Source organism: Hippichthys cyanospilos, chromosome 1, assembly GCF_059441005.1.
Source record: "Hippichthys cyanospilos isolate Australia breed blue-spotted pipefish chromosome 1, RoL_Hcya_1.0, whole genome shotgun sequence".
Taxonomy (NCBI): domain Eukaryota; kingdom Metazoa; phylum Chordata; class Actinopteri; order Syngnathiformes; family Syngnathidae; genus Hippichthys; species Hippichthys cyanospilos.
In genome coordinates this window covers 31,731,815-31,791,934 of record NC_142369.1, presented here as the reverse complement: position 1 = coordinate 31,791,934, position 60,120 = coordinate 31,731,815, and the positions used below count along the sequence as shown (strand labels likewise).

The window sequence follows — 60,120 nt, the reverse complement described above, 5'->3', positions numbered from 1 at the left end:
CAACTGTATACATAGCTTCACGGATTCATTCTTTGCTTTAGCTCCAAGGTCAAATTGTCAGCAACACCTATTCATACTGTGACATTGAAGTGATGCCTCGATCTGTCTCTGGCCTTGGTCCTGATCTCAGCTGGTCTGGGGAATCGACCACGCCCATGCGCGCACGGCATGCAGTCTCTCCAGTCGCCACCTCAATACAATGAAGATGGGCTGGTGGAAAGTAATTAACTTTTGAAAAACATTTCATAGTGTTTACTTCACATGAATGACCTTACTTGTCTGTATTCGTTTTATTCACGACCGTAAAAATTTTATCCACTAGGAGGAACCAAAGTTTCATTGTACCGTCATTGCTGCCGCGCATCTCATAAAATATGCTTCACGCTTACCGCTCACGAATACAGCAATACATTTTGGCGCATTCTTATTTTTAAGTAAGAGTCGTATTCATATGGCTGCTAATCTAATGTGAACATAATTATAATTAGGCATTTGGTTAAGGTCGACTATAATAATTGATAGCCTTCCAAAGCATGTGTAATAACAGCCAGCGACAATATGCAGTGTTGCACCTCAGTTCTTTGCAGTGTGTTTTGGTGACACAAGCACCAGCTAAAGAGGTGGGGCAGCGTGTGGGGTGACAGTGACTCAGCAGGATGTGAAAAGTAGCTTGTGGCTGTTAATACCGTCCACTGACAAACACATATTCCATACACTGGATGCAGTCACCATATGACTCGGTCTAGAGCAGGGTTAAACAACCTTTAACATTCAAAGAGCCATTTTGACCCGCATATATATATATATATATATATATATATATATATATATATATATATATATATATATATATATATATATATATATATATATATATATATATATATATATATATATATATATATATATATATATATATATACATATATATATATATATATATATATATATATATACATATATGTACCACAATATTTTCATTAACATAAATATATATATATTAAATATATATATATATATATATATATATATATATATATATATATATATATATATATATATATATATATATATATATATATATATATATATATATATATATATACATATATATATATATATATATATATATATATATATATATATATATATATATATATATACATATATGTACCACAATATTTTCATTAACAGAAGCAAGCAGACTGATCCAACGTCTGAATCCATCCATGTTCAAAAACATGGGCATTTTATTCTGATTTATTCTGTTTGAACTTTTTCAAGCCCTCCAGTTTTGTGCTGTTTACGTAGCTGTGTCATCTTATTTTGATATACAGTGAACCTATTCTGTAATGGTTTCTTGCATGCCAGACAGATGAGGTAACTATAAATGCACTTGCCATGGGCCCTCCACAGAAATAGAACCACTGCAGTACATATATTTACTTAAATCTTAAATGATTAAACCTTATACACTGTATGGGATGTGAACAGTTCCCCCTTCCCTTTGAAGTCTCGCGCAGTTGCGGTCATATTAGCAGTGGCTTGGACATTGAATAAAAGTCAGATCTGTACATATATAAAAGGCGGGGGCGGTCCTCATTACCATGAAAAACGAGGGATCACTCTATCTGCTTTTAATCGGTAAGGCCTCTCTGTATTTCTTGTTTCCGTTCTCTGTTCACCATATAGCTTTTAGCGGTCAAAAAATGTCAAATGATGAAATTATGTCAAAAATAAATAAATAAATACATTTAAAACATTATATATATATATATATATATATATATATATATATATATATATATATATATATATATATATATATATATATATATATATATATATATATATATATATTTTTTTTTTTTTTTTTTTTTTTTTTTTTTAAACCATGAAAAACGAAGGATCATTGGATTTGCTTTTAATCTCTGTATTTCTTGTTTCCCTTCTCCGTTCGTGTCTACAATGTTTTTTTTACCTTGTTGGTTTCGAGAAAAGAACCAGCAGACTGGCTCAACGTCTGAGTCCATCCTTTTTCACACATAGGACCATTAAGACCATTTGTGTAATCAATTCTTCAATTGCTTTAGTTTTTAATGATCAAATATATCTTACTTTGAAAATGTGTGTTTTTAATCCGGAAAGCCAAACTATATTTCCATTTCCTGTTATTACCTTTCCCGAAACTGATTGGCTGTCTCGTGTCACGTTTCGTGTCTCGTGGCACCAAATACGTCCTATAGATGTCACCCTATCACCCAATCACACAAACTTCCTTGACTGCAATTCGCTTGTTACACTGTCCACGTAGTCACACTGAACCTGAGAATTTTTTCCCAAACCACGGAGAGCCGCAACATAAGAATGAAAAAGCCACAGGCGGCTCTGGAGCCACAGGTTGCAGACCACTGGTCTGTAGACGTCACAATTATTTGATTCAGTTCATTTTAACAAAGCATATACTGTACATATACTAAATAAAGAAATATGACACATAAATGCATACATGAAATACATAACTAAGGTTACAAACCAGAAGTAACACAAAGCTAATTTAATGCAAATAATGGAAATTTTTTTGCACAACATGACTGCTGAAAGCGAAACAATAGGATCTAGAAACTGATCAATACTCCCACATTATCTTTATATCAGATGGCCAAACCATGAAAGAGATGGGCTGTTGCTACCTGAGATCTTTGGCACTGTCATTTTCAGTCAACAGCAAGTGACAGTACAAGGCAAAATGACAGCCTCCAGTTTAGGAATAACTTTAGGAAAAACTATGACTACTAATACTACTACTACTAACACTAAAAAAAAAAAAAAAAAAAAAAAAAAAATAATAATAATAATAATAATAATAATAATAATAATAATAATAATAATAAATCATTCAAACATCATTCTCATTTATTTTGAGAATTGATGACAAATTAACGAGATGGATAATATAAATGGCATCAATGAAGAATTCAAGGGTCGAGCTACATCTGTGTCAGATCGCGCCATGCACCGTAGGGACCGAAGGGGACTTCATGGGATACAGCCAAAGAGGACAGAGCTGTTGAAAGGAAATCAAGAAGAAATAAAGCGGACAAACTGCATGCTAACAAGTCAAAAAAAAAAAAAAAACTTTTAGAAAAATGTCCTTAGGAGACAAGAGATAAAATATAAATACAACCTTAAGGCAATGAACATCAACTCCATCTTCACAGATGCAAAAGTTAAGCATAAATCAAAGAAAAGAACAGTGAATGCCCCGACTGTGAAACATGGAGGAGGCTTCGTTATGCTTTGGGGCTGTACATTTCTGCATAGTTTATGATGAAATGGCAACATTCTAGATGGAAATATGCTACCTAAGCAGCTAAAGCATTGTCTCGTTTCTAAAACACCACAAAATGGATCAGATTAAAACATTTGACTATTTTTGAAGGTCTTTCTACGAGCCCTGATCTAAAATCTATTGAACATCTCTATAGGAAGCGTTTTATCATTTTCAAAATGCAAATACAAATAAATAAATGATGTCTGGTGTGCAGTGGTTGCATTGAATTTCAGTTGTTTGTTACGGTTATTATTGTTCTTTCACAAATGGAGGGACTACTTTAATCTTCGCGTTTCCGTTTGACCTGCACGCCAAGTGTCAGATGTAATAGAGTCACAAACAGCAGGATGGCGCTGTTTTTCCAGCAAAGACACACATGGCGATGTCACGGCTTCACAAAAATGGCGGACAGATGGCAACAGCAACGCGTCCATCGCACAACTGTCTTGTGTGTACATTAAATACACTGACGAAAACGTGCAACGTTAGACAAACCTGAACAAAATATATCACGTGATCATTTATGCACAAGGAGACGCGTTGTGTGTTTAATATTAAGGTAAGGAAATCAGAGTGTGAGGCTACTCTAATTTTTCAGTTGGTTTAGAATGCTACATTTCAATGAATACTAGATTAAAATTTCACAGACGTCTTAATTTACCATCTAGCCATGTGTCAACGTTTACAACCTTTTCTGTGGTGTGAGGTATGCAACTATAGCTCACTCCATTGGGTACATGTGCACTAAACTAACCACAAAAACACAGCCCTATTAAATTCGCCTTTGCAAAGATAATAATGTCATGTTCACACAGACGCATAACAATATGTTATTCCTCTCCAGGTACACCTTCCCCCTCCCAACTCTCCTGCAAACCTAATAAAGCCAGGCAGTAAGAAATTGGGTGCATTATTGAACAGTTTAGTTGCATTGCATCAGGCAGCATTCATATTCAATAAAATAACACGGATCATGCTTTCAATCGTGCTAAGTTGTCGGTTAGTTCAAAGCGCCTTTGCTGTCGCATGCACTTCCAGAACGTCCGTGAATCCATTGCTCTCAAGCAGAGTAGCTACTCTGAAACAGACCTATCTTTGTTGGTTTGACATACCAGGTGTTACAGCAAACCGTTTTTTTTTTTTTTTTTAATGCATCATGTGCAGACCACCATCTCCCTTGTCTTTGTTCAGCTTAGAATGCACTGATCTCTCGTGATGTGCGCTTCTCACTCCATTCCACTGGGATCTCCTTTGTTCACGTACCGCTCTCCTCCATCTGTTTGCAGAGACAAGAATGATGCACACAAAGTAGCAATATACACACATAAGCGCCTTTGTTCGAGGCCCAATTGCGCAATCAGGTTAGATATAATACAAAAGTATCACCATTACAATATATCGATCAGTAATGCACCCTTGAAAAATTCACTGCACCTCTGCCCTCCATCTAGCTAAGTAAACCAGCCTTGGGTATGACATGTGGTATGCTCTTATAATTACATTACATGAAGTCCCAAAGTCACCCGTAATGGGGCCTCACTGCAGGCAAGTTTGAGAGCTCCTGGTATAGTTGACCTATAGTTTTTTTTGTTCTGATATTTTTGTTTGTTTTTGGGGGGGAGGGATACGGAAGGACCAAAGAGTCCAGCCGAGATTTGAACCTACAACCTTAGAACCGCGTGGCACACGTGGTAACCACTAATCTCATTGAATAGTTTTCACATACTAACTAGAAAATGAAAAGGTGTTGTTTCTAGGCAGTCTTTGCTGGGAAGCTTCTATTACAGCTACAAACAAGCACTGCAGTTGATTTGGAAAAACGCTTTCCTTTGAATTGCTCACACAAACGCTGCAGAGGAATCTTATTATTAAATAAAGATTCATGAATTATAAATAAAGATTTTTATATTATTTATTGTTTACTTATTTACTGTCGTGGTTACGCCGCAGTTAATCTGTCAAAGGGACAGTGTAAGATTTGGACTGTTTTTCATTAAAAAGCAATGAACTAAATGATTGTAAATTTCAAAAACTTGCAAATGAATGTGTTCTTGATGACCACCAGTACGTTTTAAATATAATCATAGGTCTAGTTATCATTAAATGATATTACATGGGGGGTGGCACTTCTCGTGATGCGGCCATGTTTGTTATAGGGACGGACAATGGCAAATGCAGCACCTCCTACTGGCCGGAATGAAAAGCTGTCTAAATCTTACACACTATCCCTTTAAAAACACATTGTGACAGTCAGTCCACTTTCATAAAATAATTTATGAATCAGTTGTACATTTACGTTGCAAACTATCAGCTGTTGATGATGCTAAACCTGAGGAGTGATCCAAAGTTTTTACAAAAGGTTGTAACATCATAGGATAATTCTATAGCTCGTAAGCTAATGACCTTTGACTCAAATCCATAAATTGTTTGCAAATCATTCATATAAATGTTAAATTGGTCTGTAATGGCGGCGCAGCTGACTCACAGATCGACTTGCCTGGTAGCTTGGCGTGACATCTTGATGTTTTCAAGTTTTCACTCCGTAAACTCAAAACAATTTAGTTATACTCATACGAATTGTTAAACACGCATGCGTCTTTTGAGAGCAATCTTACTTCATAGAGGACCAGCTGTGAAGGGAATCATATATTAGGTTGTTATCATTATGTTCTTAGTTCATTGTTACCCATTTATGCAATCCTAGTTCATCTTGACCCTGTCCTTAGATAGAACTGTTGACGCACGAAAGTGTGAGCCGGGACCTTGGCCCAGCTGCCGGTGGCGCCCGGCTGGCTCTTTTGTTGTGTCTTGTAATCTGCTATGCTTCTATTCAATAAAAGCCGGGGGGAACGGCTGGGCAAGTGGAAAACTGGCGTTGGAAGACCCACGAGTTACATTTGCCCAAGCTTTTTTTTCCCTATGCCCGGCATAGAAAAGTCAATCTTGGCTGGTCTGAGTTACTCTTTTTGCTGTTTAAGCAGCTAGGCTTGTCCTAGTCTTCTTTTCTGAGATTTCTCTGACACCAGCCCAACTAAGAAAAAAGAAAAAAAAGAAAAAAAACGTGTGACTTATGGTCCAAGAAATCGGGGTAAATGTCTGGCTTTGGGCGGAATCGTTGCATCTCCAAAATTTTTACTTTCAGGAGAACCTAAAATTCACAAGTTTGCTCAACCATTAGCATCGCATTGTGAAACTTAGCAAGAGTTAGGTTAGATGGATTGAGAATTTGTGGAAAATAACGTGTGAAAATTCACCAAAATGTAACTCATGAGGTTTTGGATCAATGTCAGCGATATACACGTTATTAGAAGGCGGTAAAAATTGTTTGTCCAAGTTGTAATTAATATTTGAAAATCTTTTGAATGAATTGAGCCATTTTATCCAAGTCCATGCATATACGTAATTTGCTTTCGCGGGTTTTTATGAAATCATGTGGTGGGCCAGATCTGACTCCTGGGCCCTGAGTTTGACACCTGTGATATAAACCATGGAAGCAAAGGAACTGCCTAGAAGTGAACATTGTGACAAGAGCAATTTTGTCATGTTTATCAGGATACTAGCAGGCAAAACACATTATGTGTGCACCGCTGATGACCATAACATGACTGAGACTCGAATGATCAATCCCCGGGGTACACATGATTGAGTGTGCAGCATGGATGTGGAAGGCAAAACAGGGTCACTTGCATTCAGTGCGCGGAGGGTGTCGGTGAGCCGTGTGAGAATCTTCAAAGGTCAAAGTGAACTTGGCCAGTCACCTGGCAACCGAAGACACAGGGATCGGTTGGTGGACCGCTTACTATTGCCCACACACACATGCACGCACGCAGGCACGCACACACACACACACTCACACACACACCCACACACACACACACACACACAAACTGTAAATAAATACACAACTTACATAACTACGTCGATGACAGTTACTTAACACACTCCAGCAGGTGGGTTACTTCACTACGCTCATCTACTTCTTGTTCGAGGTTTGCCATTGCCATTTACAACCTAATGAAAATGACCATTTATTCTCAATGTACAGCAGTCCAAAAACTAAGTAACCGAGCTTTCAGGACAAATTTATTCTCTGGGTGTCCAGGGATTTTTCACTAACCTGGCCCAACTGGCACCTAACTTGGGCTTACTTTGAAAGGGTCTTAACATTGTCAAATATAAATACATTTTTACTTTCAACCCCTCAAAATGTTGTGGCCTCAGCCCTATCCATCAGGAATATGCAGACATAATTCTATGCATTGTATGAAATAAAACGCTTCCCTGCAGCAAAATAAAAGCTTCCCTGCAACATTGAGTTCTTGGATCGAAGCCTTTTGTCAACTACAAGTCCCGCAATGCATAGCGAGAACTTTGCATTATGGAAGCCAGGCTAAGCCACTCAACGAAGTCATCAAAAAGCTTACAAATGTCATAAATTGTCCGCTACCCCCCAGGGATTTTGTGGTCTCAAAATAAAACTTTCTATTGCACTCTGTTTGCGAGTTGCAGTTGAAAGGATTCATGCAGAAGTCGGGGAAATACATGATAAAACATCAGGTTTTTCAATATGTCTAAAATTGACAATATTTCCAGTTTTAACGGCAGTGAATGGGCCTTATATGGGCTAAATTTGACATCTGCAATATGGACCTCTCAACCTCCATTTTGCAAGCATTTAGAAGGGAAGGCAGGACGGCATACTGAAGTTCAAAATGCTTTGACAATCTAGGCAATATTTTAGCCTCCTAGTGTTTTTTGTATGCTTTTCCTTTGATATCACACATTAAAACCATCTAATAGCCTGAGTCGAGTCAAAATTTCCCCCGGGGGTTAAAGGAAAAGAAATAGGTTTTCTACGGCTGCCTTCATTGCATCACGTCAGAATGGAAAGAAAAAAGCATCCTTTCAACACACCCATCCCCCCCCCATCTTCCTTTTTCCTGGCTTTGTGTGCGCAGTAGCCAGATGGCTGTGATCAACGTTGGATTTGGCAAGTAGCTTATTCTGAAAACACCGGTGAGAACCAGTCTACCATGTCTTTCGTGTCGGACAAAAGCAGAGCCCGTTAACTCATCACAGCCCATGCCTCCAAAAGGATTATTTTTTAATACCGGTCCAGCTACAAAAACATTGCCGTTGTTTGTTGAAGCATTTTCTGCGCCATGAAAAAAATAAAGACAATGTCAAGGTGCTAGGTTTGGTAACCAAGGGTTTCAAAGTTCTTTATTACTTTCACTGGCAAATATAAATTGCAGCCACACATTTGAACTCATTTCATTTGTCCAATTCCTAAAAATTAAGTGCACAAAATGTCCCCCTTTAAGTTGATTTTGAACATACAGAAAAAATGAGCCGCTTTAGAAGGCGGCGGCATCGGTTGACTGATATTCATGGGGTGATGATGCTGGGTGTGCGTTTGTGTGTGTTGCGTTAATGCATGACAGAACGCCTCAAAAGAATAAACCTTACATTTCGACAGCTCATATTCAAACATGTAGTACACATTTGTTGGGTTTTTACATTTTAGGTCAGTTTAAGGCAATAGTAGCCACAAAGAATGCACAAATCAAATGACTTTACAAACATGAACGCAAGATCCATCAGCGCTGAAACCGGTAGCTTAAACAACTGGTTGTTCTTCGAAACCCAACACCTACCGCTTCAGGCAGATGTGGAAAGCACCAGGGTCAGGGACTCTCCATCCACCACAGGCGCCAGAGCAGCACGTGTGGATGTGGGGATCGGGGTCGGGCCTAAACGTGCAAATTGGCGGAAGACGAGGCAATGGATGGGGAGACGGAGGAGAAATTAAATGCTAACACATGAATCTTTTTTCAAGCGAGCAATATTTTGTTTTTGCATTATACAACCAAACTGACGTTTAAACCAAACTATTGTTAACACATCCCCCTAAATAACTCTTTCTGATGACAAAAAACACACTTGGCCAACTGATTACTTTCATCTCAATAAAGTGCGCACGGTTACAGCAGTCCTGTTGTAAATGTCGGCTTCCAGATTTTGGGGGTTGTTTGTTATGACTTTATCAAGACGCATGAAATCAATTGGCCGGGGTTGACACACACTTACTACATGCGCACATTAGTGAATACCCAATTTGAAACACATTTCCCTTCACATCCTCTTCATAAAATTGCTACACAGTTCCTCGCTTGTTGAAGAGGCTTAGTTTCACACACAAAAAGCAGCATTCCGCACTGCGAAAACAATATCGATTTTTTGTGATTTTCTTTCTTTTTTCTCTCTCTATAGATTCATTTTTTGAGTACCATCATGCTTGAACCCAGATCCATTAACAGCGGCTGTCAGAAAGGGTGGAAACTCCTCTGGCAACAAGCGGACATGCTGGCTGGAGGATGGAGAACATCTACATTCTAAGCAAACTGCGATCCTCAGTGCATGTCGTTGTGACCTAACAAGGAGATGAAATGCCACAGAGCTTTGTTTTTGGTTGCTCCTTGAGGGAGGTCAAACTACTACTATTGCCACCACTACCACCTTAAACAAGGCCAACACCTTTTCTGTTTTATAATTCTTCAATCCACGGTGGTATTGAAGCACCATCGACCGCAGGGTAGCAATTCTTCTAATGTATCGGGGCCAAACATGTCAACGGACACAAAGCCTTGAGGCACAAAAGACGTTTCTAAATATCCTGGATTGACTAGGCTGTGCAAACAAACTACCACATGTCAAACTCTCAATAAAACTTCACGAGAAGAACAAAAGCTATGCAGAACTAATTAAATATATATTTATATTCATCTCTAGCTTCATCGGATCTAATAAATACTTCTGATAGACATCTGTAAACTATTTACATTACAGTAAATGTACATTTCTTCAAAAACAATAAATACCGTAGCTAACAAGGCCAGACAAAAGAGAGGGTCTTTCAGGCATTAACAAAGAATCGTGTCCTCGATTGCTTGGTACTCACAGCAAAACGTGAAGGAGACATTCTGTTAGGGTGACTTTCCTTTTTGCAGGCTGATGGCGGGAAAATCGACTCATAAAAGCAAAATAATGCTCTCAGCCTTCGCTTGCTCATACTGTATCTCTCTGCTGAGCGGAATGTTCTTCAGCCACTTTTTTTTTTTTAATCCAAGGTTGGACCTGCTCAAAACAATAGCGGATAATAGCGCACGACACCTGTCGAAACTTTCCGCAAAGAGGCCAGGCGGCTGGTCATAAAAACTGACAGGCGATCACTGTCATTGCCTGATTTAGGCAAACATAAACATACAGTACACAAGCACACACGTGAAAAACAACACAGTCGTCAGAGAGCGGCAGAAAGCATCAACCCTAAACATTCCAGTGTCCGGGTGCGGAACAAAAATGTCAGGGTGAGGATGCTTTGCTAGTGAGGCTCATATTGCTGTTTCATGCTATGTCCTTCAAACACCTCATACGTAGATGACCTCTGAAGTACGAAAGGGACTTTGATTTTTCAAGCGCTCTATGGAAAAAGTTGACATGTTTATGTTCACAGGCAACAGATGACTGTGGCGAGCTGGGCAGAAACAAAGGCCCGCTTGTGTGGCACACCTTACTGGAGCACCGTCTTACGAGGCATCAAGAAGAAATGACGGAGTGCGTGTCTGTGTGCCTGAAATCTCATAAGTGCTTCCCGTACCCCTTGGGACATACAAAAAGAGGCAGTGCAATATTGTAAAAGAACATTCTCTGGCTGAATGTAGCATTTGTAATGGACGGAGAGACAAGTAGGAGAGGACCCGACACATCTGATTGGAGGGGGTAAGGGGGGTGTTGAGGTGGGTACGCGACCAGGGCGCGGTGACGCATTCTGGGAACCGGTCTAGAAGAGGTGAGGGACGGACCGGTGACCTGCGACGTCTATAGGCTGCAGGTCGGCTGCTTGGCCCTCTCCTGAGTGTCCTGCAGGCGCCGCAGGCTGGCACTGGCGTAGCCCTCATCGCTACAGCTGCTGCGCAGGCTGCCCCGCTCGTCCCCCGAGTCACTCACGCTGCTGGTGCTCCACTCCAGGTCACCCAGCAGGTAGTCTGTTCCCTCCACGTCCACATCCAGGTCCTCTGTGGGCAACGGGGAAGAAATCAGTCATCAGAATGGCAGCAAAAGATCATTCGGGAGATTCAAGTATTTTATTGTCATATGTTAGCCTGGGCCCTAGGCTACCCTCACTGGGGAACTTGGCCAGAACAAGCTCGTCACTCACTCGAAGGTCCTGTCTATATTTTTTATTTATGATGTTATTCAATTGCATACATATATATTATAGACACACGTAGCTCTTACTATACTATTTTGATACCGATTTTTAACATGTATCTTCAATTTTGATGTTTTTACCCGGGGTTTTACACACATTAGCTAATTAACACAGGTTTCGATTGCCCGCCATACGGAGAATCCGCGTTACGATCCGAACCGCGGAACGGATCGATCTCGTAAACCGGGGGCCCACTGTATTATGACTTTTGAAGACTCGCATTATGGGTTCCGGGCTAAGCCAATCATCTAAGTCATTGAAAGGCTTGCAAATGTCATAAATTGGCTGCTAGCGCCACCCTGTGGTTTTGTGGTGTCAACACAAACATTTCTTTTACGCGAGTTGCTGTTGAAAGGAGAAATGCAAAAATTGTGGGAAATGCATGATAAAACAATATGTGGAAAATTGACAATATTTCCAATTCTGTAAATGAGCCTGGCATGAGCTAAGTTTGACACCTACAGGGTATACTTCTCGACCTCCCGTTTGCAAGCATTTTAAGCGGACCGCAACGTGACATATTGAAAGTCATCATGTGTTGACAATCTATGCAATATTTTCGCCTCCTAGTGTTTTTTTTGTATGCGTTTCCATTGATAAAACACATCAAAAACATCAAAAAGCCCGAGTTGGGTCAAAATTTACCCCCAGGGGTTAAAGGTCTCACGCCATCAAAATACATCCATCCATTTACTGTCGCCGCAAGCAAAGCTAAAACCGTGTTTTTAGCATGTTGCTAGTTTCTCAAAAGCGCCTGCATCTCTTTGCTGTGCTAGTTTGGTTAGCTGAAAGACATTTACAAGACGAAGACAATTGGTGGGATGGTTGTGTTTGAAAATGATTTAGACTTTTGTTGAGGTAATAATATGTGACATATTGCACACAAAAAATGAGAACTGGAATAGAAATAACCCAATTAGGGGTCAAAAAAGGTTAGGCTCAATAATTTGGGTTAATCTGAACTAACACTTTTTGTTTTATATAAAAACAACCAATATGCAAAACAACGCCGAAGGTTGGGTCAAATTGACCTAAACACGAGATTTGGTTCTTTTTTGATCAAATAATTAGGTCAGTTTTAACCCAATTGTTTTTAGTGTCGCTCGGTAATGTCAATGAGCGATGTCTTTTTTCATCTGACTTAAAACCAAAATGCTCCAAATACGAAAAGGCTGATGTAACAACCCTCCCCGCTCATCTGTTTTCTGGGTTGAGTCAAGCTGAGACTGATTTTTAGTTGACCAAAAGCAGACGTGGAAAGCAAAATGACAGAGTTTTGAGATGGATAAAAACAAGTGAAATTTTCTACTTTACTGGTATTCCCCAAAAACCTTTGACTTCACTTTGCCTCTAGGTAGCGGTTTTCCCTAATAATAAACAGTGAGGGAGAGGACAGTTTCCTAAACAACATGTAGTCTTTAATTATTTATTTATTATCGATGTTGAGTTCTGGCATCTGTGCATGTACAAGAAATTGTACTCAGAGAATCTGATACAGCTGTTAAATCGCAATTAGGCACTTGGACCAGAAGATGCAAGACCAAAACAAGGTGAGATCATCCTCCAAGCAAAAATAAAATAAATACATTGCATACATAACTGACCTTGGTCAGAGTCGGATTTGTCAGAGGACACAGTGGAGCCGGTGCTGTCCATGCGGATTCTTTCCACGCCGAGTTGCTCCAGACGCCTTCTTAGATGTCTCTGCTCTCTCTGTAACTGTTCTAAGGTGTGCTGAGCTCGTCTGTCACTTTCCTCCAACTTCTGCAAAGCGAACAAGTGAAAATATGGTACAGCGTAAGGTCGTGCATTCCAGGTTTACTTATCACAACTACAGTATGCTGTGACAAACAGTACCATCATTCTTAGTGGAAATATGGCGGTTTTTATTTCAATAAACTCTATATATTGATGCGGTTTTATGATTTAAACACAAAGAGCAGAATAGCAATGCTTAGATGACAAAAATACGAGCAGACACACCTTGATGTGATCTTTGGCCTTCATCAACAGGCTAAGGGTGGTATGCCTGTTGGCGTCTGGACCCAACGGAACCAGAGATTTCAGTCGCTCTAAACAGAGTCGTAGATGTGCCCGTCTGGAGAAAAAGGAGGGAGGGGATATTGAGCCAGTTACACGTGACCTGATTTTTGTATGGCAGAGAACCAGCAAAACATATCGGTGCAAGTAAATGTTCCGATGTTTTAAGCTCTACTCTATTTGTAGAAAACAATGATGGAAATGGAACCCCCAGCAGAAGGAAAGCTGAACACTTAACTTGTGCAAAGATCTGCCCTTGAAACTACAAAACCATGCGGCAAATAAACGACAGTTACGTATGTAACAGCGGTTCTATTTCTCCCCGGAGGACCGCCAGAGGCGGTGCTAAAAGCACGGAATAAGCCTTCGCGCGCCTCTGGCGGCCTGGAGGGGCGAAACAGAACTGCAAATATATGCTAACTAGACTTTTAGAAATGGGTTCAAAGGACTATTAACATTTCTAACCCAACAATACTCATCTATGAGGCATACAACATGCGCAGAGGTCAGTTATTCATCTTCTCATCTGTCCTATACCTTTTCTTAAATCCATCGCTCTACTCTGCATCACTCTGAATTGACAGTTCTGGTAGTTGCTAAGGTCTGGTGGGTGTTTCAAAGTGACTGATCCGGCTTATGCAACACACCTCCGTCCACAGCCTTACAAAAAAGTGCGTGTGTGCCAGTGTGCGTGTGTGAGCATGAGTGGGTGGGACTGTTTATGTCAGACGCTTCCAAAGACTTTGCTTTGGTCATGATTTTTTTTGCATCTCAAGGCTGGGTGAGCGATTCATTTATTGTATGCTACAGGTGAGCTTCACTCCCAGAATGTAATGTACAACCAGCCATATTTATATATATTATGTGCAAACCCTAACCGTAAATAAAAGAATATGATTGGCAATCATTTTCAACATACTATTGAATTGAATACACTACTAAGATATGATATTTAACATTCAAATTAACAAAATACTTTTTTTTTTTTTTTTTTTATCAGATAATCATAAACTTTGAGTTTTATGGCTGCAACATGTCATTTTTACCGCTGAACGACATTCAATAAATATTTGAGAACTGAGGACACTTATTGTCGATGCTTTGTAGGTGATATTCATAACCATTTTTGCTCGTTGCACAGCCCGCATATTTTTCACATTATGAATCACGCGTTTTCAATGGGAGACAAGTCTGGACTGCAGGCAGGTCAGTCTAGTACCTGCACTCTTTTACTCCAAAGCCATACTGTTGTAACAAACAGACAATACGGGTGGGCACTGTTTTGCTCAACTACGTGGCACATTTTGAAGCCTTGAATACAATGAGACCTCACACCGTTGAGCCGCTCAAGTAGTACATCATGCAAAAGGGGAAACAATTCCACCTACAAAGCTATATTCAACAAATATTCATTGAATGTTGACAAAAGGCAAGGCTGTGTAACACCAGTTTTTTTTAGAAGATATTGCAGCATTAACATTTGAAGTTAATGATTATTTGCTGAAGACTATAAAGTTGATCATTTTGAACATCAAATGTCTTTGTAGTAGTGTATTCAGTAAAACAGGGTGAAGATGATTTGGAAATCATTGTGTTCTGTTTTATTTTAACATAACTGTATTGGCTTTGTACACACAAAGGGGGCAGTTTGAGTCTGTTAAAGGTCCAGTATACACCCTGTCAATATGAAAAACATTATACAATCTGAGCATAGTCCGATCATGGCTGAAGTGATTAGGCATGCTAAAGTAAGATTAAAAAGTACATACAAAGAAGCCCAATCAGTATTCTATGAATGAAAGCAGCAGTTTGTTTCACATTTGACTTCTAAAGTCCACAGGTCATTACACGCAAATGCCCTCGTCTGCTGTGTGACATAATGTGAATGTTTGTTGACAACAATGTGCAGACACAGTGTCCAAGTTACTAGGTGGGGTGTAGGGGGGTTGGGAGCAGGATATTCTGGTTTAAGTGCCAGAGGGGCACTGTGCCAATGGCTAACTATAGTACACAAACTTGCAGACTAGAACTATAGATTTGTGACGCGTTTCAGTGAAAACAGAAGTGTTCCTTTCTGTCACAAAAACAAAACCAAAATAATAAATGTGTAATACAGTAATATATATTTAATAATATTTATAAATTTAGAGCTAGGTTCAGCAAAAGCTATGAGAAATGTTTTCTGTGACATGCGTGTATATTGGAATGCATGGTAAAATCCGCCTTGCACAAGCGCTTACAGGTACGTTTTATAGGCAGGCATTTTTGTAAATCAGTGTCAAAAACATGATTAGGGATAAAGAGGCATCTCTCATGAAAACTTGCGGTTGACCGATACCATTGCTCAATTGCTTCTTGATACAAGTGAAGCAACAGATCGGTTGCGACCAACACCGATAAAGTAGTCTCAAAAACTCTTGGACTGAAGAAGTTCATAGCAGCTAAGACTACCCTTAGAGAAGCTTCAATTTGCATGCAAATTAGAAAATGTAGGAACTTTCATTATTGCTAATTTTTGTATCATCGATGCCTAGTTGCTCATAATGTAGTTTGGGGGGGCTTTGGATACATTGTGCGGCATTAGGAATGTTGCGCGTTCAAAGGATGTAAAAATACTCTGCACGTAGAGAAAATGGTAATAACTGATTGACGGTGCAATGTTTCTACACATATTTAAAGAGATTGCATTGGGCAGATGTGGAAGAACAAATTGGATGTTCTTGTGGCTGGAGGAATAGCACATTCTTTATGTGCTTTATTGGGATTACATAAAGCAATTGAAATAGACTGTTTACATACCTGTTCTTCTCCATTTCATTGTGTGTAGACCTGTGGAGATAAAGGAAAACATGAGCAACCAAATATAACAGGATAGCCCTTTGTGCGTAATTACTGCAGTCTAACTGCATACTGTGGGGGTGTGAGAAAGAAAGCGAGAGAGAAAAGGCTGTGTAGGAGGTTGAGGCAGCCAGTGGGCTGACGTGTGTTTCAAGGAAAATGGACAAAAAGACGACTAGGTTTGGTAAAAACCTGCAGGACATTCTGGGAAGGAAAGCTGTGCTTTTTAAAGACCATGTGAACATGTGAGAATGTGGGCAAACGGTAAACGTATTAACAGCAACCAGTAACATTAAGTAGGTCTATGCCTCTTTAAATTGCCTGACAATCCACTCTGTGTGCAACGGGAAGTTGGGCAGAAAAAGGAATAACTGTTGCAGAGGTTGGAATAAGTAACAGAATTAAATTCCATTCTTCTTGCCTGTTATAAAATGAAGCATAATCAATTCAATGGATGTGTGTCAGTAAATTTTTTGCTGATAATTTGCTTGACCTATGTAAACAAGTGTGGTGGTGTCTGAGGGGAAAATATACATCTGCATTCTCATTTCATACTACTACCTCAAGCAGACGCCCTGAACCCTTGACCCAGTGTCCAAAATTAGCTTCTGCCCCCTCATCTCAATGGGACTCAAATATGCACCGGCACATGTATACACAACATGTTGTCAACTTTAACATCTAGACTCATCTTAATCTGAGGGGGTCTTTATTCCTGCCACCTGAAATGAAGTGGAACTTGATAATTGCAAACCTGCATGCTGCAGGGGTATCGTCAAGGGAGTATCGTCTTGGTGTGCTCAACTGTACTGGCCCCCTCTAACTGAATATGAATTCCTACAGAGTGCAGCCAGCCGCTTGTGACATAACCGTGCTGGCAGAAGGACCATACCACAACCCAGGGTCAGCCCTGTCCAATGTGGAGCCCTCTATCGACATTGTATCACATGCTTACAAATGAAGTTCAATAATTAAGATTGCCCTCATTTATAAAACAACATTGCATAATTTGAAATAGCATATAGACCAGGGCTCACCAACCTTTTTGAAACTGAGAGCTATTTCTTTGGTACGGAATAATACGTAGGGCTACCAGTTTATGTGACGACACCGATCATGTTAATAATTTTTCACAATAATCAAGGTGGCTGTAGTAAATATGTAAATCAAGTGTAATATGCAATGTTTATGTATAATTGTTTGTAATATTCATAGAAAATCACCAATGTTCTATCTCTTGTAAGCTATTTGCAGAACAGGCCTTCGAGCTACTTATGTGATCTTTGGGGGCTACCTGGTGTCCACGGGCACCACGTTGGTGACCCTTGTATAGAACAATTCATTAATTTAATGACTATTTCGTTACGGTCACCCAAAATCACATGGGTGACTTGCTCTTGCAGCATCTAATTGGACAAACTAAAGGGAGCAACAACTTGACATCTCTTTATCCTATTTTTCCCTTTTCTTTCCCTTTACTCTTGTTTTTTCTTCCCTGTGGCTCTCCGACAGGTTTGCAAAATTCTCGTCTATACATTTGTCCTCGCCACAGAGAAAATGAGCCGTTAACTGAAATATTACTATTTTCTGATTCTGTGTTTTGCTCAAAAGTCAAGAAAACATGCATATGAATTAGACTTACAATATAATAGGCTGAGGGCCAAAATTCTGACGGATATGATGAAAAAACTTCTCAGACTGTCTAACATGCAAAGGACTCCATTTAGTAGCTCAACATGGATGCGCAATTTACATAGTGCAATGCAGTTATATAGCAAAAGTATGTACATGTGGGATGTGGGGGAGGAATCTCTCCATCTGAGTGATAAAGGAGCGAGCTGATGCTCTCCCTGCCAAGAGTGGGAACCTATAGAAGGGAGGACACAGAGAGGTATGTGTGTGGAGACTTTGTATTTGTGTGAGTATGTATGTGTGTGTGTGTGTGTGTGGGAGGGGGGGGGGGGGGGGTGTTACGGAGAGAGAAAGCGAGAGAGGAAAGAAACAGAGGCATGATGAGGGAGGGTAAAGGCACCACAACTGACATGCACATAGACACACGCCCATCCCCCACCACTCACACATCTACTACATAGAAAAACAACAGGCAATGAAGAAGCCTCTACTCACACTGAGAAATTCTTTATGAACACACTCTTATTCACTTGCTCTGATCCACATTTTACAATGTTAACTCGGGTTAGCTGCAGAAATTATTCAGAACTACCTTTCCGCTCAAGAAATCTGAATTTCATGTCCTAGTTAAAAAATATAATAATAATAATAATAATACTAGTCGCTGCTGGCAAATGCTGTAAAGATTAGATCTATTGACTGAAAAGCACAACAGAACTTCATAATACATCATTCTACAGCTTGGGCACACTAGCAAAGCACAGTTATAGTAATTAAAAACAAAACAAAACAAGGGAAACAAGTCATCTAAAAAAAAAAAAAAAAAAAAAAAAGACTACCAAACTGATTTAATGAAGGTCACAAAACTTGGCCACCCAGTTTTGATACTCCTCGTCAATATTTGAATCTGCTGATGGTACAAACACCTTGTCTCAATCACCATCACAAGTGAGTGTCCGCAATGCCTTGAATGTGCAATTTTAGCAAAATTATATCACACCGAGGACCACGTATTCATAATTGTCTATTTTTCATTAAAGGACACAAATTAAAAAAAAAAACATGCAATGGCAGGTTGCTCAATGTGTTGCTCGCAGTCTACTGGTCGACTGCCTAGCGATTTCGGTAGCCCGCGTGACATTGTAGTTAAAATAAATAAATAAATGAATAAATAAATAAATCCCCCCCCCCAAAAAAAAAAAAAAAAATCTGTCAAACTTCAGTGAAGATAAAAAGTGTCAATAAAAAAACAGAAAAAAAAAAGAAAGTCAGTTGTCACTTGATGTTTTTAGTGCCCTGAATCGAAAGGGCAATTAATTTCCAAACAACACCTAGTGAAGGATTAATTTCAGAACAGCACCGTGAGCACTAAGTTGCACGCAGCCTGCTCAACTCTTAAAAATGATCCAAGTTAGTTGAGTGTTGTCAGGACTACAGTATGCTCCAGGGAAGATCTTCAAGAGAAAAGAGTACCAGTGCGGTCAGTGTCATGTGCTTCCTTTTCCTAAATGATTGTCAGTCTTCAGAAAATGTTTCGATGTTTTGCTCAGCTAGGCAACTTGTTGCACTGTTGGCGTTGGAACCAGCTGTCAAATAAAAACAAATTACAGTGGTGTTTGTTTTGGGGAGGGGACTACAAGATGTGGAACAAGCCATCTTCTTCCAGCTTATGAGCTGTCACATGATTAACAGAACTCCTCAGCCTGCTACGAAAACATCACCAACTATTAGTTTGAAAGAGTTAGAAAAATATCAATTTAATAAGCACAACTACAGATTTTAAATGTTATCAAAAAATTATTCAAGTTCATATAAGCTCCTCGTGTTTTTTTTTTCCATGGTGCAGTTGAAATTGACACCATAGGATACAATATAGCCATAATGTTGCCTAAGTAGGCACACAATTTATCAAACTTTAATCGCGATCACAATATTGGCTGCCACAATTAATTAAGATGATCCTCTGCGATATTAACATTGAGAAAGACGGCTACCTACATACATATTATATATACATTTTGAAAAATCCGATTTCCAAAAAATTGGAATAAATGCGGTTTGAAATGACCAAAAATGACATTTTGACTGCTAATTGATTAAAATTTGCTTAAAAGCAAATAAGGTGCTTGGTTCTAAGTAGGCTTCTTTTTTTTTCATTGGTTTACACTCGGCAAGTAAGTCATCTGTGTTGCTCTGTGTGCCGAGTTTTGCCTTGTTTTGGGTGAATTTCTATTAGATATTATTTATCTTAGTTTATTATTTTTTCAAAGTATCTTAAAACCTTGTTTATACTGCTGTACTGCATGTTGAAAAAAGTACAATAAATAGACATGCTTGACCAAACATATTGAATAATCGTGATTAATAATCAATATTTCAATATTGACCAAAATAATCCCAAAATAAAGCCAAGCTTAGCAGAGAACATACAAACTCCATCTGAATCTAAGTACAGCAATATTATCACAAAAGCAACTATACCAGAAATTATTTCAAAACAATAAAAGACAAATATTTCGGGTATTTAAGGTGGAGAAAGAGTAATTCTGTTAGCGGGGTACTTTTTAGCCAAAGTTCCAGTCTCTGTTATAAACGTGCTGACGAGAACATTGTACATCCTAAATCATTGAAGCAAATGGAAATCTGAACTAAATCAATTTTGAAGACGCTTTTATCAAACAATATGTATCTAAATACCAATCACAATACAGAAAAAAAAAATGGCTAAGAGACTTGCACTTCAGTGTTCACCCTGTTTTAACGAGAGCTAAAATTACTTTCCATTATGACTGGAATCACAATACATGTTTCAAAAATAGAAATATGCTGCCAGACATCAGCATTTGTCTTATAGACAGTAACCTAAGCAGAAGATAGAAAACAATAAATATAGTGCGTCTTTAACACCTGAATATGACTATCTTTGTTGTCTTGGAAAAGTATTAACAATGGTCCAGGCATGCTATAATATTATGTGTATTACGTGCACAACTGATTGCCTACAAGACGCACTATATTTACTGTTTTCTGCCTTCTGCGTATATGCAGCCGCTTCTCCTCACAAGGGTCGCAGGCTTGCTGGTGCCCACCCCAGCTGGCTTCGGGCAGTAGGCAGGAGACACCCTGAACTGGTTGCCAACCAATCGCATATATATAATATAATTAAGGTTAAATTACTTGTGACGGCATTGAAGTATGATGGGAACTATGGAAAGCCTTCTACAAGTTGGCTATTTAGTGCATTAGAAGTGGTGAGAATAGGTTAAAAAAAAAAAAACATTCACAAGAAGTGCAAGTGGACTTGCTGGCGGAAATGAGCATTGTTTAAGTATACACTATCTTATCCCATTGATTATCCTATTGATTCCTTTTTGCCCTCTTCTCGAATAAACACTGTTCATGATCTGTTAGCACATTCAATTGTAGATTTGATTTTTGATCAAATGCAGAGTGGTTTAACATTTATTAGTTCAAGTTGCTCAACTTCACAACCCTTTCTTTACTTTTGCGATTTTGAAATTAAGAATAAAGATCATTAGTGGAAAGTACTATCTGAAAAATGGCAACAAAATACCTCTTGATTACATGAAAAGACTGTTTAGATCAATGCCGAGAAAAATCAAGAGTTTAAAAAAATATAATTATGATTCAAGTAAATATTATTTAATTGTTTGATATTTAAATGTTTATTGTGCCTTATACTGCCGAAAATACCATAATACTATTAATACTGTATCGCTATCATGACCGATAATCTTTGTTTTACCACAGACAATCTAATGAAATACTCCAAGTCTCTTTAATTGACAATGTTAACTGTCACACAATTCAACAGTTGCTTGAGCAGTTTCAAGATGTACTGATGGTTACACTTTTGCAACCAAATATATTACAAAACCATAATAGAGTAATATGGAGAGTAAAAATACACCGCAGTGTTATCTATGTAAGAACTGACACCAAATAAATGATCATGGCAGGAGGGCTAGACCGGAAAACTAAACAATAATCTCACCACAGAGCCCACATTCAACAGCGAGGTGCAGCAACAACACAAACCCGTCCGGACTAGACTGATTTATCAAAGTCAGACCACACACAAAATCTGACCTGTACATTACATTCAAGCAGCCACATTGAGGTGATCCAGTTGTCAGAACCGTCACCGCTAAAATGTTGCCCTCAGTCACCTTGACTGACCCACTTTGCCTTAACACGCGGTCAGTGGCCATCAGCCAGACACTTGTTTGCAGCAGTCATTGAGTAATTCCATCAAACACAAAAAAGATCAAATATACCTTTTTATCAACAAAATAGGTAGCTACACCATAAATACCCCAAGTTGCGCAGCATCTGTGTTTCACCAGATTTGAATCAGCTGGAGACGTCATAACTTTTACAAGATTCTCTCGATTTTAATATTAGTCCTGCATGTGAACAGTTTGTGTACTAGAATGGACTCTGACCTTGGTTTAGTCTGCTCGCTTCTTTTATTGAAAATAATGCCGTAACAACCTCAGTTAACATAAACTGCTGTTAGCTGCAACAGACACCTGCTGCTAACAGCCATCTGATGTCCGCCTTCGAGCTCGTCCTGTTACGGTAATTTTTGTAAGTAATCAGAATACGTCTGATATAAAAACGAGCATCTGTGCGCCAAAACCCGGCTTATGTGGCTGACAGATCAATCTTCCTTGAATGGTGTTGAATAAGCAAAAAAAAAATAAAATAATAAGTTCATCGTCTATAAGACACACCCATACTTATGGCCTTCATTTTTGGGGAAAAAAGTGTGTATTGTATTTGGGGAATTACGGTAATTTGTAACAGTAATTTGAACAGTGGTTTGTCGATATTTCATAGCTACTATACATGAACCCAACAACAACTCTTTAACACTATTTTCTTGCACTTTTCATTAATAATTAGGGCCAGGGACAAACTACGAATTGAGTTTAATTCATTTTTCAAATCAAAATTCAGCAAATGAAATCATTCAAAACTTGGAGAAGCCCTTTAAAAACAAGTCTTAATTTTGTGATTTGTGGCTGGATGACTGGGGGAGGCACAATTATATCAAGAAAACAACACTTTCTTGATAAAATTAAAACTTTCATTTTGTCAATACAGAGCTTATTGATACGTGACCACTTGCCCTTGTTTAGTCACGTAAGAAAATGTGAATTCGCTGATTGAATGTTGGTCATCAGTTAGTTTAGCGGGTGCTTTTTCAGATGGGCTTACATAGCACTTATTCGATTGTTATAGCTGAGGATAGACCATGTTACCAATCTCATTAGTTTGTAAAATATTCCCAACCAACCTGAGGGACCACTCATTGTTGCACGGTTCTATCACTTTTTGTTTGTTTTTTCCAAAGTGCTTGTGTTCATGCATAAAATGCTAATGAAAAATTGTGTCCCTCTCCATCATTTAAGTTGCCTATCCCTGATTGCGCCAATGAGACAGATACTCTCCTGCAAATTCTGCAATACCAACATACCTGTGTTAAAATGCATTTGCAGTAAATTGATAAGATGTCCAAAAAAAAAAAAAAAAAAAAAAAAGAACCACACAATGAGATCACGATAAGGGGTAGGAAAAAGAAATGGGTGAGAGATATGAAATTGACTGGGTAGGGACCTAACCCAGAGGTGATCAATTTTACCTGCTACTTATGTTTTTTTTGCTTTTGCTCTTCCTTTTCAAACTTTCCCCCTCTCGGATGCTGATGAAAGGTGGCATGGAGGCATAGCCATGCTCAGCTTCTGCAAGCACATAGAAAAGTAGCCGTTGAGTCAATGTCCAGAGGCCAAATTAAGAAATAGTTAAAGAACATTATGCTTGTAGTTATGTTGGAATATTTGAACTAAAGACACAAACGCTCCAAGCCTTGTCTTTACATTGTATTTTTCCCCGTCTGCCTGGACAATGATGTCATCTTGAACTGGAATAAACCCTACTAGAAAACCACAACAGCAGGAAAGGAGGGGCTATCATAAAAACAATGTCTCTGGCCACATCGCATTAAATTGTTCAATTTAGAACTAAAAAAGGAAAAAATGCGTGCAATGCAACCAGAGAGGCAATTTTCCTATTTGCCGAAAGATTAGCGTTATCGCAACAGCATTTAATTGCTATAAACATATTTCGCAGACGAGCAAAGCATAATACAAAGCGTTGCAAAACATAATAAGCAATTGCACAGTCTCTTTATGTAAAATCTATTAAAGCAGACATGTAAGGATCGTCCTTGTTTTAACATGATAGGTGCACAAACAAGCCACATAAAGGGGGAGGGGTGTCGCTGCATATTGCCAAAGCATAAAATCCAAACAAACGAGAATAATATTATACTTTACCTCGTTCCCTGCGATCAAGATACTCGGCTGCTTCGATCAGCATCTGCACCATTCCGACAGCAGTCATGTTCAATAATATTCACTGATATTAAAACAATCCAATGGGGGATCCCGTGGCTAAACACAATCTGCCCGTCGTCGATAAAGCAGCTTTCTCAAAACTCCTCTGCCAAGCGGTTATTTTAAGGCAAGTGTTTGTCTCACCGACAAAGTATCGACGGGTAGTAGAAAACTTAAAATGTATGACAAGACAAAGCAAGACACACTTGCTTCCTCCCCCCGATGCTGTTCCGAAAACGTCAGCTGATGTGGTTCACGTTTGAGAGTAGCTTTTAGCTGCTCTGGCTAACACTTTCGGTAGGAATTTGAATGCTTGACTCCCTCACTGGAGACAACTGTCAAACCAGTAGAAACCGAGGCTTTTGCTTCACAGACCAAATGATCTATCGCCTGGCGCTATATTCGAGCATTTCAAAAATAATGACAGGAAAACGAGTCCCGACAAGGCTCAAACTGCGTGGCAATTTGCTCAATTATGAGCTAGCCCACCCTACCCTTATTCCAAATTCTTAAATATTGCCCTCGTTAAATGAGCCAGCCACAGGGGTTTATAATCGGGGTCGGTCTTTCTAAAAGTTCACCCGCCGACGTCACCCAATCTTATCACTTCAAGCTAAGAGATAGTTGTTGAGCGAGTTCGCCAGTCGTTAAAATGTAAGAAGTCAAACATTAGATAGCGTAGGTGTCTTGAGAATAGTCTTTCTGACTAGTGCATATTGTAGAATTTGGAAGACAACTAATTCGTAGTCCATGGAATAGGTTTGTGTATGTTCAGATGTGATTGGTTATTGGCAACGGTAACCCACAAGTCTATTGGGCGTTGAATCTGTCAGTCATTGGAATGACAGCACGTCCGACGAAGCTAGTCAGTAAACAGCCATTTCGGTTCACGTGACATGCCAATAATGTTAAAACTGGACCTACAATGGAGGTTGTGCAGGAGAAACCCTCATCCACATCGATTGGTCAAATAAAGACAAGCCCGCAAAAATCATTGGTTACGTGGTATCGTAACGCCCCATCCTGCAGTGTTCACGCCTCCGTCACGTTCACTCTTGCGGTGTAGGGTTATGATTGGTTCTTTAACGTGTTGTTTGTCTTGTGGTAGATATCCGCTATATGCTCTTCCAATCTTAATTTGCTCTATCGTCGCAGGCGCATTACTAGGTTTGCGGACTTCAAAACGCAGCCACATTTTAACGCAGTGCTCAGAAAATACGCTGTGACTGAAAAAATGTGACTTACGTTTTTGTACTGAATGACGAAACATTATAAGAAAAAAAAATGTTTTTTTTTCATTTATAAATATATGCATGTCGATTTCTTATCATAACATCTGTTTATTGATCATTCGCTAAAATGACTACACTGTTGACATAATTGGTGTTTGTGTTCAGTGACATACTTTTGCACCCAGATGTTTCACTTAAAGGCAAGTAAGAACAGGTCAGGACTAGCTTTTAAAACGTTTTATTGGAATTGTTTGACATTTCTAGACTTACATGTAACCCGAGAACAGCACGAGCCTTCAAATAATGTATAGCTCTCATGCTGACCACAATCAATACTAAAATGTGGTGTGACAAAATCACAGACTAATTCATGTCACAAATAAATCAAAACCGCACATGGGAAAAGTCCTGCATCCCACAAAACCAAAGGTCACAAAAATAAAAGCAAACATCCTTATTTCCTCAAGTACAACAAAAGTATGTTTCAATCGTGAAGTGGTAAAAAGGGTTTCAGGCGATGAAGTCCAGCGGTCTGTTAAATCCACCCTTTCGGTTCATGTATTGCCTTGAAAATAAATATAAAAAAGATTAAAAAAAAAAAAAACATTACATCACTGTTACCCTCGCAACACTTGCAGATGACATCATCATGCACCAATCAGAAAGCTGGAATCTCGGCATAGAAACACCTGCAGAGGTGATTGGCCATATTGACAATAGCGGTAAAATGCTTGCAGTGATGGCACACTTAAAACTTGACATTTTAATCCAGCAGACCAAAACATATAACTTATGTGACAGCTGGGCGACAAGGTAGAAAGTCCTGACAGTAAGCATAACTTCCTTCACTCAAACAGCTCTACTTCATATTTTTGCACATAATTTAATTTATGGTCATTTGTGTTTTGACATCTTTGCTTATGTCAACTGCACGGATTGTTGCCTATATCGAGTGACAATATCATATCATGTAATAGCACATTTAGAAGTACATTTACTCAGGAAACGGGTGATGTGTTCATATATATATATATATATATATATATATATATATATATATATATATGATCTTGTCATACCTGTATTTTCTTTTCATGGTGGTATTGACAGCATATGCATTGGTAGCTCCTTCGCTTTTCTTGCCCTGAAAGAAAAGACATGATTTTTCCAACATTTCCCAAAATACTCTATCTGAATTCATCAGAAAACAATCACCGTTAAAATAATGCTGGGGAAAACTAGTGCATGTCCAATCCTCCTGATATTCGAGAAGAGTTGTCGCTAACCTTTTGGCCGCAGGGTTCATGGTAGTAAAGCTTTTTCAGGGACCGGCAAGCACTTGTTGAAATGCTTTCTTTAAGGAATGTTCATGTTCTGAATTCTGCTCTGTTAATCAATCTCATGAGCATAACTAAGTAAAGTTCTCTATATATCTCTCTTTTTCTTCATGAAGTATGTGGGAATTCCAAAGTAAGACAAAATACATAAAAAGTAAGCAATATTTGTATTCATGTAAGCGGTAAAATGTTGGATGTATGTAGTCATTTTGACAATCCAAACAAGTGTTCCGTAAAAAAGTCAGAGTAGCCAGGCTGCGCATGCGTTGCATACTAGTGTTGCTGTTTACGCACTTGAAAATGGTCGCGTCCTACCATTGCTCATGTGCAAAGGGTGAACTTACTAAAGCTGTTGCTTTTTAATAAATGTGTTACAACAATCACAATTCCAGTGATGAAATAGACAAACGTCTAAACGATCTCTGCGTGTAAAACAGCTGTTCTATTTAATGGAATATGTGAACGACACACCTGCTTTTGGGATGCTTTTAATCAGAATGACAGAAAAGCCTGCAGCCGGCTATAAACACACGTACCTTAGAAGAATCAAATGATGAAAATCCCATTAGTTTCATCATCTCAATTTCTTCTTCAGTCTTGCCTTGCATGTCCTCAGCTATAAAATAAATAAAAAATAAAAGTGTGTGTGTGACTTCCATTAGTGGTGCATATAAGTGGAGGACAAAATGTCGATTCCATGTCCGCAAAAAAGAGAAAAGGTCTGGGGCATTCCACATACAAGTTCATCTTTCCAGGCTGATACATGAAGCTGATAACATCGCTTAGCTACTCAACATACAGCTCATTTGAACAATTAGCCTCTTTTGTGCTCAGACATCTTAAACATGGTCAGTAGTTTTATTTTATTTTTATTAAATTACATTCTCTATTTTAATTTAACTTTACACAGATCTGAACGGCCGGATCGCAAATATTTCACATTTTATGCAAAACTGAGGACTGGCCGTAATGTCATAATCATAATTTTCTGACTCAGACTGGCAAAATAACACATTGTTTTCGCTATTTTCGGCAGCAAAGTTACCATTTTTATTCAAAATTCATTTGCTATCCACATTATTTCAACATGGACTCTCAAAAAACACTATTTGCCACTTGCCGTCGACTGAAAATGACTTCATGTGCCCAAGGCTTGAATAACAACCAATAAGATGTCACCTGTTTTCTGAGTTTGGTCATGTGACGTTAGCATGCTGAGCCCTGATTGGTCATTACCTGAGCTTGGAGCACATGCATTGTCGTTTTCATTTGACAGCAAGTGACAAAATGTGTTCCTAAACGTATGAAATGCATATGAAAATGAATATTATCAAGTGAGATATATTATATATTATCTGTTTGATGCTGAAAATGGCTAAATCAGATCAGCGTTAGAAAAAAAAAACACATTGGCACTATAGGTCTAGGACACATTCAAATTTTTCTACGATATTTACATTGGCAACATTTGTTTTGAAATTCAAACTTCGTCTATGGCAGTTCCACAGTATACTTTTTATACCTGATATCTGAATGGGTTTTGACTTCTCTTTACGTTCATCTTCTCGTCTGTCTTTTTGCCTCATGGGTGAAAGAGAGGATGAGCGATGGCGTCGAGGAGACCTGCAGAGGGAAAAAGATAGCTGCAGGACGAGTTACCTCAACTATTGAGTGGAACCAACCAAGAATAACTCGAAGTACAGTGATTGAACCACCATTTACATTGGAGCATATGTTCCAGACCCACCCACAAAAAGTGAAAATCTGAGAGAGTAGAGGGTGCCCCTAATCATTTCTTTTTTAGGTTTTAACCTTGTTAAAAATCATCTACGTGTTTAAACACTTTTTAAAAATTGTATATTTCACCGCAAAATATTGAACCAAACATGAACGTAATGCAAAGTACAGTGGACCCACGCCGTATGAAATTAATCTGTTCCGAAGTTGGGATCATAAGGCGAAATCGTCGTTTGGCGGACAAAAGAAACCTATGGTAATTAGCTAATGCGTACCATAGGCAAATAGAAACCGATCCTTCTGTAAATGTCTTTCTATTTTTATTAAACTGCAACTAGCGATTATTTTCTTGACCAAAATGACACCATTTTCCATCATATGAAAATATGACCAAGTGTAAAGTGTGCTTGGAATAGCCACATCAACCACATAACTACAACACATCAATCATTTTAAAATTGAATATTGAAATATGAGCTTTCAAATAAGAGAATATTCTTCTCAAAATTAAAGTACTCATACTGGTATCGGTTTAAAAAAAATAAAGCATTGAACATCCATATTAGTAAAATCCTTTCAAGTCTGTTCCACTGTACAACACAAAATGAATTCAACTTTAAAATTGCATAAGAAATCTCCTCACCTTGAACGTCTCCTGTGGGGTGATCGGGAACGACTTCGTCTTCTTTCCCTGTCACGATCTCGTGACCGATCCCTTTCCCTTTCCCTTCTCCTTCGATCACGTTCTCGTGAAGTTGAGCGAGAGCGCCTCCTTTCTGCAGGCAATACGGTAAGAGTTAACAAAGAGTTGAACCCAAAATCTGGTCAAGATCGAGATTTTATATATATATATATATATATATATATATATATATATATATATATATATATATATATATATATATATATATATATACACACACACACACATACAGTGGACCCCCAGTTTACGACGTCCCTGCCTTATCTTCAACCATTTATTTCACCTTGCGATATGGACCCCAATGTTTTTTTTGTCCCCTCTTTACGGCATTTGTTTTGCTTTAGGCATTATAAAATTAAAAACTTCTCTTCTCAAACATGGCGGTCAGTGTGCAGGCATGTCTACTTGGGGCAACGCGCTCATACGTCACTACACACGTCACTGCTTACATCACTACAATGCTGGTCCGCTATTGGTCGGTGTCACAACTCCCTAAGATACTGATCTACTATTGGTCAGCATCACGGGTCACAAAGATGGCTGTCCAAAGACTTGATCTCGTTTGAGAGTGCTTTCAATATGATACAGTATTTATAGTGCATTTTAGTGCTTAATTCAAAGTTTAATTGGTTAACCATGGGTCTCAAGCTGTAAATGATGCAAATGATGTTAAAGAGAGAAATAAGAAGAGGATTACTATGAAAACGAAGCTGGAGACAATCAAGAAATACGAAGAAGACTAAGCTAGCCGATGTTAGGCTATCCTCACTAGTGAATATGGCTAGAACAAGCTCGTCATGTCACTTTGAAGGTAAATAAATCCTTTATTTTCTTTTTATTTATTATGTTATTTAATTGTATACATGTATATTATACAGTGATCCCTCCTACTTCGCGGTCTCAGTACTTCGCGGGTTTTTCCAGGAAAAATTTAAAATATTTCAAGATAAAAAATAATTTAAAAAATGCGCAAAAATGGAAAAAAATTGAAAAAAGCAAAAAAGTACACTATACAGTACTGTATTTATCAAATAACTAAGTAATATTAGTTAATAACTATGTTAAGAATTCTTCAAGCTTTAGAGTTCGTGACGTTTTTTATCTTATTTTGAAATATATGCTTTTAATTTGTCAGGTCGCATTGCATTTTCGTTTCCTGTGTTACGTTCTCTGTGCGTCATTCGGCTCGTTGCAGTGACGTAGTGAATGACAATGTAAGCTCATATTTATAGTTTATTATCATTTATGTTGATAACGCACGCTACTGCCTATGTTTAGTAAGCGATGAGTGTTTATTCTGTTTATGTGTTTGTTTGTGTTGTAGGGGGATCACTGTATACAAGTAGCACTTATTATACTATTTTGATACCAATTTTTAATATGTATGTCCAATTTTGATATTTTTGCTTGGGGTTTTACATGCATTAGCTCACAGGTGTCGAACTCCAACCCTTGAGGGCCGATATCCTACATGTTTTCAAACCTTTTCCCTCAAAAACACCTGATTCAAATGATTGGGATCATTTTGAAGCTCCTGCAGAGCTTGCTAATGAGCTAATCATTTGAATCAGGTGTGTTGGGGAAAGAAAACCGGAAAACATGCAGGATGCCGGCCCTCGAGGACTGGAGTTCGACACCTATGCTCATTATTTCAGCTGAAAAATGCTTAGTTTTTGGACTGCCCAGCAACCGTGGAACGGATTCATTTCGTTAATACAAATAGAATTCGCCATTGGTTTCAGTGCATAACAGCATGGAACCTACAAAACTTGGGCAAATATGTTAACACTAGTTAGTTTTCTTGTGTTTACACGGACGTATAGTAAATGAAAACGCAACTCTCATCAGTCAAGTAGAATGGAGGACAGTGATCCGCACACACAAGAATTAACAGGCAGTTAATTAACCAGCCGTCCGTGATAGAGGAAAGCTACAGGTTAAGGTCAATTCTTGTTGTGTCACGATGTCTTTGCTGCTCTTTTCTTTTGCATTTGGTGTGGTAGGATAACTACTCGTCCTAACTCCCAAACCGATCATCTGATCATTGTGCAGCGGTCTGCGTGGAGTGCCCCCCCACCCCCATTTTATTTACGATTGGCATACAAACCATTTAGTTCTTCTACACACCCCCTTCTCTTCCTTCATCTATTTACAATTGTCAAACAAACCATATGTTTCCTTTTTTTCTGTTAACTCACTCAGCTGCAAGCAAGGCACAACCTGACATACAAAACGTGAAGTTTTCCTCCTTCGCTTTCCTTAGCCGAAAGAAGCATGACTGTCCTCATGTTGGTTGGGCAGACAAAATGTATTTACACCTTATTGACATTTATAATGAAAAAAAAGAATAACAGTTTAAATATTACATATTGTCAATTTAAACAATGATAGTGGATATTTATGAACAACTGTATGCAAATATTACTGACTAGTCTTGTACTATTTTAGTGCCGGTTTTCATCTATGTACAACATTGGCAGCATGTAACATATATACGTGTGTACTGAGCATCATCAGATGTATTCTTGAGCATTTTTTCATTGTTTTCCAATCTTTGCAATACCTCAAGAAAGGAAAGAATCAGCGATTACCGTGATTGCAGTATGCTGGCCACAACTGGGTTAGTGTACATTCAATGATATGGTGGCTGGTAGTTATGCCTTGAATTGTCCACTGTGCGTGGGTTCTCCCTCACCATCTTTCTTTATTTTATCCTTCAATCTTACGAAAAGTGAGTTTTTTAAAACTAACGATTTTTTGTTAATAACGACCATTTGCTCACTGCAGGAATATCAGACTCGACATGACAAGTTAGAGGACGCAAATGAATTAAAAACAACAAATGTAGATTTCTCGAACGTTCTCAAATCGACCAGTGCAAACCACGTACAAAATCATTACATAGTTCCTTACCACGCCTCGGAGGAGTTCGACTCCTACTCCGTCCCATCTTTAACTGTTCAAATATTAAGTGAAAGACTCGAAGGAAACCCGCACAGGACGAAGAATTACTCGAAATATCTTAATTTCTGTTTGCCACCATTACTGAGAAAGTTCCGCTGTGTCTACGCAACCTCCGGTTGTCTTTTTTTCTACTGCGCCTCCTATCGTGTTGGATGTGCATCGCGTTGTGTGGTAACGAGAGGAAAGCAGGCAAGGTCCCCAAGTATGCTGTCAAGAACGAGAAAGAGCTGAGGGCAACCGGGGGGACAAAAGCAATCGCATCTATCAAATCTTGCCGGCTGCATTTCTACTGGGTCGGCAGTGTGAGCTACAAAAAAACTGGGTTTGTTTACTCCTCCTCCCCCCTCCTCCGTCGCTATGTGGCTTTTTGTGTCCTACCATTTTCCTTTCCTTTAAACCATAAAACAGTGCGAAGTGCAATGCAGCAGGTGTATTTTTGTTTTGTTTTGTTTTGTTTTTAGCCTGTTCCACAGGTAAAGCCTGAACAGCTCTTTCCCAAAGACTCTGTTCAGATGTTCACTGGGAAGAGTTGTTCAAAAGAGTCGGGTTGTTCTTGAACGTACCATCAGTAGTCATTCCTGTTTTTTTTAATTATTATTTGTATTTTTGTTTGTTTGTTTGTTTACCAGGACTGCTCGTGTCGTAACATTTGCAAACTTCTCCGACATGTTAACCCGGTGTCTGGTGATTTTTCACTTACCTGGCCTTATTTCTGTCAACTTGAGCTGACTTTGAAAGGGTCATAACATCGTTAAATATACATATATTTTTATTTTCAACCCCTCAAAATGTTCAGTGGTATCGGCCCTTTCCATAAAAATGTATATTACAAGGATGCCTCGTTCGAAGAATTTTCATTTCATGAGAAAATAAAGGTAAAAAGCTAGTCAAGACTGCGGTTTTTGCAAACGGTAATATGCAGATATAATGTTATGTGTTGCATGAAAATAAACGCTTCCCTGCAGCAAAATAAAAGCATCCTGACACATTTATTTCATGGATCGACGCCTTTTTCTTCTACAAGAACTTTGCATTATGGGAGTCACCACTCAATGAAGTCATTGAAAGGCTTGCAAATGTCAAAAGTGACCACCCCCTTGGTGGTTTTAGGGTCTCAACACAAAAATTTCTATTGCACCCTGTTTGTGAGTTGCCGTTGAAATGATTAATGTAAAAATCAGAGCAAATGCATGATAAAACATCAGGTTTTCAATATGTCCAAAATTGACAATATTTCCCATTTTGAATGGCAGTAAATGAGCTAAATTTGACATCTGCAGGGTGTACCTCTCGATGTCCCGCTTGCAAGCATTTACAAGGGATGGCAGGATGGCATATAGACATGTTTTGACAATCTATACAATATTTTAAACCCCTAGTGTTTTTTTTTCATATGCTTTTCCTTTGATATCACACACCAAAAATATCTCAACGCCCGCATTGGCTCAAAAATTTCCCCAGGGGTTAACATTTACCAATAGTACCATTAGCGTCCAAATATCATTTAATCCACACATCGTTTCCTGCTACCTCTCAGAAATGTTGTCATACAGTATTGTGGTGGAAAACAATAACTTCTAATCCAGTCCAACCCGCGCACCCAAGTTATTCCGCTTTCATTGACCTGTCTTACCAGCGCGGAGCATATGTAAGTAAATGAACCTGAAGCTAAATATCAAGAATGTTTAATACATTTTTGAATGACTCTCCATGCATACTTTGCCTCAAATGTTGCCACATTTTTCTTGTGAATGTAGATAAAAATGCCGTGATTGATAGTGTTGAAGCGTCCTTGAGTATAGCCCATCTGACCAACAGGGAAAGAACCAGAATAATTGTGGACAGACTGACAGTTTCCATAACTTATCGCAGTTGATTCGAAATAAAACTTTAATGACAAGAATATGGTGGACTTGACTTGCAACATTCACATACACATTCTAATATAAAATAATGAGCAAAAACATCGCTTCAGCCTTTCTTTCGCACCAACCCGCTTAAAACGGAAAGCATATTTGACTGGAGGTATTTTGCCTACACATACACTGGAATATGGGGAAAGTGGAATGTTTTAGTGCCTTCTGTGTATTTACGAGTCTTTAAGCTGCAATTACAAGCATATTTTATAGTCACCTTATGTTTTCTTGCAAGACAGTATGATTTTCGCCCAGTGCTCATCTTTGTTGTTCCTGCTATAACGTCAATAGTTTTGATAGTTACAATAAACAACGTTCAAAGAACAATCAGTAGCTATCAGTATACATTTCTACATGTAATGCACATGTGCTCACATTTACACCTGTAATATCAATGTGAGGTTTGTAACAAAACAATATCGATGAAGTGCTCTTCTAGCAATACAAAGGGACCAAATCTGAGCAGTGAATACAATGGATAAATGCAATTTATCATCTACAGTAAAATTGGCGTCAAAAAATGCAGGCGACTTAAACAGATGATTAATACAAAGCATTTGTGATGAGTAATAATAATAGTTGTGGGTCGGAGCTGATTTTAAGCTTTTAAACCAAAGATAAAAGAGTGATGGCAGTCAATAAATCAGTCATGACCAAGTTTGAAAATGGCTTTGCTATGGACTGTTTGGAAATACTTGCAGCAACCTGTCTGTTACTGCATTGTAAACACACACAAAAAAAACTTCACAGCAATATTTAATCATGATTTGGCGCAAATCAACTCAAGTTTCTACTTTTTCTTTCTGCTTCTTGCTCTTTTTGAGGAATGATGGCGGCTTGAACTTCTTCTTCTTCTTGGATGGCGACTTGGATGGCGAACCCTCAGGAGTGCCACCGTTTGGTTTGGCAGGCAGAGCAGCAGGAGCGGAGGTGTCGTTGGTCGAAAGAGCCTTCATCCCTTTTTCGAGTTCTTCAGCCTGCTTCTCCTCTTCACCTCCGTTCTGTATGACTGGGAAGTCCGTCTTTGTGTCTCCTGCTCCGAGGATTGCCACAAAATGAAAACACAAAGGCAACATTTTAGCAGTCGGACAGAAAGTCTTGAGCGTTGCTTGGAGCGGCAAAGCCAAATGGCGTAAAGTACACCTTATCAGTGCAGATGGGCATGCGCTCTTCGTGAGATGTGTGCGATTTCTGTACTTACTAGTGAGACAAGACCAAAGCACCAGAGGTATGCCCTAAGAATCAATTGCGGAGTAACACAGAAAAGGACAGACAGACACAGAAGGACACAAGTACAGGAGATACAGTGGGTACAGTGACAGATGGCTCCGCTTTAACACTGATGACTTTATGTAGCAAAACATTTTGACGTGAGACTCATGTCAGCCTGTAAACCGTCATTAGCTTCAGATGCTATGCAGGCTTGTTTACAGCGAGCCAAAATGTCCTCTTTGAGAAAACAAACAACAGCCAAAACTCGACCCCCAGTGTTAGTCCCCTTTGACTGTGAAAAAATACTCTATGTTGGACAACTACAGACAGAAGACTTGTCACAGCAATGATCCAAGGAAAAATTGCAAATGGTCACAGGAAATAGAGTAGTAAAAAATCATATCTATTTACGTGGAAATGTGCTTCATTTCGATGGAGTTGGAATTTTACAGAATACTCTGCTGAGGGGTAGTCACTGTTTTGGGTCCAGGCAGTAGCTGCCCCCTCTATATAATATAACACGTTATTAGTATGATATATTATTAGGGGGGATGGAAAAACAAAAGAAAAAAACGCTAAGCATCCGGCCACTATCACTTCACAAGGTCACCAATATTGGGGAATCAATAATTTATTAATTGTACTACAGTATATTCTGTAAGTGTATAGTGTTACATTTAGAATCTTAGAGCTCTTGTCGGTAATTCGATGCGGAGATGGGTGGTGACTGCTATGAAGAGTAACATGGCCATCGGGGACCATTTGAAGCATGAGAGGGTAAAAGCAGTACAGAAGTCGATCAAAATTGTTTATGGAAGACTGTAGCAGGCATCTGGGTTATAGCCATTGCGCATGGCATGCAGGGCAAACAGTGAGTGCACCTTCATTGCCTCACCTGAAAGTGTCGGGTGATTGGGCAGAGGTCCCTTTGTGGGGGAGGTAGTAGGGGAATTGTCATTTGCCACCTCCTCCCCTACTTACACAAAGCACAGCGTTACACACTAACAAACTGAGGTAATTGCTCAGTTGTGCAGCAACTCAATACAAAAACGCATTAAGTGTGTGGAAAAAAATCCACGACGATTGTTGTGTACTGTCGGGATGGGCATACCGTCATTGTGGTTTTATCTTGCTGCTGCTCACATGCATTTAGCAGAGATTTTTCTCGAACTACCAATATTTATTCACAAATAGGAACTGAGAGTTGTGTGAGTCTCTGTAAGTTGTTTTCAATATACTTCATTTACTAAGGCAGAAAAAATGCCTGTCGCCATACATTTATATAAGTTGCCGCAAGGTGCCAATCATATACAGTACCAAGTCACAGCTACACCTAAGGTCCATTCTTCTTCACCACCCATTCTCTGTATAGCAAATGTCCCTGTTGGAAAGCCTAAAAAACATATTCATACCAGTTTCCAAAAATTGTAACATGACAAAGCTCTCTTAACACGTCATAATGATGTGGGTCAGTGCATTTGGGTGATGGTCATTATAACCGGCATGGAACTGATGGGCAAACACTGGCGAGTGTCCACGAAGGTAGAGGCGATTTTGATCTCCTTCGGGGTTCATTCAAGGTCTCCAGATATTGCTCTTCTCACAAGTAAACTTTGAACATACAGTGGACCCCCGCCATACGAAATTAATCCGTTCCGGAGTTGGGATCGTAAAGTGACATCATTGTATGGCAGGCAATGGAAACCTATGGTAATTAGCTAATGCGTGCAAAACCCCAGGTATAAAATCAACATTTTATATAGATATTAAAAATTTGTAACAAAATACAGTGGGCCCCTGGTTTACAAGATAATATGCATGTATACAATTAAATAACATCATAAATAAAAAAAAAATAGATAGGATTTATTAACCTTTGAGCGACGTGATGAGCTTGTTAAAGCCATATTCCCTAGTGAGGGTAGCTTAGCCTGGCCTAGCCTAGCCTTCTTCATATTTCTTGATTATCTCCAGCTTGATCTCCATACTAATCATTTGCTTACTTCTCTCTTTAACATCAGTAGCGATCTTGGAACCTGTGCCTAACCAATTCAAGTTTGAATTAAGCACTACAATGCACAATAAATACCATATTGCAAGCACTCTCAAACAAGTCTTTAGACAGCCATCTTTGTGACCCCGTGCCCTGACCAATAAGAGACCAGCATCTTCATGACCCTGTGATGCTGACAAATAGTAGACCAGTATTTTAGGGAGTCATGACGCCGACCAATAGCAGACCAGCAATGTAGTGATGTAAGCGGTGATGCGTAAATAGACGTATGAGCGCACACTGACCGCCATGTTGGGTGTGTTGTAAGGCAAAAGAAATGGCGTAAAAAGGGGACCAAAAAAAAAACGGCGCGGGACACTTCGTAAGGTGAAAACAATGTGAGGCAGGGACGTCGTAAACTGGGGGTCCACTGTAGTATAGTAAATACTACTGATATATACATGTTTAAATAACATAAAAAATATATAAAGGAACATTTAAATTGTATGTGACTCAAGCTAATTATGGCGGGTATCGATGCGCATACATTCTTCGTATTCCTTAATTATCTCCAGCTTTGTTTCCGGAATAATCATCTTCTTAATTCTCCTTTTAACATCACTAGCAATAATGGGACCCATGGATAACCAATTAAAGTTTGAATTAAGCACAAAAATGCACAATGAATAAGATATCGTAAGCACTCACACGAGATCAAGTCTTTAGCATATCGGCATCTTAGTGACACCGTGACGCCAACCAATAGCAGATTGACATCTTAGTGACGCTGACCAATTACCAGCATCTTCGTGGCGCTAACCAATAGCAGACCAGCATCTTAGTTACGTTGTGACGCCGACCAACAGCAGACCAGCATCCTAGTAACGTATGCAGTGACGCATAACGTGACGTATGAGCGTGGTGTGACTCGCAGTCATACGCACGCACACTGACCGCCAAGTTTGAATTTGTAATTGTTGTTGATGCCGTAAAGCGTGAAAAATGACATAACAGAGGGACGAAAAAAACTTGAAAACTAGTCCACTTCGTAACGGGAAAAAAAACATTTTTTTCCTTCTGAGAAAAGAGTGCCTGGTGACCTCTGTTGACCTTGTGATGACCTATACTGATATTGTGATGACCCTGAAGATCAAATCAGCCGCTACCTTAGCGGACACTTCAAGAGCGTGTTCAAGGACCAATTTATCTTCAAACCCCCACCATCACTCAACCCATTCCAGATTGCTTAGCCTAACTATTCCACAGATGATGTCATGTTCTCTTTTTGGCGCCTGGAGCGCCTATAGGATAAAAATAGCCATATGCAGGTACTGTTCCTGAACTTCAGCTCAGTTTTGAAAATGATCATCCCTCGGCATTTGACATGCAAACTGCGTTACACAGGCCCCAGCACAGGGCCCTCATTGCAACTGGCTTCTGAACTTCCTCACAAACAGAACCCAGTTGGCACATGTGAGCAACAATCCAATGTCATCACCCTAAATATCAGCTACCCTTAAGGTTGTGTCTTCAGCCCCTTGCTATTCATCCTCATGGCACAAGACTGTCATCCCAAATACAACTACAACCACCATGAAGTACGTAGGTGACATAACGTTCATGGGCCTCATCAAGGACAAACACTCAATGACTAAACAATGTCAATTAACAAGAGATTATTGTTGATTTTAAGAACTCTCAGTTCAGTCACATCCATGGCAAAAGAGTACAACACATGGGCCTCCTACGTTAGATAAGAAAGTCTCCCTACCCCCCCCTTACGTTCTCACCAGCTTCCAGAGATGCAACATTGAGAGAGCATGTTTGCGTAGTTTGAGGTCTGCGTTTTTTTGTTTTGTTTTGTTTTCATGTGATCTGCCGTGGAGTGCAACAATTAGTTGATACCAATTATCTTAATAGGGAATGGTCAATATGCCTATTGATGAAATTGCAAAAAAAAAAGTATTTGTATTGTTAAAAAAGAAAAGTATTGGTATTGTATGAAATTTAAACAAAAGGTATCATTCATCCCTAATGTATAGACTCTGTTGATTGATGAATTGCTGTATAAGATATGGCATGCAACAAAGACATTTTTAAGACGAAGCACAGGTTTGACAAAAGACAAAAACACCAAAGGAAGATTAATTTTACACTTTGAAATTAAAAACAGTGCATGTTCTTTCTGGGCTTTTGTGTCCAAAAATAAGTACAGTATGATTTATACGTTGAAGACCTGACTTATCTGTAAAGTTTAAATATGAGTGTGTATGACTTTCTGTCTCAATACTTCCAGCATGTCATACCCCTGACTGATTGATTAAAGGGCCTTTAATGTGCAAAATTAACTTTTTCGAGCTTTTAGCAATGTTAAATTATGAATAAAATTAGTCTGGCCAACTCGCTTGAGAGGCGCCATCTTGCAGCCGAATCTTTGCTACGCACACGATGCAGCAGTAAATGCCTCCCACATTATCTGTGCACGTTTCTTTCCTAAACCTTGAAAAAATCCATCATAAGAAGTGCTGTACCTATGGACTAGAAAACAATTGGTTTACTTGCCGTATTTTTCCAATTACACATCTCGAAGTAACAAACAGGCAAATCGAAGGATGAAAATCAATCATTTTGTCTGATTTCTCATTTTGAATTTTCTTTTAGGGTCACAGGGGGACTTATGGAGCTCTACACCTTAGCCACTGCACATGTGAGACCTGACAGTCATGCATGCGACCATTTTTTTGTCGTATTTTTTGGTGCCTTTTCATAAAATGAATTGAATTAAGCGCCAGCGAGCGATGGGCTGCAATTTGGTTCGGTGAAAAGCTTGCGTGTGACCGCTTTCAGCCAATCAGCGTGTGTAACTAAAAAAGCGGCAGGATCTCAAGTTGGCCCAACTCTTCGCTGATGTCATGTAAGTACATTTTAAAAAACACCTGAATAACTCATATTTAATATGAAATTGAACAAGAATTGTGCCAAAGGCAGTATGTTATTACATGTATTCCTACATTTAAGTGTGTAAAGTCTGATGTACTGTAAGAAGCACAATACGAGCCCATTAAATCAGCCGAGATAGTACAGTCAACCGACTGAGTTCAACAACTAAAATACTGCAACGTTTATCAATATATTTGGAGTTGTTATGTATTATGAGCACATTCATTTTGGCACTGAATGACAACCTTAGTTGGTGCCAATAGGAGAAAAAATGTCAAAAAAAGACACACACACACACACACACACACACACATAAAAACATAGTTTGGTAAAGAACGTTTAAATGAAACCAACCACTGGTGCCGATGTCTTGCTTCTTCTGCACTTCCATGCGGTAGTCTTCTAGCTCCTGGTCTGTCAGCTGATTAAAGGGGTTGGGAGTTTCAGGCTCTGGTGGAACTTGGGTTGGGATTTCTGGTGACTGAATGAAAAGACCAAATCAAAACTCCTAAATGTAGACAGGATTTGCAAGGAGACACAGTTGCATTCAAAATACTAGCAGTTTAAATTGAAATAGTCAACAATGATCGTAGTGTAAATCGAGTCATTGTTCAAACAAATTTTTACCTTGAAGTGGTTATACAACAACAAAAATCGATGTGTCACAGCAACGCCAAATCCAAAATAAATAAATAAATACCACTACATTGCCATTAACTTTTTTTTTTCATTTTCTCAGAAGTAATTGTTATACCTTTATGTTATGCTGTTTTAGCAAATTTTGAGCTTTATTATTTTTGAAAACGATTGTAGCCTATGTATAAAGACACTGGGCTTTACCGGAGGACTGTCATCTGTTACCACACTGGCGAGGACCTGAGACTGTGGTCCTGCTGTTTTCATGTCTTGACGATTCTGTTGTCGGATCTTGGGGAAGGGATAAAGCAAAACAAGTATCCTGTACTTGAATACAAGTGCTCACAGTCACAACATGGTACCTTGTTTCGTGTCTCGATCACTTCTCGAGGGTTAGTAAAAAGAGGCACAAACTGGTTTGGGTTTTCGATCTTGATTGCTGTACTACCAGATTGTGTAACTTCTTCTGTCTTCATCCACTGAGGGAGAGAGACAAGTGTAAGTTTACAAAACACAAAACCCTCAATGTAAAAAACAAAAAAATACAAATACAAAACCTTCAATGTCAAATCAATAAATAAACGTCAAGTTCTATTCAACCGCGATGGGCTGACAACGAATTCAGGGTGTTCCGGGCCTCGAAGACCGGTGACCCAAATGAGGAAAAACGGATACAGAAAATGGAAGTATGGATGTTCTATTCAATTGTAACAGTTCTGTGATAAGTTTCCTACGCCATTTTCCTAATAAAGTTGCTCATTTGTTCTGCCACTAGAGGGCAGACTGCACTGCAGCAAACCCTCCCTCAATTGAATCGAGGCAGCCATCTCTGCAATGCAGAGCTCCAGTGAGGCGGAATGTAAACAAGGTGGAAGAAGTGGCTCCTCCCAATGGCATGAAACACCCATCCAGGTTTCTTTTTCCATCTGTTTTCAGCACCACCGAATCTTGTCCGGTTGTGTGTAAACTGGAGTGTATTTGGCCTGACCAAATAAATTGACAGACACTGGTCTGACCGTGTCAATAATCAATCCTTAATAAATAAAACTACCTCCAGCTCAACTAATGAACGTCAACCGTAATCCATGCCATACCAATAGCTGCAACTTTACAAACTGTGTCAGTCTCTGGCAACGCTGTGTCATGGTCACTGTGACAACAATCACATTTGATGTCTTTGAAATACATTTCTCAAACTAAATATTTGGGAATGTATATATTAAATGATATACAGTATCAGGAAAATAAGGCAACCACATATAGTCAAACATTCCATGTATACAACAAAAATCATAATCATAATTGTGGCTTGAACATCCTTACAGCATTGAAACCACAACTGTATGATGATGGTGATTATTATTTGAAGTGGTAGTTGTTGAAGTAGTACTGTACTTTAAAATGGAACACATTGTAAAAGTTGACAGCTAGAGGTCACAACTCTTTTTGCAGGCAGACCTGGGAGGGTAAAATTAATCTTGATTTCTGACATTTTCATGAGAATTAAATTTGAAATATGTCTGCAAATATACAAGAAGTTTTTTTTTTTTTTTTTTTAATACGTTTTAAAACTCAGCATGAAAAGACAAGGGTACATGAGCAAAACAATCAGCGGAAAAGAAAATGGGCCATCTGTGGGCCTATCTTTTTACTTATGACTTTAAAATAACCCCTGGAACACAACCGTTCAGACCTGGATTTCATGACTGACGAGGTGTTAACAAACTTGTCATGCAATTGTGGGTGAACTGGCCTACTTTGGCCTTCAGGAACTTTACTGAAATTATGGTGGATTATCTACCTCCAGGGAGTGAAATAAAACTGCCCAGATGTTGTTTGATGACTACAATTCTTGGCATAAGACTAGCAAACTGATAGATTGAGAAGAACCTTGACTTGATCGCTCCCACTGCTTGGATTGTTGCACTTCCACTAAAATCCATCTTTTGTCATTGACATTTAGACAGATTTACTTGAATAAGGGTGTGGAATGGTAAAACTAAAAACACTAATCACGATCAAAAAGTGTGTCCATTATATTTTGTGCCTGGTTCTTCCCTGAAGATGGAGTGAGGAGGATGAGATGGAAAAAACAACATCACGATGCTTGAACCGTGCAAGATCTGTCTCAGCTGACCAACAATCTGACATGTCAGAACTTCACCCAATAAAAGCCTTATTTTCACTGCTGTATGTTTCACACAAGACCATTTGCTCAAACATATATGATCCGGCTGGTGAGTGCTTTCCCAAACTAATGACATTTCCTTACAGTGGTGCGCTGGTGTCCGGGACTGGCTTGTTCTTGGTTGACTTTCTGGTAGATATTGGGAGTATTTAGCCATCGTGTTCTCTCCTGCTGCTGGCGATGAGTAAATGGGTGCTGCTTGAGACCCAAAGGAAGGCCGTCATCATCGAACTGGTGAAAGGCTGTAGTGGTTGCGGGAACCTCTATATCCTTTCGTGTTTGTGACCGTGATCTTTCCAGAAGCAATGGGAAACGGTAGGCGTAACCTGTACGGTAACCCTAGAAGACACCAAGTGGTCAAGGTTTATATTTCATATGAGAGGCAGATGACTCACCTAGCCTTATTTCTAAGTATAACAGATTACTTGCTAACAGCTATGAAAGTGTTTATTTCAATCAATGTGAAACATTTCCTATAAAAGAAAACACATGTTGGTGTACACTCAAGATGAAGTCTAATTTATCTTATGCAAATGGGAAATGTTTCAATGTTTTAAATTTGGAAAAGGACCTGTTCTAGGGTACACCCTAACTGCAGCCCAAAGTAGCACATTTCAGTTTTGCTGTTTAATCATTAAACAGTAAAAAGCTGTGTTCAATTCATTTATATACTGTATGTTGTTTATTTTGTTTTGTTTTTTTTAACTAACTCACCAAATTATCTAGAGTTCTCATCAGGGCTTCAAACTCATGTTCTCCAATGCGACTCTTTTGCATTGGGCCAAAAGTAGAGCCAGCCCAGCCCACAGTGCCAGCATGATTGGGTTTGCGGGTGGTCCGGTCAAGTAAAATCAGGTTCTGTTCACCACCGGCACTGCATAACGCTGATACCTGACATACATAATGTGAATGATCAAATTAAATCATTTGGATAACATTTACCTGTGCATGTCTGTGAGCGTGCGTACCTGGATTTGGCAAGCAGCTTGAATGTGGTAGATAGCGTAGAAAGCCTCTTCCACGGACTCTCCCAGGGCCACTATGCCGTGATTTCTAAGCACCAGTACCTTCACATAATTGAAATCCACAATATAATTGGATTAAAACAGTGACAAATTAGACGTCCTTCCAAATGCAATCAGAGGGCTTTCTTAAAAGCTCTCACATTTGAGCTGTGCTACATTCACTGATTAGATATTCATTCTTCGTGCCCATGAGGAAAGCGAAAGAGCGCTGCAGAGTAAACCACGCTATTGCAGGGGTGACAAGGCTTTTGTAGTCTGCTAACCTTACAAGTGGGCCCAAGACACTTTTGAAGCTCCACACGATCTTCCTCCTCTGCCATTACTCCATTGAACTCATAATAGGCCACGTCCCCAATCAGCAGGGCTTCATGCGACAATGGCAGCAGGCCACATTTCATCGCTGAGACCTAAAGACCGACATAGTTGGTCAAAGCCAGTAAGCAGTAAGTACAGGATAGCGACGTTAGACTAGATGCGTGCAAATTCACAAAAAGAAAGAAGGAAAGAAAGAAAGAAAGAAAGAAAGAAAGAGGCCTTTTATTGATAACATGTTCAAATAATTAAGACACTTATGAAATGAAACCTACAGTGGCTATAAAAGCTTTACACACCCCTATTCAAATCATGGGTCCTCATGACACAAAAAAAAGATAAACAAATTTAAAATTCACATTCTAATATATTTTAACTATTAATTAACATACAACCAATACAACTCAAGGGTGAGCTGTCATTTGTTAAGATATTTCAAATGGGAGTGGTACAAATACAGATTTGAGATAACATGGCTGCAAAAGTGCAAACACACTCTCACAATGGGGATTAAAAATGATGTTAAATGACCTCAGTTTAAGACCAAATACTGTGTCACCTCTTCTAATATGTTTTTCCTGGCATTTTTGAAGCCTATCACACAAACATCTAAAGCGGGATAAATTGGAGCATTGGATATATACATATACATCGCCAAGTTGAAATCCATAATTTTGAGAAAAATGCATTTAGAGCTTTGGTTCGGTCATCTTTCAAAAGTCCATAGCAATTAGTATTTATGAGAATCCAATCCTTTGAGATCTTGACTGTGTTCTTTGGGTCGTTTAAAAAAAAATCGAAATATGTCAAATAAATAAATAAGTCTTTCGAATTGTCATAGTGGGGTGTAGATATTTGAGGTAAGAGGTTCAACATAATACAATTTTGAATGAGCCAATCACAGAGCACACAAAGATGACTGGACATTGATTCAAACAAACATACCAAGGGACAATTTAGAGTGTTCAATATACCTACCATAAGATGGTTTCGGAACGTGGGAGGAAACAGGAGTACCCAGAGAAAACCCATGCTATATTTATTTTTGACAACATTAAACCTGAAATGGAACTCAACGGAGATGTGATACCTAATTTAAGACGAAAACAGGAAGTCCATACAGTAATCCCTTGCTGAAATCCCAAAATGACTTACCGCTGCTGTGGCCGGTGTATGGAGGTGAAGTAGGCAACGGGCATCCGGTCGGGCTGAATAGATAGCTGAGTGCAAGCTAAACTTCTCCGTGTCCACATCAAGGTTCGTGCTGCCCTTCTCAACCGTTTCACCCAAGATATTCACCTTTACCTGAAAATCAAAACAACAACAGTATGTGCTTACACTTGTCAAGACACACTCTCACAGAGACAACACTACAGAAATTGGGTGAAATGTGTCCTGTAGTAATTATAGTCAGTGTTGGGTGCGCAGGCAAAAGTGTACAGTACAATGTGTAAAAACCTTATATATGAGTTATGTATTCATTTTGTGTACACATAATATAGGCTGTATATGTATTTTGGTTTGCAATTTTTGATTTCTCTCATGATGCTCATGATTATGTGAAGATTGGCGTAGGATCTAAATAAGTTTGACTTCTTCCTACTCCTTTTTGGGCTAGCAATTCAAATATTAAAATGGACTTAACTGTTTTGTTTCTGTCTTTTTAACGTTTTGTTTGTTTTTACGACTGCATGTTTGGAATAAACTAGAATTCAAACTCAATAATTGTTTATCTTTGGAGTATAAATTATGAAGACACTTGGTAATTCCTTTAAATTGATTTTTAAAAAATGTCTTTCTCCTTTAATCTTGAAATAAAAAGATCATTATCTCAAGCATGCATTGTTCTTGGAATAGGTAACTACTAACCAGGCTTGACCCGGTAACCTCGCTGTAAGCCAGGCCGTCTGGTAGCACCAAGAAGTGTTCTTGTTCTTTGCTTACACGCAGCTGTCAAAACAGACGGGACACTCAAAAATGACAATATCTCTGAAACTGGAGTCCTAATAAACAACAGTAATAAGCATGTTTTTTTTCAGCATAATAAATAAAAGAAACAAACAGTGAGAGAGGTATGACTGATCTGTGCCCAGCCATATAGATCAAAAAGCCGGTGGACGCTGGCAAGCTTGCAGCGCATCAGTCGCTCCCCTTTCACCATGCTGCCAGGGTCCCAGCCATGGAGGTCATTAACGGGTGTTACCGTCATCATGTCTGTAAAGTGCACAAACACATGCAAATTCAAACAACCACATACTGTTGGACGTAAAGCCAAATAAGGAAATATTGTGACTTTAGGTCCTGGAAATCTTCACAAATTTGTACCCTAAAGACAAAGTTATGTTTGTGCAAGAATATCAGAAAGAATCTGCTTATAATCTTAAGCAATGTGAGCACAAGAGTTTACTTTGACAGTTGTTGATATTTTCTGATTTTCTTTAAATGTCACACAAAGATGGGAGAAACGGCTCCACGAGAAACGAGGTGTCATCGTTTTATAGAAATAAATTGTGTCAAAATAAAAGTACAATACATTTTCAGTGACTGATAGTATCAGATAGCTCGTGAAAGCCATGGGAAAGGGTGGGACGGAATACAATCCCTGCAGAGCGGTAGCTCTGCCAATATGATCTCTCACATTATCAAAGCTGTATTTTAAAGGCATACATCCTTTAATCACATCGCATTGAGTGCTTGCTGTTAACTGGTTCAAAATCAATTCTCCGCCAAAAACTGTTTGTCTTTGGCTCTTGTTGGTAAACAATAGCAGGACTGATTCAGGACAGCAACATTAAGGACATTTGCTCCATCATGACTTATACATACTAGACGGGGAAACAGGTAGCGTCGCAGGGGAGCCATGCATAGCCATGTAGTCAGCCAGTTGCCTGAGTGCCCAAAGGTTTGATGAGCCGCCACCCTTTTTCATCTGCTCCTGGATAAGTGCATCCAGTTCCTCCTTGAATGACTGTGCACAAAAAATAAAAACATGTTCACGGGAAATAAATACACAGTTTTACAGTTTTACTCCATTACATGTTTCAGCGTTACAAATGATACAACATCAGTTAAAACTCTAAAAGCACAATCTTTTACTTCAGGATTGATTTCAGAATGGCGTTGTCTTCATTCCAGACGCACAAGCAAGGCATATAGAGCTCACTGAGAATATACATAATCGTTTTGCATTAGTGCAGCATCAGCACGAAAATGATACATGAGATGAAATTGATTTTATGACAGTTATGACCTCACCATTTTATCTCTCTGTTGACAAGCTGAGAAGTGTTTACATTTAGATTTTATTATGCTGTATGTAATGTACTAGTCAAAGGTTCGGAAACAAAAGTTAAATATTTTTTCCTGCATAGTAAATTAATACTGAAATCATTCAGATTATGCAGCAGCACGCAAGCATCATGCACTTCAATTAAGAATTGTATTCAAACCAGAATGTTTCAGATGTTACATTCTTAGGCTCGTTTGGTTAGTCAAGAAGACGATTCAGTTCAAATAGTCTCAAACAAACTACGGACTACAGATTAAGCTGTTAACTCCTAAAAAATACACAGCTGTGAATTGAAGCTGCTGTGAACTGAAAGTCTTTCCGTATCATAAAGTGTCATCCACACCATCAAGCTGTCCCCGGCTGTCTACGGGCAGTTGGCGGGGGACACCCTGAACTGGTTGCCAGCCAATTGCAGGGCACACAGGGACAAACAAGCATCCACGCACCCAATCATGCACTAAGGACAATTTAGACTGTCCAATCCTCCTTCCAAGATTGTTCTTGGAACGTGGGAGGAAGCCGGAGTGCGCGGAGAAGCCCATGTGGCCACGGGGAGAGCATGCAAACTCCACACGGGGAGGCCAGATCGAGCTGGAATTGAACCCGGGGCTCTGAACTGTGAGGCGGATGTGCAAACCACTCTTTGACCGTGCCGCCCACCATAAAGGTAACGGAAAAAAATACCAACATGTGAAAAGCTGTCATCTTGGCAATAGCGTGCTTTGAAATATCTCAAATCTAACATTAATAAAAGATTCCTTACGTATTGCTGAATAGTCTGCATGAATTCAGTATTAATTTACAAAATATGGGGGAGAAAACGAGGATTGCACAGAAGACTGAGCTCACCGGACTTTGAAGAAGACTTGATATGTGTTTCTTAAGATGCGGCCCAGAGCCAGGAGTTGAATGCTGAGGAGATTGGAGGCCTTCAGGGACCCCGTTACTGGGGCTTTCCTGCCCTGGGCTTTGCATCGGGGTGGGAGACTTGCTCATCTTCCACCGTTGGTGTGTCCCAACCGCAGCTTGGCTAAAGACGACTGTCACACATGATCAAAACATACTGACATTCATTAAGAGTTTAAAACACCAGTCTAATTCCGATTCGAAGTTTATTCCAGCTGACTATAGGGTGAATGATCACAATGACACCCAAGTTTACAGGACGGGCAATTTAGAGCGTTCAATTGAGCAAAGATATTGAATAAGACGTTGAACTCTGCGAGGAGGTCACAGTACTCTGATAGACATGAAATCTCCACTCAGACAAGCTCTCATTGATATGAAAACAAAGAGTTGATCTTTTTTGCATTCTCTTAGAGGAGTTTTACGATCATAAATGTAAAATTACGAATTGGAAGAATAAAAAAATGACAAATTTAATGGAATTTTAAGAACTAAATCCACATAGGAATAGATAGGCCCTACTTTAAAATGATTTCTCATTGTGTTTTGGGTAATGTGTATCAAAGCTTTTAGTGGTATCGGTACTTGGTATCTGTGACTCAAGTATCGTACTGTTCTCATTCTGAAAAAAAAGCAGTTAACAAAGGTCCCTTTTGTTGAGCATTGATAAATAATAATAAAGCTTTTTTTTTTTTTTTAGAAAATCAAAATAAACCCAAAACTCAAAAGAGGCTGTATAGCCCTAACTAAAGGAAACATCAAGCTCAAGTGGCATTCGCTTACACGCAGACAACACAATCAGAACCATTAACCAGTAACACAGAAACCCTCTGTACTGGTAAAAAGAGAATACGTTACCTTAACGATCGTTGGAGAAGATCTGGGGCCTCTTCCCAACTGTGTATTCGCACACATACTCAAACACAAGTGCTGCAGGGTGCAGATAACGTCCCAAAACACCCCACACCCACCCTGACTTATTTACAGTACTTGCATAGCACGGTGGTGCTTACAATAAGAGTATATTGTAGATCCATACAAACGGTCTTTTGGATGGATCGCCTAATGCCACACAGTTGTAAAAAGATAGGGCCATTAAATATTCCGGAAGTCCATTATGGGGCTTGGCTTGACATGCACATGCATGTTGCAATTGTATTGTGATTGTAATGTATTTGCCTACAGTAGTTTTGGGAGGACCGACGTCCATTCAAATAGTTCCCTTAAGTAGTTTTATATTGATTTTCCTTGGCTCCACTTTCATTAGGCTTCAACCAGAATGGGCCTGAATACTGTGTCGTGATTCTCACAATGGTCACACTCAATATGATGATGATCCCAGTCGACCTAGGTTGAAGAGGCAAGGTGCTGATCTTGTTGTCTGTCATTTGTAGGATACGCAAATCATTTGCATTCACGTTCACACCTTTATAGAGCAATTTTCTTCAGCGTTGTTAAAATGTATGCTTTTATGGGAGGAAATCAGAGTAGCTGAAGAAAACCCAGGCAAGCTTGGGGACAATGTGCAAACTTGACACGGAAAGACTGGAGTCCGGATTCCAAATTCCAATCCACCCTCAGAGCTGCAAGAAGGATGTACTAACTACTCCATTTCACTGTCAAGCAGACACTTAAAAGGAAAACGCTTAAACATGCTCTATACTGTAAGTGCGATGACGGACAGCTGCACATGCAATCTTGCAGCCGCTAGTTTGACAGCGCAACTCTCTGTACTCTGTATAGTTTATATTTTTACTGTCTTGGAATGTTGTGGAAGAGCCCATGTCGGGATCAGTTGAGAGTTAGCCTTCGCTCCACGAATCGCATCAACTACAAGCCTGTAATAACTATGTCTGACCTCATTGCCCCTCTCAAATAAAGCGCCATTCATTCAGTCATGAACAATATCTACATAACACCCTCATATAAACATTCCCTTGTGGATATTCGCTGCGTGGCTGCCTAGCAACACTCGCACGCAACGCAGCATCAGCAGCAGCAGGGCCAATGATGAGCTAATGGACTCCAGCAATACCTCAATAAGAGGAGGCCGACAGCCACCAAACAGCTACTGCTCGTGCTTGTTCGCCTTGTGTTGTCAGGTAAATTGATGCTATCTGTGACAAATAAACGTAGGCGAGGGCATGGGGAAAGGACGAACAAATCTTTAGAGTCGGAATCCGATTGCAAAGATGCTGGCTAAAGGACTTCGGCCCAGTTATCAAGAGAGCATTAAATGTGAACAAAATAGCGCACAATGCACAAGGGTGGGGAGCAGCTGTTTTTCGAGCGTTTCCCATTTCGATCAAGCTTCTATCTGCTGCGAAACGCGCAAACGCAGCCCCATGCACGCAAACGGCGGCATGCAGTACAACGCCCAAGTCAGCGCTGAGATGTTGAACGCAATAAAACGACGAAAAGGTTGTAAACTGACCTCGACGCCTCCCAAGGACGCATCCACTGGTGGCTGCAGAAAACACCAAATGACGACTGCAGATATGGTCAGCAGCAAATGTGTTTGCGACAGCAACGTTTCTTTGTCAGTGTCCCGAATGATGGCAAGTCAGTGGACCATGATGCTTTTTATTGCAGACTGCGCCGAGGACCAGCCCACTGCCACGCCTGTTCAGTCGGAAACGGCCACAGAGCAACACCCTGTTTCGGGTTAACATGCATGGATTCGGTTTATGAATCGTATTTGGATATCTAGCGCCCTGTATTAAAAGGTTGCGCTATAACACGTTTAAGGCCCGATTAAGTCGAAACACGTCGCAGCTAGACGCCCCCCTCTGTTGGGAATCGGAAAGAACCTCTATAATTACAAAGAGTGCATATTTGAACGTTAAACGTGATCTTTGTGACTTTTCTAACTGCTTCGAATCGCTGGATGTTTCACAAATGTTTCATTTTTTTTGTTTTACGAGCTTGTATTGTGATTTTGATATTGTTTCATTTAATTACATAAAAGTCAATAAACACGTTTCATTAATTAAATCAGTTATTGATTCAATGTTTAAATAAGTGAATATAGAATTAAATAAATCAATTGAAGTATCATCTATTAAATATATCAATAAATAATTGGCAATTTAATGAAACATTAATTTAATTCCATATTTAATTCATGAAACTTTTATTTACTAACAGTTTATGAACTATCGAAACGTTAGTGCAATTAATGACAATTGTATTTAATGATACGTTTATTTATTAAGTATTGTCACTTTCGGTCGTCCAAAGTTGCCTGGCAATTGCAGTGATACAATACAACTGTATACATTTTCCCTCCATACAATATGGTCTGTGCACTGTTCCTACCACTAGGTGACAGTAACGCCTTTTTTTTCCTCTCTATCGCGCTGTGTGTGTGTGTGTGTGTGTGTTTGTAGGGCTATACTTGTGAGGACCACCGCGGGTTTGGGACCAGCAGAGTGAGGACATTGCTGAGAAGTGAGGACATTAAGGTCGGTCCTCACTATTTTTTTTTCATTCTCAAGGCCTCCAGAGGCAGTATATATGTTACTCAAAGTTTCAGGGTGGTCCTCACAAGTATACCAAACATTTTTTGGGGGAGAATACACACACTTTTTGCTCAGTGCTGCTACCTCTTGGATCTTTTTTGTACCAATGCAATTGAAACTAGAGGAAACACTCTCATGGGGTTGTTGTAAAGTGAAAACATCAGGTTTATTTTGCATGTGCTCTTTCCCTGACAAGTCAAATTAACTTTTATATGTGTTTTATAAGAAACATTTAATGCCTTTGATAAAAGTTGAACAAGTCATACAATCCTGATATTTTGAAATGCCCTCAGACATAGCCAAAGTCATTTTAAACATAAAATATAAATTGTATACATTTTCAACATCCTAGCTAAAAGTGTTGCAAAGATTATTGGGTTAAAAAGATAGACAATAATTTTATAGTGTTCTTTAAGAGAAGCAGGTGACCTTTGATGCTTGTGTCATATATGTCTAAAAATCACCACAAACCTTCTGTCTACTCCTCAGAAGCAAAATATAAAATCTTGACTTCTTAGCTGAAAGTATTGCAAAGATTTTTGGTCAAAACCTCGGTTTAAGGCCTTTCATAGTACAATGTAGGTCGTCGTTGTTGACACTTGTGTCATATATAGCTTGAAATTACCACAAACCTTCTGTCTACTCCTCAGATGCAAAATATAAAATCTCAACTTCTTAAATAAAAGTGTTGCAAAGATTTTTGAGCTAAAAGGGTCAAAACCTCAGTATAAGGCCTTTCATGGTATGTTGCCTGTAGTTGTTGACACTTGCGTATGGCATATATGTCTTAAAATCACCGCAAACCTTTTGTCTACTCCTAAGATAAAAAATCTCAACTTGCTAGCTGAAGATGTTGCAAAGATCTGTATGCTAAAAAGGTCAAAATCTCAGTTTAAGGCCTTTCACAGTCACATTGCATCTAACCAGTTTTCTTTTTTTTAAAACTTGTATTTACTGTTAAATATTAACTTACAGTATCTCAGATTCTACCACAAGTTTCCTCCACGGTACTTGTGTTTTAACAGTATGGTAACTTTGGTGTCATCATTGTTGCTGCAAATTGAATTAACCATGGTGGGCTTAAAGACAGCTGACTCCCAAGAATAAAAGTGCACGATATTGAGTGTCATTGCTTAATTGTGGCAGGGGAGGGGCCGTCCTTTCTCCCTTCTCTGCAAACTGTTGCAGTTGATGCTCTCCTCCCACATACCGTGCAATCAAGAGTGACTCATCAATTATGTAGACAACTGCTTTATTGGTTAGGTTATTTTAGATTCCAAGAGTTTATTTCATTCTGCTTTGGGCATTGATGCAAATATCAAAAGCCAAAACAATCATCATGTTTCATCACAATTCCATGCTATATTTATTGCTTGAGCATTATAGTGCTTAAGAACATCTATGTTATTTCAGGCTGGTTGATTCCTCAATGAAGACAAAAATAAGAACGATTTCTACTGGGAATTCAACATTTGAGACAGTAACACCACAAATGCATTCAAGAGCACCATCATTCTTTCTTTAATCATGTTGCACTTTTAGTTCACCTTTTACAATTCTATTGGACTTTTTTTTATTGCATTTAACTTTTCCAGAATTTGTTTGAGCAAAGTGTTGCACATTTTCTGCTTAAGTTTTGATGTTGATGTCAAATTCAAATGTTTTGCTATGACTTATTCATTGATGGGAATTGAGTTTGCTGGTCAGTGGTTTGCAGTAGTAATTGTTAAACAACTGATGGATGCATGGTGATATTAAACTGTTACTCAACAGGAAACCAGATTATTGCTCCACCCCTCTTATTTTATTTTATTTTTTATTTTTAATCGCGCATAAGGCGGCATCGCTCGGAGGACCATTTTTCTTGTGAGTGGGAGCTGGCGTGGCCGTAATTGTGAGCAGCAGTTATACTGCAATACGTATACAACAAAAAGCTATTCTAATTATACTACAGTAATTAACACGCAACTTGCAACTCAATATAAAGATGTTCACAAATGCTACTCTTCCAACACTCTAAGGAGGCATGGCAGAGCAATTCCATCACTTGGGTCACACTCCCCAAGTGATGTCAGAAGTCACTTGTCATCTAATGAAAAGACAAACATCCAAATTGTGTCTTGCCACACAGACATTTTTGCCCCAAATGCAAGATCTCAACAAACATGCACTAAAATGTCAAAAGAATGATGAGGTCATGTAGACAGCATTAGAAGACATACAGTACATTTATTCAATTTATCATATAAAAAAAATAAACAACAACTTCATTTTGGATTGAGTTGTCCTTAAATGTGGTACACTGCTCATCTTGAAACTATCAAATCTATGTGACTATTTGTCTTTATCAAAATTAAAAATTGCTTCTTTGCCTGAGTGCAAATTAATGGAGAAAATTTAAGTAGTCAATACTGAAACATCCTAACCACTTTTTCCACCTCAACCTTTAAAAGCCAAAGCTAAAAAGAAAATCAAAACTGAAGTTGTAGAGTGAGGACTTTAAATGCCCCATTCAGAGTCCTCACTTCTGCAGTGATTTGGGTTAAAATAATATTTTCTTATTCTTTGTTTTTTAAAGATGAGGTGGAAAAAGGAGTTAGTGTGTCACCTAGTGCTCAAATATATGATTAGTTATTCTCTAAATGTAGCAGAAAGGTTGGTCCTCACTACTTATCCGGAGTTGACCAGTCCTTACTTGTTCGAGTGAACAGGAATGTGTGTGTGTGTGTCAACTTGCAGTATACTGTTAAGTTTGCTGTGATTTCACAATAAATTATCGGATGACTTTTGCATTGCTTTCACATTATTGAATACAGCAATATCCTATGCTACTGATAAATGGATTTTACTGTAACAAATACTGTAAAATCCAAATTACTCTCACAAAAAAAAAAGACCAAAAAAAAAAAAAATTCAATTTAATAGAACCTTACCAGAGTATATTTTGCTTTTTTCAAATTTTATTTTCAATTTGCATTGTTCAAATAACCTTGTCTGTGTTGGGCAAGAAGTGCAGCAATTCCCAAATCATTTGAGACAATTGTGTAAACAGGTTAAGAAAAAAAATGTTTTTCCCCTCAATTAACTTGCACATTGTACATCAAGTATGAAACTAAGACTCACCAGTCACATCAACTCAAGTTATGTTGTGTATAGTGAATTTTCCTAATGACACAATGTGAAATAGTATAGTAACTAAACTACAAATGACAAAACAATACAAATTTTAAAAATAAAACAAAGACAGAACTGAAATAAAATGGCACCTTCTTGCATCTTCCTGAATGCTCGTCATCATAACGACCCCTGGGGGAGGAAAAAAAAAAAAACGTAATCTGACTGTTTCGAACGAAACAGAAATACAGAAGATGGACTCCTAATTGAACGTTACCATTTACAGGTGCACTCAAAATGATTCGACCCATATTACACAGAAAATGTACCGTATAAACTTATAGCAGACATGAATGAGATCCTCATTAGGGTCACAGGACTGCTCATGCCTACCCCAGCTGTCAATGGGCAGGAAACTGTGATAGTCTTAGAACACACTGCTGCTAAAAATGATTTAGGACCAGACAATTTTAGACAACCTGAGTGGCCGTGGCTCAGGCAGTCATAGAATGGTCTGCTGTTTTCGAAGCCCACTCTGTCTGAGTCACGTGTTGTTGTGTCCTTGGGCAAAATACTTCACCCATCTTGCCTTTAGTTGCATACATATATGCGCAACACGGCAGCCTGGCCTCCATCAATCTACAAAAGGGGGGCTGTGGCTGCATGTAGTTTACCACCACTCGTGTGTGTGAGAGTATTAGGCAAATTAGTCATTGGAAGCGCTTTAAGTACCTGAGGTAGGTACAGGAGGCGCTATATAAGTGTATTTGCAATTCTTTTCACATTACACTTGAAAATATATGAAAAAATATACATACATAAATGAGAACATGGGATTGAATGTCTGAACTCTTAAATAAAACAATCACATTTTTGGAATTGAACAACAAATAATTATTTACTCATAATTAAGTTGGATATTGCTATTAAAAAGTGCAAGCATTTTGTAATGTTTCTCAACGCAGTAGATCATCTTCAAAATTACAGTGTTAAGGCATTTTACAAACATGCAGTACAATGTTTATGCTTTCGTTTCAGCAAATGGATTAAGCTGCCAGAGGCAGTCACAAGCATGACTATTACCACCCCACGCCCCTGCCACAACCTATGATTGAGGGCTATTAAAAGTACATAAGAAAAAAAAAAAAAAATCTTTCAGAATCTTTTTCAGTCAGCTACGTTTTATTTTTGCACGGTTCTTGATTTTGATATTTGGGGACGAGCCACATCGAGCGACGGATGGCAAACGAGCATTGGACAAGGGGGATGGTGCTGAAACTTATGCTTGGTTCTGTTCCAATGAGACTTATGAAGAAGCATGCAGGAAAAAAAAATGCTAAATGAGTCAGTGACGACATGGGGCTGCTACATGTCTTCTAAAGGTAGTAGGCAGAATACTGTCATTACATCTTCAAACGATGCACACATTGATGTTGACATTTTGAATACTTTACTGATCCATCTTTTTAAAGCAGGGGTGGGCAAATCTGGCCCTCAAGGGCCGGTGTCCTGCATGTTTTCCACTTTTCTCTCCTTAACACACCTGATTTAAAAGATCAGGATTATTTTCAAGCCCCAGTAGAGGTTGTTGACGAGCTAATGGTTTAAATCAGGTGTGTTGGGGAGAGAAAACTGGCAAACGTGCAGGACATCGAATGGCCCACCCCCGATTTAAAGGTTATTTTGGTGGTGATGGGGGAAAAAAAAAAATCTGTACAAACATTCACCGAAGAGAAATTTAATAGCCCAATCCAATTGAAACTCTTTGGCTGAAGTTGAAGCAAATGGTCTGTGACAAGGTTCCAACCTGCAAAATTGATAAGGCATTGATGAAGCTAACCATTCATCACTCAGAGTCCCTGCCATGAGATTGTGGCAGCCAGAAAAGTGTGAGGTGGTACAACACTACGTATAGTTGTGTGCTGAGGGGTTCTTTCTTCGGTTTTATTTTGTTCCACAACCAATGATTTCAGAATTTTTCGCTAAAATCTTTTTTTTCTCTTTTACAAAAACAGCGAAGATCCTCGGAGTGCATAATTATTGTCGTTGTTTACGACAATTTACAAGGTCAGTATTTGTCAAAGCGGCCGCAATGTAACAGGCATATGACACATCTAAGCTCATTCTAATGGTAAAGGATGGCAAATTGCTGTGTGGAGCTGCCTCAATCACAACCTCTTCACCTTCAATCAACAAATACAGAAAGACAAAGAATTTGTTGATAGTTTGAATGTAGTGTATCGTGGATGACTCAACACAATCAAACGCTTTGTGTCTGCTAGTCCTAATTGTCAAATCTTAAAACGCATCTGATTGCAGTTTGAGAGGTTCCATCATCTGAAAGGTGCACATTTGTCAACAGACTGAGGGTTAGCATTTACCAGCTGAATGTCAGTGATTACTTGATTTATACAAAAAAAAAAAAAAGTGTGACAACTCACTTATTGAAAAAGAAATGTGCAATACCACACCGTTTGTGCTCCCGTTTCCAGAGCTTCACTTCCAACTTAATTTGCCAATGACTAAAGTGACACTCATTCACTAGTTTATGTGCCATATAGAAATCTGGTACAATGTGGAAGTTACAATTTCAATTTTAGTCATGTACACAAAATATGTTCTCTGCATTTGAGCCACCACAACAAAGCCCATGTAGTGTTTGGCCAAGTACACACAACGACAATCAGGCCGTTTTTGTCCCCATTCATTGCTTTGCGACTAGAATCGTCAAAGGGCTAGCTTTCTTAAGTCTTTTAAGATTGCTTTAATATGATCCTTATGTGTGCGGTGGGTTAAGATTGATTCGTCTCAATAGTAAGGTCCAAAATGAGTTAGGGCTGACAAACCTAATTATAGTGTTTAATATTTACAACCAAAAAGCTTTGAGTAAGGGAAGCGGTTTGACTCAGTCTGATGCAAACAGAATATTGTAAATAAAAAAATTTAATTAAAAAAAAAAGATAAACACCCAGATTTTTTTTTTTTTTTTTTTTGGGGGGGGGGTCTAAATGTGGTTTCGCCAAAAAACATTTTGAAAAGCAACTTTTTTTTTTTTTAATAATTTTCAACCTTCAATAATTTTCAACCTTCAGTACTTTTTGAAAAAAGTCATGCAGCAATGATGTCTAGTCGAGGTTCTCTTTTGTTTTGAGATATAACATATCAATGCGCAAGTTTTCTGCGTCTGATAGGACTGATGTAAGGAAGATAATCTGTGTTCTGTTGAGAATATCGGAGAACCCTCTACAACCAAAAATGATAACTGTCTTATTTTTAAAATCTTTTTATGTGGAGTCAGCAAAAGAAGCTTTAGGTTAGGTTCACACTGCAGGGATTAGTGTTCAAGTTTTTTTATTTTTATGTTTTTGAGAGGCCATTCCAAATTCCATTCCCAAATGAATGCGACTAGTATTTGACTTGAGTATGAATGTATGACTGCATCGTTTCCTCAAGAGTTGCTATATGATGTACTAGCAAGAGCATGACGTCAGTTTTACACGATTTAGAAAAACATACTCTGCTGCCATGGACAAAGTATCTAGAATGCACAGATCTTGTCATTAACAATTGTCATGGACATTCATCACAAGACATCACATGCTATTGATATTTCTGCATGAAATTCCTTGTTTCAGTGAGAAATAGGAATTTGTATTAACTTAAGCCTGCTGCCAGAATGTGGGAAACTGTTGTGTGCCTCTATTTAAAAACTAATATAATAGGAAATGATACATCACTGTCACCTTACCTTTGCTTACATCCTACAGCAATCAGAAGATCTACTGTGGAAGAGAGGGTTGAAGTGGTCTGACATAACATGAAAAGGGAAGATGCTTGACAGCTATAATGCCATACCAATTATCTACATATTTTAGGCTTTGCTCTGTTATTCTTATTTTTTCCCCCCCCAGCAACCGAGGCAGGCGTTCAAGGGCTTGATGACCGCAACACCAAACAAGGAGAGGATACACGCAATGTGCGAAATGCTAGCATCACCCAAATGAGTTCACACACACACACACACAAGTCTATTTTCCAGAGTGACTTACAAAGCTTATTTATGCACTGGTAGCAATGGAGCTATCAACGTTTTCAATTTGTCATACCGCATACAATTTGGTTACACACTCTTGCGGAGACACATCATTACCATATTTGCTAATAGTCGTTTAAATCTCCATACGGTTACTTAAAAACTGGCAAAGGTATGACATTGGAAAATTACTTGATTGCAACAAGAGCTGTCTGCAACAAGCAGCAGCTGTCAAAAAAAAAAAAATGCCTCTTTATGAGACATGAAAAAAAACTTATGTGAGCATTATTTTGTTCAACGCAGGATTAAAGGCCCATTTTTAGACTTTTGCAGTTAACATTTATGAATTTTTTTCTTTATTGGCAGTGTGTTGAGGTTGCAACAATAGCTAGCTAGCGTCAGCTTCACGGGTCAACTTGCGTTGTCATCCATCATGTGTTATTTAGTGTGCTTAATTTGAAGTTGGTCTTTTTCAACATGCTTTTGTATCTTCCTTGGTAGGTTCTTTTTTCGCGCTTACA

The 60,120-nt window shown here is 38.9% G+C and overlaps 4 protein-coding genes and 1 long non-coding RNA gene across 8 annotated transcripts in view; 1 reads left to right on the top strand and 4 right to left on the bottom strand.

The window, feature by feature from the left end:
• Positions 1–8,517: 8,517 nt before the first annotated feature.
• Positions 8,518–25,240, bottom strand: mxd1 (MAX dimerization protein 1). The gene is made up of 6 exons (XM_088430795.1): positions 24,482–25,240; positions 23,788–23,887; positions 16,449–16,478; positions 13,593–13,707; positions 13,214–13,373; positions 8,518–11,412 (listed from the first exon to the last, which is right to left on the bottom strand). The coding sequence occupies exons 1-6, from the start codon at positions 24,546–24,548 to the stop codon at positions 11,216–11,218; spliced, it is 669 nt and encodes a 222-aa protein (XP_088286921.1). The 5' UTR covers positions 24,549–25,240; the 3' UTR covers positions 8,518–11,215.
• Positions 25,241–25,995: 755 nt separating this feature from the next.
• On the bottom strand, positions 25,996–32,643 carry snrnp27 (small nuclear ribonucleoprotein 27 (U4/U6.U5)). Its single transcript, XM_088411056.1, has 6 exons — positions 32,464–32,643; positions 29,491–29,623; positions 28,633–28,733; positions 27,647–27,726; positions 26,853–26,917; positions 25,996–26,338 (listed from the first exon to the last, which is right to left on the bottom strand). Exons 1-6 carry the CDS (start codon positions 32,498–32,500, stop codon positions 26,284–26,286), a joined length of 471 nt encoding a protein of 156 aa, XP_088267182.1. The 5' UTR covers positions 32,501–32,643; the 3' UTR covers positions 25,996–26,283.
• Positions 32,644–34,377: 1,734 nt separating this feature from the next.
• On the bottom strand, positions 34,378–51,699 carry add2 (adducin 2 (beta)). 4 transcript variants are annotated; one of them, XM_088411021.1, is made up of 15 exons: positions 51,366–51,697; positions 48,875–49,065; positions 47,563–47,704; positions 46,799–46,950; positions 46,606–46,686; positions 45,892–46,041; positions 44,688–44,831; positions 44,368–44,466; positions 44,114–44,290; positions 43,484–43,738; positions 41,574–41,690; positions 41,416–41,502; positions 40,930–41,056; positions 36,538–36,615; positions 34,378–35,463 (listed from the first exon to the last, which is right to left on the bottom strand). In XM_088411021.1, exons 2-15 carry the CDS (start codon positions 49,019–49,021, stop codon positions 35,213–35,215), a joined length of 2,007 nt encoding a protein of 668 aa, XP_088267147.1. In that variant the 5' UTR covers positions 49,022–49,065; positions 51,366–51,697; the 3' UTR covers positions 34,378–35,212. The 4 variants fall into 4 exon arrangements, with proteins under 4 accessions (XP_088267147.1, XP_088267155.1, XP_088267163.1 ...); XM_088411029.1 differs by lacking the exon at positions 51,366–51,697 and adding an exon at positions 49,790–49,877; XM_088411043.1 differs by lacking the exon at positions 34,378–35,463 and adding an exon at positions 35,474–35,665 and having other exon boundaries at positions 51,366–51,699.
• Positions 41,306–42,104, top strand: LOC148430112 (uncharacterized). Its single transcript, XR_015865139.1, has 3 exons — positions 41,306–41,709; positions 41,837–41,897; positions 41,987–42,104. It is a non-coding gene; the product is annotated as an uncharacterized LOC148430112 (long non-coding RNA).
• Positions 51,700–55,404: 3,705 nt separating the features above from the next.
• Positions 55,405–60,120, bottom strand: part of figla (folliculogenesis specific bHLH transcription factor) — a 10,773-nt gene continuing 6,057 nt past the window's right edge. Inside the window, exon 5 of the mRNA XM_088421273.1 lies at positions 55,405–55,758. Coding sequence (XP_088277399.1) covers positions 55,747–55,758 — 12 coding nt within the window. The 3' untranslated portion in view covers positions 55,405–55,746. The remainder of the gene's footprint in view (positions 55,759–60,120) is intronic.

Bases quoted from the DNA above. Each gene is read 5' to 3' on its own strand.
- mxd1 (XM_088430795.1), bottom strand. From the start codon at position 24,548: ATGACTGCTGTCGGAATGGTGCAGATGCTGATCGAAGCAGCCGAGTAT. The intron at 23,888-24,481 runs GTAAAGTATAAT...ATGTGCTTGCAG, and splicing joins TCTTGATCGCAGGGAACGAG to AAGCTGAGCATGGCTATGCC. The intron at 13,374-13,592 runs GTGTGTCTGCTC...TTCGCTTTGCAG, and splicing joins AGGCCAAAGATCACATCAAG to AAGTTGGAGGAAAGTGACAG.
- snrnp27 (XM_088411056.1), bottom strand. From the start codon at position 32,500: ATGGGACGGAGTAGGAGTCGAACTCCTCCGAGGCGTG. The intron at 29,624-32,463 runs GTAAGGAACTAT...TATTGCCTGCAG, and splicing joins TCGAACTCCTCCGAGGCGTG to AAAGGAGGCGCTCTCGCTCA. The intron at 27,727-28,632 runs GTATAAAAAGTA...TTTATTTTATAG, and splicing joins AAAACCCATTCAGATATCAG to CTGAGGACATGCAAGGCAAG.
- add2 (XM_088411021.1), bottom strand. From the start codon at position 49,021: ATGAGCAAGTCTCCCACCCCGATGCAAAGCCCAGGGCAGGAAAGCCCC. The intron at 44,467-44,687 runs GTTAGCAGACTA...AATTATGTGAAG, and splicing joins GTCTTGGGCCCACTTGTAAG to GTACTGGTGCTTAGAAATCA. The intron at 41,503-41,573 runs GTACCATGTTGT...CCCTTCCCCAAG, and splicing joins TGATCGAGACACGAAACAAG to ATCCGACAACAGAATCGTCA.